We start from the raw sequence: 72,089 nt of genomic DNA on the forward strand, positions 1-72,089 counted from the left end.
GCTTCAAATTTGGTTAATTATTATATTAACGTTATTCATTCTGATTATTCACTGGTCTCATAGCAATTCTTTATATTCTCTGCTAAACTAACCCTCTCTGCTTTTTCAGTAGGTACAAGTCCAGCTCTATAAGAAAAGAAAATACAGAGAAGTGGGTGCTCAACTCACCAAATAGTTAAAACTGAGGCTGGATTTGGTATAGTGAGGGCTATTATATTAGACATATAGGGCAAAGAAAAAGATAGACACAAAATGTCAAAGAATGATTATTATTTTTGTTTGCAAAACCATGATACTGGTCACTCCATCTTGTTTTAATAATTTTCTAGAGATAGATTGGACTAGGAAAAATAACTCCAAAAGTCCCAAAAAATTATGAAATCAAAAATGCTGTCGAAACTGGGATAATGAGATGGAAATGTTGTTGGCCATGGATCCAAGATTAGGTAGAGATCTCCAATTTTCCAAGATTAGGTAGAGATCTCCAATTTTCTTCTTAAAGCAGCTCATGAGCAAAAATAAAAAGAATATGAAAAAGTAGACCAAACAAATGAAAAAATGCATTTGAGAAATTACAATTGGCGGTCTTACTCTCAACTGCACCATACTAAGGCCTATTATTCTGAAATATTTAATCTATTAGAGTTTGAAAAAAGAAAAAGAAAAAAGGGTTTATAACAACGGTGTTAAACTAAACATTAAGATCACTGACACTTCTGAATAGTGTTTGTGTAGCTGTGTGTGACGATGTCCGTCAGACCTTTGGAATTCCACAGCTAAATTTACAAGATCCGCATATAGAGCACAACCTGAGGAAGAAGAATGTGTGATGGCCAATGAGTGACTGAGTATCAATGAGTGAGAGATGGTGTACACCAAGGCAAATCCATTATTTTGCCTACAGCTGTATCTAAATTTGATATGTGGGCCCACAGGGCATATTCTGCCCAATAAAATAATGACCATGGATGGATTTGGTTAATTTCCTGGTCGAAACTGTAGTGACAATAGAAAATAAAATAAAATAAAACAGTACTGCATTTGCGCAGCGCCTAACACATCTGACTTTCCTTTCAGAATATGAAGGAGCATAACACATCTGACTTCCTTTTCAGAATATCATGAAGGAGCTTACGTTTTGTCAAAAGTATGAAATCTTGTCATGTAACTTTAGTCTTTTAGTAAAGTGGGTTGAGTGTTGTCTAAGATGCCTGATAAATAGTGTGCTAACAGTGGGACTCAAAACAATTAGATAACTGAGCTGAATTGACTAATTGTAAAAAGACCCCCAAAAGGGGACAGAACACCACTCAGCCCACATGATCATTTTACAGGTGACAGCAAGAAGGACAATGGGCCAGATGAGCAGATGATTTAATATGTTGTTGTCACTAACTGAACTAACAGAAATAATGAAGGTTTCATTCACAGATGAGAACAGTTCAGTTCCAGGAAGGTTACTAAGACGATTCAAACAAAAAGAACCAGTGACTGCTTTGTCATCTCAGAAAAGGCTTGTGCATTGATCAGCAAACTGACATTTGAGTCCATACCTCTCAACTTAAAATACACCAACAAGCCTCAACCCTGCACAACAGGAAGTGAGGGATCAAGGGCTTGTGCTAGTAACAGCCTCCCTCGCCGTCGAGGGAAAGCCCATTGCAACGGCTCGTAAAGAGTCACCCTGGTGAAACTGAATGATCAACATGAATGCAAAAAGAAGACAAACGACAAGAAGAACTTTAAATGAAAATTTGCAAAATTCTAAAGCTCACAAAAAGTTGTGCAAAGAAGAGAGAATCAACAGAGATGAGTACAAGTTCAAAGTCAACATCAACCAAACTTTATTTTAAGGTAATGTTAAAGTCTTTGAATATACTAGTAGCAACTTAATAATAACCCCACCAGAAGGAAAAATATTGAATTAAAGAATATATCAAAAACAACGTAGAAAAGAAATTATAAATGATTTAAAAAGAAACAAAATAATGAATAAGCGACTAATTCAAGTAATTGTCATAGCATAGTGAGAATTAAGACAAGTCATGAAGGAAAATACAACTAGAACTAAATGACATTTAAAAAAAAAGATCATAAATGGTAGGCCTACTCGAATGTAATTTGTCAATACAGGAGTATAAGTAATTAATTTAAAACTACAGTTGAAAATTAAAGAAAAGATTAACACTGGCTATTAACAAATATTTGATTTCAATGTAAGTTATAAGATTATGATTTGATTCAATATGCTATTGACGAATTAAATGTATTTTAAATGGTGCTAATAGAACGACCACCTCAGTTGTAAATTGTTCGAATTCAATAACAAACAGGCATTATGAACAATTTATATGGTACCAGAGGGGGGTAAGAATGACAGGTTATTGCACAAAAACATACTTTTGAATATTCTCAATCCAGATGCGCATGGTTTTCACCAAGTGCGCAAGGGGGGAGTAAAGAGGGATTAAGAATAAGGAAAGAATTAAAAGGCTAAATTAAGAATTAAAGGAAAATTAAATAAAAGGCATTTCTGGCAATTTCTGACTGTACACATATGAAATTTGTGCCAAAAATAAAGGTAAAAAAGGAACAGTGACACAAATAGGCCATATATCAGTACCAGAAGGACTAATAAAACACCTAATGGATTATATGAGCAAGATAGAGAAAGGTAAAGGCAATGAGATCAACAGAGGAGGGTCAGGAGAAGTCATTAAATATTCCCAGAGAAGTATTCCTTAGATTTTAAATTCTATCAGAAATAAGTTTAGATAATGGGACAGCAGTCATTCCAGAGAAATTGAAGATTAAAATTATTTGTGTGCAGAGACTTAAATTATAGAAAGGAAGTTTTAAGTTATAATGCTTTATGTTTGAAATGATTAAGATTAAAATTAGATATACAGAAAAATAAATGTACGTACAATGAATATGTAAGATAGTATAAAAAGTTATTTTTGAGAGTTATTTTTTTCTAATTGTCTAATGAGTTTATTGAATGACTTGTATGAAGTAAATGTAACATTGCTCTTAAAGCTTTCTTAGTTTGAGTGATTACATGTGACATAATTAAGTTTATTCATGATAGTTCATTTAGAAATTAGTAGAAAGGAAGAAAAGGTATTCAGTTAAGGTATGCTTGAACTGAGGAGCTATAATGAGAAGAAGCTGCAACACGTGAGATTAAACATTTTAAAAATTGTATTTATTGTTTAAATTTGGTAATAAAGTAGACAGAATTTGAAATGTAAAACGTTATAACGAAGCATATTGCGATTGAATGGATAGAAGGTGCACTACAATGTTATGTTTGTTTAATCAACTAAAAATGACTGACTAAAAGATTGATTCTTCAAATTTAAGAATTGATATTCCTTCATAAATAAGAAGCGAATAAAAATGAGAGGAAGTAATTTTTCCCCAGCCCTATTTTAAATCAGAATTCATATGGATTATGCAAAATGAAAAAGCAAACTAAACCAATTATTCTACTATAATCAGCAGAGATTTATTATAATGATTTGTCTTTATTATAATGAAAACAATTACATGAAAAAAAAGTAGAATGACCTATGTTTGGAGAAAAATGAGCAAATACGATTGAGTCAAAAAGTTAAGGAAAACTTGATTTAAAGAATTAGGAATGTTTTCTGAAGTTGCAATATTGAAAGGGGGTTATTATTCTATTGTGTACTTCCCATATCAAGAAGATAATGAAAACAAATTTTAGAGGGCAAATAAATCATATATTATTAAGATTGGGTTTATAAACCAAATTGAGATTTACAATCAATGGACGTTGATGGAAGTACCTCGATTGAGAATGAAGAAGAAAATGAATAAGCCAGATCCTGGGTGTATGTGTCAAAGAGGATATCTACAATGCAAGAACTTTTAATTGCATAAGGGATTTTTATGTTTGACATATTATAACTGTGACAATAACAGACAATGCTGAACCAATTTCATCAACACACTTGTAACAATGTTTGATGTTTGATTAGGGAGGATTCGAGTCTTTTACTTTCTCCATTGAAAGAAAAATAAAGAAAAACAACTGAAAGAAAAAAAATGTATGGAGAAAGATGTTTGGCTCGATTGCTCCTCCAGGAGTGTGGTGGCATAATTTCAGTCATTGAAAATAAGAATGAGTGATTTAATTTAGTCACTAAGGTAGTATAACGGAGGGGACTGGATTTTGAAACTACACTCTGGAAAACGATAGTGAATGTGGGGCTTAAATAAGCCCCAGAGGAGGGAATGTTGAAGATTTTGTTGTTTAGAAAATAAGTAATTTAACTATTTTTTGTACACTATTATTTCCTTTCTGTCTGTGTATGACTTTGGGTGACTTTGGAACCTGAGAGCTGTGTGGTTACAGCAGAGAATTCTATTTCAGTAATGTCACATGGTACAAACTATTTCTCAAAATACCTATAGAATGTATTACCATATTTGGGAGAAGGATGTAGGTATATACGTTTGCTGGACAATCTTTCTGCAGGGGTCTTTCTGCAGAGGGTCTCTCGGCTTTGTTTGTTAATAAAGTCTAATATTTCTGGTATCGAAAATCTCTGAAGTCATTTCCCTGAAAAGAAATAATTAACCACAACACCAGCTGTGCTCACTCAGTGTCAGTGTGTGAGAGGGGGAGTGGCCAGCTGTGCTCACTCAGTGTCAGTGTGTGAGAGGGGGAGTGGCCAGCTGTGCTCACATTAGGCTTGTTCGACTTCATGCAGCTCTGCGCAGACCGATCGGCGGCTGACTTGAAGCAGTGCATGCCGGTTAGAAATTTTGTCCGACTTGATACAGCGCCGACGCCACGTGACTGTGACGTATGCCATCAAAGTACCGCGAGAGCGATTCGAGAGTAGCCGGAGAACTCAGCCAGCGCAGCTTCTCAAGAGCGGCTGCACTGGGCTGCAGGAGGGCTGATGACGACACAGCTGTCCCACGATTGGCCGGATTCACCGCATGACAACGATCACGTGTGTTTCGTGTTTATTCGAACACCTTTAGTTCCTCTAAAGCTCTCAAATCAGTTTATTATAACAGTGAACACTCTTTTCATGTCGTTGTCATGTTATATTGTGTCATGTTTATCAAATTAAAACTGCTTAAAAAACGTAGACTCCACTTCATTGATAGTAGCTTATGTTGAACTTTATTCTTGTTCAAACAGACGCTGTATGAAGCAGTACATAAAGTATTGAATGAAAATGTCTCTGAAACATCTGTGTATTATTTGGCAAATATTGCATTTATTTCACTGCAGCTGTGGTAAAGTATGCAAACACCACGTGAGCGGTCACTACGGGAACCAGAAAGTGTCCGACTTCACGTCTCCGTTTGCAGCTCCTCCCCGCCTGCACGCGGCTACTCTCGCCGATCGGTTACATCCAGCCGCAGCCGATGTCGAACACACCTTCAGTGTCAGTGTGTGAGAGGGGGAGTGGCCAGCTGTGCTCACTCAGTGTGTGTGTGAGAGGGGGAGTGGCCAGCTGTGCTCACTCAGTGTCAGTGTGTGAGAGGGGGAGTGGCCAGCTGTGCTCACTCAGTGTCAGTGTGTGAGAGGGGGAGTGGCCAGCTGTGCTCACTCAGTGTCAGTGTGTGAGAGGGGGAGTGGCCAGCTGTGTTCACTCAGTGTCAGTAGGCTTGTTCGACTTCATGCAGCTCTGCGCAGACCGATCGGCGGCTGACTTAAAGCAGTGCATGCCGGTTAGAAATTTTGTCCGACTTGATACAGCGCCGACGCCATGTGACTGTGACGTATGCCATCAAAGTACCGCGAGAGCAAATCGAGAGTAGCCGGAGAACTCAGCCAGCGCAGCTTCTCAAGAGCGGCTGCACTGGGCTGCACGTGGGCTGATGACGACACAGCTGTTCCACGATTGGCCGGATTCACCGCATGACAACGATCACGTGTGTTTCGTGTTTATTCGAACACCTTTAGTTCCTCTAAAGCTCTCAAATCAGTTTATTATAACAGTGAACACTCTTTTCATGTCGTATGTTATATTGTGTCATGTTTATCAAATTAAAACTGCTTAAAAAACGTAGACTCCACTTCATTGATAGTAGCTAAATGTTGAACTTTATTCTTGTTCAAACAGACGCTGTATGAAGCAGTACATAAAGTATTGAATGAAAATGTCTCTGAAACATCTGTGTATTATTTGGCAAATATTGCATTTATTTCACTGCAGCTGTGGTAAAGTATGCAAACAACACGTGAGCTGTCACTACGGGAACCAGAAAGTGTCCGACTTCACGTCTCCGTTTGCAGCTCCTCCCCGCCTGCACGCGGCTACTCTCGCCGATCGGTTACATCCAGCCGCAGCCGATGTCGAACACACCTAGTGTGTGAGAGGGGGAGTGGCCAGCTGTGCTCACTCAGTGTCAGTGTGTGAGAGGGGGAGTGGCCAGCTGTGCTCACTCAGTGTCAGTGTGTGAGAGGGGGAGTGGCCAGCTGTGTTCACTCAGTGTCAGTGTGTGAGAGGGGGAGTGGCCAGCTGTGCTCACTCAGTGTCAGTGTGTGAGAGGGGGAGTGGCCAGCTGTGCTCACTCAGTGTCAGTGTGTGAGAGGGGGAGTGGCCAGCTGTGCTCACTCAGTGTGTGTGTGAGAGGGGGAGTGGCCAGCTGTGCTCACTCAGTGTCAGTGTGTGAGAGGGGGAGTGGCCAGCTGTGCTCACTCAGTGTCAGTGTGTGAGAGGGGGAGTGGCCAGCTGTGCTCACTCAGTGTCAGTGTGTGAGAGGGGGAGTGGCCAGCTGTGCTCACTCAGTGTCAGTGTGTGAGAGGGGGAGTGGCCAGCGGCTAGAGCGGAAAAAGCCGATGTGTGCTTCTTTTACAGATATATTTAAAAATATATTTTGCATTTCTAATCCAAACAACGTCAAACTTGGCACTGCACTTACTCGTGCCCGTATCAAGTTTGAAATCCATCGGACTAACGGTTCGAGAGATATGCGAATAACACACAGACAGACACACAGACAGACAGACGTTTCTGTAATTTATAGATAGATGTCCAACAAGCAGGGACTGATTAAAGCACGGGCATCCCTCCCGGGCGGGATTTTTACAACCTGGGGGGCCACGACCCCCACTTGGGGTTGCTAAAGATTTACAAGGGGTTTCCAAGCTGACTCTTGTTACCAGAGCGTGTTAATAATAAACCACGATGCAATTTGCGATGCTTAGTATTACAGTTTAATATTTTAATCATCATTAAAACTGTATTTGAATGCAAGGATTTGAAAAACCCACGGCAAATACTAACCAGAGTTTTTTTTTTTTTTTTATGCAAACGAGAGGTTTTACAATCATTACAACCGAGTGCTGAGGGAAATTCTGTGAATGTTTCTCTGAAGGGAACTGACTGCCTTGAGAAAAGTTGGTAATAACTGGAGACTCACCGTCTGTGGGCTTGGACTCGAGCGCATCTGTTCCGGCTGGCGGCTCTACGCTGGATGTGCCTGGATGAACCTGTGATGGCTCCTGCTCAGGCACAAGAGGATGCACTTTGGTTTTGATGCGACGTTTCACAGCCTTCAAAGCTCTCTTGAAGATGTTCTTCCCTGTTGTCAGTTTTTCTGCAAACAACAAATATTGATTAGAAACATCTGTTTTATTAACACAGATTACAGCTCAATGATTCACTTGCAAAAAATCTGCAAACTTGCCCTTTAAAATTTTTTGAAGGACAGCATTATTTTGTCTATTTAACTGAACACGACTTTTGCTTAGAGTAGCATAGGCCAGATAAGGAAGGATTAAGGGAAAAGGAAAGGATTTTTTCCTCGGAAGAGATGAGTTTTCATATTTGTATTGTGAAAAGCACTAGATCTATGGTTTTACTATGGTAAAACGGTATCCATGTTATTTTTTGTACAAACCATGGTTCAACTAGTTATTGCAGTAAACCTAAAGTAAAAGTATGGTAATCATAACTAACTATGTAACCATAAGTTTTGAAAACATGGCTCAATTTGTAGTTAAGGTTTTACTACAACAATCATAGATAAACCATAATTGTTGTAGTAAAACCATGGTTCTTTGTATGGTTTTGCTTCAAATACTGTGGTAAAATGATGATTAACCCGCGCACTGGCCCGGACAATATAACAATGATGTTTTCTAGAGCACCATCTTCTCTATATTGTAAAAAACATTCTTCATATCCAGCCAAGTTTCAAATATAAGTTTCTCCTTATTGGGAAAGTCGCTGGATGAGTGGGAAGTAAACATGCACACGCGCGCATCGCCGAAGCTCACTGCCATATAGCTGATATATATGCTGTGCTACATACAATTCCTAACATTTATGTCGGACTGTGTGTCAGTTCTGATGTGTATTAACTCGGTACCTGTTGTGTGGTCCTCCCAAGCGACTCTCGGGTCAGATGTTCTGCGTTTGGGATTTCTCCTAGCGGACTCAACAGCGCCTCTCAGCGGCCGAGAGTCCGAGGACAAGCTCTCCAGCTCCAGTGCGAAGTTTGCAGGCATGGTGTGTATACTATACACTGAGATTCTGTATCTCTACGAGCTGTGTAGACACTATTTGCCTGTTGTTTATAGCGGTAAACTGCGTTTATAAAACTTTCGTCTGTTAGTGAGTCTGGTAATCGCCGCTTGCCTGAACAACTCATATCCTTCTGAAATTAGTTTTTTTTTCCATGTCGTCACACTGTTTGGAGCACAATAAACAAATTGTAAAAAAACATTTTTGAAAAATAATATTTTATTCATACGTTATGCTATGTCCTCTGTAGTGGACGCCAGGACTAAGTTGTTTAAAAAATAACATGACATGAAATGATATGTATAGGCAAAAACAAGGGGATTTTTTTTTCAATCACCAATACATTTTGGGGTTTCAGGATTTTTTCAACCAAAATTTGTATAAAGATGATTCTCAACTATGTTATGAAAGAAATAACGGAATGAATTGATACACCATTTTACTGTATGCAATATGTGGGTAAAATGGCCATAAATTAATATTCCCATTCACTGCAATGTATCTATAAACTGTATCTAATTTGCACATTAATGTGTTCTTGGAGCAACATTTAATGAAAAAAGAAGTGTAATAATTGGAGTAATAATTGGCAACATTTTAATAATAATATCTAATATTTCATAGGAATATTGATGTATAATTTATTTCCATATTCACTTGTTGTGTCTCTTAAAATGCCTGATAAACATGATGTAAGTCCTGATGTCCTCTACAGTGGACACACGTATGAAATCAATGCCCTGTTCTGGAACAGAAAGTATTTTTTTTATTTGAAACCCCATAACATGAGATGTTGTTTTATGAAATACAATTTGAAAAGTAGTCCAATTTAAATTATAATTGCAATATATTATCATATTTCCATAAGAATGCTACATTTGATCACTAAATTAATGTCAGACATTTTTAAAGACCAAGGAGAAGTTGTTTTCATGGTGAAACCTCCAAACATTTGGTATCTCTGAAAAGTCCTAAATGTGCTCTTTACAGGACACCCAGGTTGTGTCATGTGACATGTATGATGTCAGAGAAATTCACTAAAATATAATGTCCACTAGAGTGGACAAAAGTCTATTCTTGGGTCCCAGGAGGATATGGATCTCGCGCTGCCTGCTGTCACAGCTGCTGCTCTGCTAGCGGTCGAACACACATATATAGTTCACCCAAAAATGACACAAATTTTTTTTTTTTTATTATCATTTGTGACCCTGGACCACAAAAACAGTCACATGAGATTTATACATCATATGAAAGCTGAATAAATAAGCTTTACATTGATGTGTGGTTTGTCATTATAGGACAATATTTTAAAATCTGGAAGGGTGCAAAACAATCAAAAAGTTTTATATATTTACGGTAGGAAATTTACAAAAATATCTTCGTGGAACATGATCTCTAGGCCTACTTAATATCCTAATGATTTTTGGCATAATTTTTGACGTTGCCATGTGATTTGATCACTTATTGGTACTACACGCTCCATAATTTGGCATAAAGGCATGAAGATGAAAGAGATATGAAAAGATTCAGCAGTTCAACTGTTTCCTAAGTGTCCTGTATGTGTGTTTTCACACTGGAAGTTTAGTCCGGGACGGGACACGTTTCAACACCGACTCGGCTGTGCACTTGTTCAGGAAGAAAAGTAACCTTTTACGGTGTGCGGTATACCGATGACGATGCCTTTAGTTCAATAAAACACATATGAATATAATACTTTAATTGTATGACAGAATAGCGCATGGAGAAAAGTCTTCTGAAGCCATTATGATTATTAAAATGATAAATCATGACAACCCAGGGCTTGGCTTTAACACTGGTCTTGTACTTGTCCTTTTGGACAGGTAAATCGGTCATTTACTTGCCTAAGTAATAAAAAGTAACTTGTCCAGGAATAAATATATTGTTTTGTGGAGTAAATATAATTGATTCTGAAACAATAATGTCATCGGTGTTCTATCAGAATAGTTTCATGTTTAAATATGCATATTTGTGATATTTACTCCCCTGGTGTCACGTTTTGGTTTTGTTCATGTCATGTTTCTGTGTCTTGTCATGTGATTCCCTGTGTGTCATGTGATCCTGCCATGTGTCTTGTCATTGGTTAATTGTCTGATCATTGTGTCTTTAGTCTGTGTATTTAAGCTTAGTCAAGTATTGTTTCCTGTGACCACTGTTGTGTGAGTTTATGTCCATAGCTTTTTGTCTTGTTTCATGCCTTTGTTTTATGTTTAATCTTGTTATGTTTTGTTTAAATAAACTGCACTTGGGTTCTCTACAACTTGCCTCCAGTGGATCGTTTACACCTGGGCATTTTTTACCTTCATAAAGTCCGTAAGCTGTGTCCTAATTAAGGGGCTGCATCCTTTGAAGGTTGCGCACCGAGACTCGTTTAAAGGGGAAAGTATAGTCGATTGCGTCACAACTTATGTTACCAGCATGTGATTTTATATAGGCTGGTTTATACTCTTTAGACTTTACTATGTAGCCTTTATTAAACTGACCATGGTGAACATTTTTAGATATTGTTTTTAGGCCGTTATAATTTTTTAAAATCCAGTATTAATGTTACTGCCACTCATCACAACGGCTGTCACCAGTTGCTAGGCGACAAAAATCGTCCCATTGAACAACTCCCGGGACACAGCTTGCAACAATTTGTTAATGTAACAATAGAAATCAGTCTCTGTTCTTGTTCTGACACTAGTAAAGGAATTTTTATCTCTGAGTCAGAGGCCGTCATTGGGATTGGCTTCGTCAGTCCCGAGAAAACTACTGTCTTGACGTATTTTCCAGATCTAGGGAGGTGAGAGGCATAATTTGGGCTCAAGCAAATAAACGTCGCCCCTGTATCAAGCATAATGGGTGTTATCTTGTCCTCTATTTTAACCCATAGGTTCTTGGTCAGCATTAGATGATATCATTGGAAGCTGACCCCTCCCTGTAGGATTCCCTGGGCATCCCTAGTAGCCTTGATCTGGGCCGGGTCATGGATTGACAGGTCCTGACACTTGATGCTGCTGGTTCTGATGACTCTGTTGCCATGGCTGGTACATCTGACCCTGTGGAGGCCCATTTTGGGGCCATGGGTTAGTAGGACATAATCTCTTGGTGTGTCCAGGCTGGTGGCATCCCCAACACATGCCTTGAGGGTCAGGGGTCCTCTGTTGATTGTTGTATTGTCTTCCCCTTCCTCTTCCTCCACCTGGCATTGTATTTACTGCAAGTATCTGATTCTAATGGTTCAAATAAATCAATTAAAGCCTTTGTCTTCCTTTTTTATTTAATTTTTCTCCCCCTATTCCCCCTCCTGTTCGTCCAGAATTGCGACATTTTCAGATGTTGCAGACTGCCTTTCTACCTCTTGTCTTTTTCGATGGATTTCCACCCACAGATACTGAATATCTTTAGGGTTGTTTTTCAAGACCACCATCACCACCAGTCTTTCCGATGTCCAATTGTCTACAAGGACTGGCCTGATTTCTTCTCCCTGCCTGACTTAAAATTCTTTTGTCTCTCTCCCACTTTACTGGCCTTATGCATGAACCCTTCATCAAATATACATTTTTCAGAATGGTTGCCCCTCCTAACTAGGCCAGCGATTCCATGCCTTCCTTTTCAGATATGGGATTAATACTGTGTTTATTTTTATTTCTATAATGCAGAGTGACCTGTGATTTCAAAAGGGTGGTTTTTGGAAGGTTGTTTAAAGTCGTCTTCATCCTTTTTTCTTTTTCTCCGTACTCTCCTATCCTCTGCCTCATAATGATCTCTCACTCTGGTCCACATGTGTTATCTTCAGGCTTAAAAAAAAAGAAAGAAAAAAAAAGCTCTCTTTCTCTGTCACCTCTCTCCCTCATTTCTTTACCTCAATACAAATATTTTTAGTCTACTACGTTGTTCACTCACTCACATTTTTGTAACAAATGAGTTATTGAAGTTAACCCTGTAAGACCCCTTGTTGTAAAATTACAACGTTACCTTTAGCCATCCTTAAAAACAATCTGTTATATTTTATCTTACTTTTTACTACATTTACATAGTCATTGGGTCCTATTGTTCAGTCTCCCAATGCTATTGGATCATACATTTGTTTATAAGTCCCGCCATAGGGCCACAAACTCACACAACCTCTCAAGGATTCCTTCGAACAACATCTCTTTGTTTCAATGGACAAGATTCATCAGATTCAAGTAAAATGTCTTTTATATATTTTTTGGTTGATATTATAATGTCTAGAGCATGTACATATATACATATATAAACTGAAAAACCACTTAGATAAACAAACAAAAACCTTTCTCACATAAAGACAAACAACACGCTTCTCGCGTAAACACAAATGACGCGCTTCTCACGTACAACGCACTTCTTGTGTAAAGACAAACAATGTGCTTTTTGCGTAAACACAGACAAGCAAAAACACTTGATTCATATGCACTGCTTCTTAAGACCTGGAAATTACCCTCCGTTTAACTTTTTAGGTTCTTTTTTTGGTGGAGCCTTTTATTTAAGGCAGTCACCAACCGGGCGCCAGCTCACCAGACAAACAAATATAAACAAAAATTTGCTTAACTTATTTTTATGGCGCCTTTGTTTTGTGAGGCCTCTGCCAGCACACCCACCGTGGCCACTCCTCAACTCCTCGACCCCTCGTCCACTCCTGGCTGGAGCTCGCCAATTATGTTGTGACAAATGGAAAAAGTCGCTTTTGGTTCAGGTCTCAAAAAGGAGACAGAGTCGAAGTTCCAGGTCAGAAGAATTAACGTTAGCAACAAGCAACAAAGTGAGACGCCAGCTGGCCATCTGAAGTTACCATTCCCAGTCCTCATGTCTTATACCTTTTTCTTATCTCTAGGTGCCCAGTGGGCACGCTCATATCTATCTCTTCTTCTTTGTCACTCCTTGTGGCCTTGCCACCATTAGAAACATCTCCCCCTAGACCTTCTTCTATTGGTGGAACATCTCAAAAACAACATGTTTTTCTTCCAGTGCATCCCAACACCTGCATTTACAGATTTTTGGGTACTTTTCCATTATTTTATCCTTGTGACCCATTTTCTGCTTGGCATTAAAGCATTCAGACTTTAACATGAGACAAGGGAAATTCTCCAACAGTACTAGTTTTTGCTCACCCTCAAAAATGGACAATTTTAACATGCTATACAAACATATCTGTGTGGTATTTTGAGCTAAAACTTCACATACACACTCTGGGGACATCAAAGACCCATTTTACATCTTGTGAAAAGGACATTATACCACCACTTTAAAGAACAGGGATCTATCAAAGTCTAAACTTCATAATGTTTGTGGAAGTGTATCATGGCATGGACAAAGGAGATTTCTGAGGACCTCAGAAAAAGTTGCTGTTGCTCACCAGACTGAAAAAGGTTACAAAACCATCTCTAAAGAGTTTGGACTCCACAAATCCACAGTCAGACAGGCTGTGTACAATGGAGGAAATTCAAGACCATTGTCACCAACACTATGGAGTGGTAGACCAACAAAGATCACTCCAAGACGCAAGAAGTGTAATAGTCCACAAGGTCACAAAGGATCCAAGGGTAAATTCTAAGCAACTCTCAACTCTCAGGTCTCTCACATTGGCTGATGTTAATGTTCGTGAGTCCACCATCAGGAGAACACTGAACAACCATGCTGTGCATGGCAGAGTTGCGAGGAGAAAGTCACTAATCTCCAAAAAGAACATTGCTGCCTTTCTGCAGTTTGCTAAAGATCATGTGGACAAGCCAGAGGGCTATTGGAAAAATGCTTGGTTTCACTTAATTTGAATGGTCCCTTTAACACATTCTGTTGACTATAAGTAATGTTGCACTTTAAATCTCATTAGAGTGTTAGAAGAGTATTAGTAGACTGGTAGGGTTAGGGTTAGAGTAAGTTGACATGTAGTTGAAAAGTTACTTATAGTTAACAGAATGTTCAAAAGGGACAATCAACATAAAGGAGTAGTAGGAACCTTGGGCACGTACCTTGAAAGCCCCTAGTGCTTATATTGTAATATAATTACATAAGAATTGATTTACTAAAGTTATCTTATCTCAAACAATATAATAAAGTTCATTAATTTGTATTATTAATTAATGTACATTTTTATTAATAATTCCTGCCGTATTTATTCGAATGACAGCACGTGATTAATTTCAGCCAATGAGACTGTTGGACGTTTGCATAGCCAATGAGCTGATGACTCAACCAGCTGTTACTTCTTCTTTTTTTGGCTCACTTTTGGAGTTTCATGTCTTTTATTTTGTATTTTCTCACAGTCATTGTTCCTCTCTCTGTGTTTAAGTAGCCGTAATGTTTCCATTGTCTCCTGTGTAAGCTTGTTGTATCCATAGATATCATATATAAACGCTAGATGTCTTATTTGCAGTCACTTCCAGCATCACCGTTCGGCCATCTTGTCACAGGCAGGCTTAATGTAAAGTGAGTGATCAGCACGCACACAAATCCTCTTATCTCGCTGAAATCTTGACGGATTTACAAACGGTTTGGTTTCTTACAAACGTTATTAACGTGGCTATAATTCAGAATGCTTGAACATGTATGTTATAATTATTCATATGTATGCAGCAGTGTCATAATTACATCTCTGACGTTTATAACAAACCAAACCGTTTGAAAATCGGTTGAAAATGTAGCAAGTTATGGTTATTTAAAAGTACATGCAGCATTAAACGAGCACCCTGTGGTAAGATGGCCGCCACGTGCGGACGTCGACCTTCATTGGCCAGCAGCGCACACGAGACATCTAGCGTTTATATATGATATCTATGGTTGTAACTGCTGTTTGTTGAGTTTTTGGTGTTTCTGGTCAAGTTTATGTTGCCAAGTCTTTGTTTTGTTTTTATATCTGTTTGAATATGTATCAGAGCTTTAGCACACACACAAAAAAAATCGTTCTGTTATGTTTGTTTATTAAAAAAAGAAATAAAAACTGTATTAGCACTGCATCTCCAAGCCGTCCCGCGGGAGGTTTAAATAGCGGAAGTGACGCAGCAGGTTAGAAGCGGCCGTTGGTTGTGTTGACATGGAGGCGATCAAACAAAAGTCTCTCGTTAGCCTGAGCTCCTGTTGTCCGCGGCGAGTGAAAGCCTTCCTTCAGTGAACTATGATGATATTTGTCAGAAAGCCTGTGTGTGTGTGTGACAGGAGCTGATGATCTGAGAGAAATGAGGAGGAAAGCGAGTGTTTTGAGACTCAGTCCGAATGAGGAGGCGCAGCTGGTGCGCGAGGAGCTGGAGAGCCGGAGGAAACTGCGCCTGCAACAGGTCAGAGGCATTTACATACATACATAAACTATAAACACAACTCTGACACACACAACCAGTCCTATCGCAGCAGGTCAGAGGCATTTACATACATATATAAACTATAAACACAACTCTGACACACACAACCAGTCCTATCGCAGCAGGTCAGAGGCATTTACATACATATATAAACTATAAACACAACTCTGACACACACAACCAGTCCTATCGCAGCAGGTCAGAGGCATTTACATACATATATAAACTATAAACACAACTCTGACACACACAACCAGTCCTATCGCAGCAGGTCAGAGGCATTTACATACATATATAAACTATAAACACAACTCTGACACACACAACCAGTCCTATCGCAGCAGGTCAGAGGCATTTACATACATATATAAACTATAACACAACTCTGACACACACAACCAGTCCTATCGCAGCAGGTCAGAGGCATTTACATACATATATAAACTATAACACAACTCTGACACACACAACCAGTCCTATCGCAGCAGGTCAGAGGCATTTGAAGTCCACTATAAACACAACCAGTCCTATCGCTTTAAATATCGAGTAAATTGGTCCCAGTTGGCTTTGGCTTGAACACACTGTGGAAGAAATACTATAAATGTGTGTAAAATGTAATTTAGTAATGTATTTTAGTCCATTAATGCCCCCCCCCCCCTACTTAATGTATGCCTACTGTGTAACGTTATCACTTATTTGCACTTATTTTAAAGTAATAGTTCACTTAAAAATGGAAATTCTGTCATCGTTTAACTCACTGACCCTCAAGCTGTTTCAAACATGTATGAGTTTCTTTCTTCTGCTCAACACAAAAGAAGATATTTTGAAGAATGTCAGTAGTAATGGACAGTTCATGGACCCCGTTGACTTCCATAGTAGGAAAACAATTCTCAACTGTTTGGTGGTTTATACTGGCATTCTTCCAAATATCTTATTTTGTGTTGAGCAGAAGAAAGAAACTCATACATGTTTGAAACAACTGGAGGGTCAGTAAATTATGAAAGTTGTAATTTTGAAGTGAACTATTCCATTAACGTAATCGTTTTTATTAACTTTCCCCCATATCTCACACACACTACCGTTCAAAAGTTTGGGGTCATTAAGATATTTAATGTTTTTAAAATAAGTATCTTCTGCTCACCAAGGCTGCATTTATTCGATTGAAAATACAAACAAAAACAGTCATATTGTGAAATATTATTCCAGTGTAAAACATCTGTTTTCTATGGGAATATACAGTAAAGTGTAATTTATTCCTGTGATCAAAGCTGAATTTTCAGCATCATTACTCCAGTCTTCAGTGTCACATGATCCTCCAGAAATCACTCTAATATGATGATTTGATGCTCAAGAAACATTCATTATTATCATCAATGTTGAAAACAGTTTTTTACATTTTTATTTCATGATGCTATGATGAATAGAAAGTTCAAAAGAATTGCATTTATCTGAAATCTAAAGCTTTTGTAACATTAAACACGACCGTTCAAAAGTTTGGGGTCAGTAAGAATTTTAATTTTATTTTTGGGGGAAAGAAATAAAATAAATCAATACTTTTATTCATCAAGGATGAGTTAAACTGATCAAAAGTTACAGTAAAGACATTTATAATGTTAGAAAATATTCTATTTTAAATAAATGCTGTTCTTTTGAACTTTCTATTCATCAAAGAATTTTGAAAAAAATTCAGTTTTCAACACTGATAATAATAATGAATGTTTCTTGATCATCAAATCATCATATTAGAATGATTTCTGAAGGATCATATGACACTGAAGACTGGAGTAATGATGCTGAAAATTCAGCTTTGATCACAGGAATAAATTACAGTTTAAAATATATTAAAATAGTAAACAGTCATTTTAAATCGACATATTTCACAATATTATTATTATATATTTTTTTGTCTTTTATCAAATAAACGCAGCCTTGGTGAGCAGAAGACACTGCTAAAAAAATCATACTGACCCCAAACTCTTGAACGGTATGTGTATATAAATCTGCCTGCCTTTTCCCCCCACAGTTTTTCTCTAGTCATTTCCCCAGACCCCAATTTGAACATCCTAGCAAATATAATAAAGAATTATGTTTATGCACATTAAGCCATCCTGCTTTCAATGAGCTCCTCAGGCAGTCTGGTTATGGCTGAGCGATACTATCGAAACTTTAACCCTGTTTTTTATATGGTGATCATCACCTAATAGCAATAGTAGGATCGTTCCCTACAATTCAAGTACATTTTTTATTTTTGTATTGCTTTTCACAATACATAGGCTATATTTTTAAAGCAGGTTTACATAAAATTCTCGTGTTAGTTTAGGAAGTCTTCAGCGATGAAGAGATGAGTGACCACATTGTCATAAATTAACAACCCCTTACAGGTTTCATAATCCTCACTATCACCAGATAATGAATAAATAACACAACCTACAACTCCTAAAAGTATGTCCAATTGTATCCGCATGCATAAAGTGCACTCACGTCAAGCTAAATGGCAAATCTTGGCTGCGGGATTGTTTCGTTGCATAGCGAAGAGATGTGGCCAAAAATGATCACAATAATAAAAAATAAAAAAAATCATATCAGTCGATATCGATAATTATCATGATAAATGTCAAATCTTTATTTCTTTCCAGGCACATTTTTGCTCCTAAGAGAAGTTTGTAGAAACCACACAGACTCTATATTGTCAGAACATGACAAACACTCAAATTGTAACAACCTCATTTTTTTATATTTTATGGTAAAATGTACATATTCTGATTTGAGTTTTATCAAAATGAACCATTGGTCTTCCATAGTAGCATCGATTTAGATCATAACCACAGTGTAAACCACACATAGCACCTCAATGCATGTAATGTCTATGGTTTCTATGGTATTGGTATGAAAAACGGTAGCCTAAATACACTTACTTGGTATAAATGCACAAACTCTATAACTTAACCACAAAAAATACTGTATCTTATATTCTGTTACTCCTTTAATACATTAATAATATAATAAAATTCTAAATGAATATCCGACATTTCTGCCACAATACCATGGTGTATTTAGTGTTTCTACAGTAAATCCGTGGTTAAATGATGGTGATTTGTAGATTCCAAAGCCTCCAGACTGTATCATTGCGCTGTGTTTCTCCTGTTTGTCAGCGCTGTTTCATCCGCCTATAAACTAGTTTAAATCACTGAGAAGTTCTCGCTGGATCTCGCAGTGCTGATTTGTGCTCGCGCGACATTGATCAGCGAGTGGATCTCACGAGTGGATAAATGGTTCGTGTAGCGCGGGTCAAATGAGTAGCGCGGTTTCGTTCCGCTTTTGGCGCATAAACATTATATTGAACGTTTTATCAAACTCTTGTTATCGTTTTAACGAGGAAAATTGATCGCGATAGTTATCGTTTTATCACCCGGCTCTATCGTTGCATAATGTAAACTAGGGATGTGCACGAATATTCACATTTTCTAATATTCGATCTAATTATTTGAAAAATAAAATACTATTCAATTTTTTTACATTTTAATTTTCACATTTATAATTAAATGCACTGGGTGGCGCTGTGGAGCGTGTTTATTGTATTTGATCACATAATGTTGTCTTCTGCCTCGCAAAGTTTGGAATAACTTAGATGAAAATATTACAAAATGGATTATTAATGAAAGTGAGTTATAATATCACCACCACAATGAGAAATCACATGAGATCCAAACACCAGTCGACCGAGGAAGCAGCTGTCCATCACTGCAGTAACGACCACAGGCAAGCGCAGTGTGCTGTTTTCAACTAAAAGAAAACCTTAAGATGTATAGTAAGCTTGTGTATATTGCCTAATCGTAAGCTTGTTCAGAAATGGTGACAAAAACGTAAAAAATAACGTATTTCTCGTAAGACGACATTTAAACAAACGAATATTAGACTTTTTTTGAACCCGAATATTCGAATACAATATTTTTGAAAAATGCCCATCCCTAATGTAAACTATATTACGTCCTAGCTCTAAACGTGACTACAGTGCATGAAGATATTCTAAACACAGACATCATGATTCCTGTAAAGCTGCTTTGTAACGGTGTGTAGAGTTGCAGATTATGGGAAGTATGGTTATGTGTGTGTGTTGGCCTCCTCTGGCCTCTTACTGACGCGGTGTTTGTGTTGGGCAGGTGCGCGAGCAGGAGCGCTACATCGCGCGGCAGGTGCGCCGGCAGGTGCAGGAGCGCAGACAGCAGCAGCTCCAGATGCTCTCGGACTCACTGCAGCTCGAGTGGCAGCAGGAGCACACGCTCAAACTACAGGCCTTATCCACACTCTACCAGCACAGCCTGAGGACCGTCGGACACGCTCACCGCAGCGCACAGGAGAATGTGAGTGAGTGAGCGGCTGAAGCACCTTGAGTACTTCAGCCGGGACTGTACAGTTTGTCTTTTTCAGGCTGCTTACACTTGTATTTAAAGGGGACCTATAATGCAAAATTCACTTTATATTGTTTTTGAACATAATTATTAGGGTTCAGGGAATAAATCGAAAATTCAGAAAGATCCTCCACTATACCTTTAATTCAAATTAATAGCTTTATTTTGTCCTTTCTTATAGACAAGGTTGACCGAAGTTAGCCACTCGTTTCAACAGAGCATGAAATGTGCCGTTATCTATGATTGTTGAGTGTCGTAACATCCCTTTCAAGTGAACGCATGGAAGCGACGTGAGACTGAAAGCCCTGAAAAGCCCTCGCGCTGCTCGTATACTGAGAGAGAGATAAGACCGTAGAGATGCATGATTCATCTTTAAAAGACTGTGATCTCGATTCAAACACCCACACGATCTTCTTCCACATCGTCTGTCTATTAAACTTTGACAAAATCATATTGCAACATTCAAATCTGCATTGGCGCTGACCCAGAGAGAGTCGTCATGAAACAGCTTCACTAATTACTCTTTTCAACCTCATAGTATCATTATTTCTGTGATGCAATCATGGAAGATAAAAGTTTAAAGTTCAGATATAAACACTGATGTCTACAGTAGCGATCCAAAATAGAGTAAATCAGCTTTTGATAGAAACATTAGCGCTTGAAATTACGCATTTTATCGATTACACTGTTTCACCACTAGGTGGTGACAAGTGACTTAATTTTATTTATTGAATAATTTATTCAAGGGAATGTAGTGCTGTATGATGCTTCTGAAATAAAACTCAGAAAGATGCGATGAATTGTCTTTGTAAATACGACTAATCTTATACATTGCAATTTTGAATCGCATTACTTGGGCACCAAAGTATCGTGATAGTATCGTGTGCTCAGTGTGTGAACAATCACCCTATGGTGGTAAATATCCATCCACTCCGTTTGTTATTTCCCCCATAAATCTGCAGCATGAACGTGAGTCTTCAGTTGCAGGTGAAGGATCCCTTTAATGTGTTGTGTGCAGGAGCCTGATCTGGAGGCGTTGGCTGAGAAGAGTGTGGAGAGGCAGGAGCGAGCGGACGAGAGACATCGGGAAGCGCTCCGAGAGCTCAGCGCCCGCAGACACGAGGAGGAACAGCAGCGCTGCAGGTCCGTGCACAAAGAAACACCCTAAAAACGTGATCCGTGCCACTAATGGCTTCAAATGGAAAACTGTTGTTTCCTTGCATAAGCTTTGTCATGTTCATGTGATTGACAGGCTCATTGAGGCTCGGAGGAAAGCTCTGGTGGAGGAGAAGCAGCGAGCAGTGAGAGTGGCCAGTCTGCCGCCGCCTCCGCCAAACCCAGTAGAGGTACAGAGCCAGTCACTCTCGGGTGTTAGAGAGCTGTTAGCACACATGATGTCATTACTGTGATGTGTTTCCTGTCCCAGAGCATCGGGAAGGCCACGCCACGGCCACTCAGGTCCGCAGCAGCAGAGCTCTTCTCGGGCACACACAGTCACATGCCTCACACCGCTGTGGACAGAGAGACACACACCGAGCAGCAGGTACATGCATGGAAGCAAAAATATATCATCTTTGATTAGAATATAATGTGGGTATGTATTTGCTCTGAAATGAAACTTTTCCCTCTCTAATAGAGAGATTATCTTTTCAATCAAACTGCTACAGTTTTCTAGCCAAATAGATTCAAAGGTAGGGTAGGGATGCACCGATACGACAATTTTGTCTGATAATTCTTTCCATTTGAAAGCCGTTAACCGATATATTGGCAGATAAATCTAAATTCAAATTTTGCTATACTTTGAGAGCCTGTATACATAAACAAAAGGCTCACCATTAGAAGCCATGTCTCAAACACTTCAACATAAATCAAACATATACAATACAGTAGCCGAGTTTGAACCAGTGTAAGATTCCTTAACTTTTAAAATGAATTTGACACTCCTATGGCCAACTTTCTTTATTAAAAAATGGTAACACTTTATAATAAGGTTTCATTTTGGTAGCATTAGTTAACATGAACCAAAAATTAATTAACAATACTTCTACAGCATTTATTAATCTTAGTTAATGTTAAGCTCAACATTTTATAAGACATTTTTAAGATCCAAAATTGTATCTGTTAACATCAGTTGATGCACTGTGAACTAACATGAACGCAAATATTTTAACAACTAACATTAACAAAGGATATTGCTCTATGTTAGTTCATAAGCCCTATTCGCACGTGATAACTAATACCTGGTGACCTCTAGTCATTTGTAATAATTTCAGAGGTTGTCTATGATCTTAATTCCGTGCGAATCGGCCATGTCGGTAATTTGTAAAGTAAAAATTCCCCCGCAAATGACCAACCATATTTCGGTGTACACCGAGGTCCTGTGATAATATTAGTCCCGTGTGAATCGGCATCTCTGTGATTTGACGGGGTCGTATAGAATTTCCTTCAACTGAAGTAAATAATCTATCTATCGCAGGGTTCCTCAAACTCGGTCCAGGAGGGCCACTGTCCTGCAGAGTTTAGCTCCCACCCTGATCAAACACACCTGAGCAAGCTAATCAATGTCTTCAGGATCACTAGAAACTCACAGCTAGGTGTGTTTGATCAGGGTTGGAGCTAAACTGTGCAGGACAGTGGCCCTCCTGGACCGAGTTTGAGGAACCCTGATCTATTGGCTTTGATATATATCGGCATAATTTTCTTATTGGATCGATAACATCAAAAATGAGCATTTATCGGCCGATATGGATATGTGGTGGATATATCGTGCACTCTTGCGTGACTGGTGGATGCTGTGGTGTTTTCTGCTCAGCCGAGCGCTCGACAGGCCGCGGCGCTGGAGCTCCAGCGGGTGGAGGATCTGCGGCGAGAGGGAGCTCGTGAGAGGCAGGAGCAGCTGGAGAAGGCTCGTCTCAGGGGGACACACGCGCTCCGGAGAGAGCAGCACACACAGGTAGAGCCGCTACACCTCACGGCTGAGTGTGTGTGTGCTTGAAAGAACACCACAGACACAGTGTAATTAGTTGGGTCATCTATAGCAGTTCCATGACTGTGGAGAGCGAAGGTTTGTTTCTCACTGGATTTGTCATCTATAAAGGTTAAAGAAAAAAAATTTGCCGGGGTGCCGGGAAAATGTGGGGAAATTTAGTGAGCCTTCTAGATCCAAAATGGCTGCCGTCAGCCAAGCTGGAAATTGCAGAATAAAACTGGGAGTGTTTTGCCAGATGAGAAGTTCATCTATGTGTCTTAGATGAACTTAGATGTGTCTAAAGCACTTTGAATGGCCATAGTGTATGAAATGTGCTACACCTCTCTGTGTGTGTGTGTGCAGGATCGTGCGCGGCTGCTCTCCGAGCTGGAGAGACTGCAGACGGCTGATCTGCTGCGCCGCAGACAGGCGGTCCACAGTGTGCCGCCGCAGATCTTCCAGCCTCTCTACAGACAGGAGGAGCTCCGGGACGAGCAGCAGCGGGAGCTGGAGATCGCCTTTCAGGACGTGTACACGCAGGAGCGCAGTATGTACTGGCACTTCACTGCCAAATTACAGATGTTTCAGTGGCAGATGAGCTCTAGTTAAAGGATTGTACTGAGTCAGTGGTGTTTGTGCTCCAGACATGAACAATCATCACTCAAAACCTGTGTGTTGTTGCTCTGGAAGTGAAAATAACACGTGATGGCCAAGTATAAGTATCTATCCAAGTATGGTAACCCATACTTGGAATTTGACCTCTGCATTTAACCCATCCAGTTAGTGCGCACACATTAGGAGCAGAGTAGTGAGTACACGCACCCGGAGCAGCGGGCAGCCTGTGTGGCACCCGGGGAGCGATTGGGGGTTAGGTGCCTTGCTCAAGGGAACCTCAGTCATTTCCTGCCGGTACTGGAATCGAACCAGCAACCTTTGGATCACCAGTCCAACTCTGTAACCATTAGGCCATGACTGCCCCTGTGATGATGCTACTAGGGCTGTCAAAATGGCCGAAAAGATAAATTAGAATTTCTTGCTTTAATATTAGCAAAATTCGAATTATATTTGAGTTCTTAAGGCAATACTTGCCGGCAAGCGAGCGCAATAAGCAAATATAAACCAAATCAAGTATCGCATCTTTTATTGAAATGACATTCACTTTTTAAAGTGCATTAACTTTTGAAACAAATATTCTTAAATAAAATTTAATTTCCTTAATGCTAGGAAGATTAGGTTACAATTCTGCTCGTGCATCAGCAACCTGAGAAAACACTTCAACAGACAAAACAGCAAACTTCCATTCAGAAACTATCCACTTCTTCTCAGTACACTAATGCATATTAAGATCTCTTCTGCATATTGACTGCTTTCCATCATTTGATCTTCTCCAGAGGTCAAAGGTGACGTGGTGCTGCAGCTGATACCCGAACCTCTTCCTCCTCTGTCTGCTGCTAGTAGTCATGACGAGGAGCTGGATGTGACCCTTGACCCTGAATGTGCACCTGAAGGGGAGGAGCCTGATTCCCCAGTGACTGAAACAACCGGTGGGCAGCCAATCAGAGAGCAGCGTGCCAGATCTGCATTGACGGGACGGCGGTGATGATGATATTCTCTCTTGTTGTTTGGCAGATCCTGGTAGACGGGCTCTGAGGAGACTGCTGGACCGCATCAGGAGCCAAAGAGACCGCCAGCGGGCCGCTGCTACAACACTGACGTCACACGAGGCCGAGGGAGACGCTGATGTGGAAGTCGTGAGTGTTGAAACGGGATCTTTGAGCAGCCAGGAAAAAGCACCAGAGGGCAGTTTAGAAGAGCAGACGCCCAGCCCAGCGCACACTGACGACGGTAAAGCTTAGCATTGTTCATCTCTTGCACAATGTTTTTAAGGATGTACGTTCACGTTATACAATAATTCTGGATATTAGAGGAATGATACCAATATTTAAGTGCTTACTGGTTTAAAGCATTCTGAATGAAACTTTCTTGGCAACAACATTTGTTAAATCAATATCCTACTCAACAGCATAGCCTTAAAAAATGTGTAGTTGCCTAATTTTGCTTCCACACTCCACATGAATACTTACATGCACCTAATAATAGCACACATCTGTCAAGGCTAACGTTTGAGTAAAGTGGCTAACGTTAGGTTACTTCTGACATGTTTAAAATGACAAGAGCGATGAATGATAGGCAAACATGTGGTTTTCCCGCCTGAAGTGATCACCACATGGATGCCACAATTCCTTTTTTTTTTTTTTTTTTTTTTGCAACCGATCGACTAATTAAAATTTGGTCGACTAATTCTCTTCTCATCGACTAATAGGATAATAGACTAAAAACCAGAAACGGTGCGTATTATATTGTTCTGCTTGTTAGCGGACTCATTTCAGTGAAATGGGTAACCCAAGTAAAGGACACATGGATTTCTCCAATCCATTTTACTATTCCTGCCACACTTCCATGGTTACAGTAAGTGTTACTACATTAAATCCATGGTGAATGTTGCTGATCTGTGGACTTCAAGCCTATAACTAGTTCATTCATGGCTCAATGTTTCTCCTGGTTTCCACGTCAGCGCTGTTTGATCTAATCGAGATCTACGGTTAATAACGGAGAAATTTGAATGCTTCTCACTAGATCTCGCAGTGATGTTATTACTTCTGTGGCGAATTCAAATGCTTTCTTCACTGGATCTCGTAACAGTGTTGCTTGATCAAGATCGGCTCGCGCTGCTCTGACATTGATTGTCCAAACTGATAAACGGTCCGTGAAGCACAAAATAATGAGTAGCGCAGTTTCGTTCCACCTTCATTACATTTGCCATTTGATGTTGGGCAACGTTGTGATCACACTGGCAGGAAAAATGGCCTAACGAATCGTTCGGTTTGTAATGCGTACCGAACCGAAAGCCTCATACCAAACGGTTCAATACGAATGCGTGTATCGCTACACCCCTGATTAATAGTGTTCAGTGTCACACTGGCTTGTGTCTGCTGCTGATTAGTCCTGTGGTGTCGCTGCTCAGGGCCTGACGTGAGCGATGAAGCTGTGGTGGCAGGAACGCTGCTGCCGCCCGAGGAGCGGGACCAGCCGGAGCCAGTGTCCGCCGAGAGCCAGAGGAGAGCAGCCCACGTGAGTTCACTCATCACAGTCTGTGTGTGCTTTACATGGGGCGTTTGGTGCACATGATGCGGCTCCCGTACACTATAGAGCAGTGTTACTCATTGCGCGGCTCGCCAAGCTTTAATTGGTGGCTCGCATGGCGGTAAAACATGTGGTGATATGATCATGCAGTCGCCACAGATATTTCATAAAAACATTAAAAACAAGTAGGGCTATAACATTACATTACAAACTCAAAGTGTCAGCTCTATTACAAATCATTTAATAATCTCGTTTATCAAGAGAACATGTAAACACTTGATTGATTGAGAACCGGAACTGAAAGGACGACGTATGACGCGCTGAACGAGCCGTTCTCCTGATGAATAAAGAGTCATATAAATGAGTGTCCTGTCATTCTATAATTCCCCTTTCACTCAACATCTGTGAAGTGGAGCAGGACAGCGTCCCACCAGTCCTTGTTCTTTCAGACTCTCATCCACAGACGACTGGTTTTGGGCATGTTTACTGCGTGATAAATACAAACAGCACGGCACAACAGTTCATATGTTCATAGTCTCCAAATTATCACCAGAATTGGATAAATATTAAGTCTGCTGTTTAAAACAAATGAAGAACCAATGTAGTAGAATAGTTATTAAGCGACAACAGCGGGAAACTTTGTATATTTGTGCAGTGTGCGCATGTCAAAAAATCTATTCCGATTTGAATCTTTTGACTTATAACCGCGCACATCAACCCGATCATGCATCACATCACGATCACTGCGTTCATGTAAACTACAATACATTCAGATTCATCAGTCGGAATGAATTCAGTCCAATTGAAACAAAACATCCAGTCTCTGCGGAGATACCAAGTATGGTGGTCTTTCCAGCTCTTAACGCTGCATGTGCTCTTGGATGGTTGGATACATGATGGGCTAATGTAGAAAAATATAACTTAAGATCATTCTGGGTTGAATGTATTCTGGAAATCCTTAAGGCGTCGTTCAAGCGGCTGAGCTGTGATGTGAAACTACCATTACCTGAATGCTTGTGAACACACACGCTTCATGAGGGTCTCTACACTTGAACTGAGCTCAGTCGTCATTCTGTTATGGTTTTTCAAATATTCCCTTTCTTGTAGTGTGTAATAGAGCTGTTTGTGAATGTAAAAGGTATGCAAAGTTTCAAAGATCAAAGTGCACGACAAATAGTTATAGTAGTAGTAAAAGAAAAAATGTATCCTGAACTGCTCAAATGAGTCATCACTAAGGCACTTACTTCCTGTGACTTGCCTACGAAACGATGTAATGCATTTGCATAATGCCAGCCTATGGCCTTCATTGGCTGCCTGCGAACGACATCTGCCCTGCAAACTACAGCCTGTTAAACATTGAAATATACATCAGTAAATCATGGTAAAGTTAAATATTATATTATAATTATATTTTCCCACAAATATAAATGAGTCCTCATATACATATACACACTGCGCTTCGAGAGGGATGTGAGATTATTAGGATTTCAAAATTTTGCAGTAAAGGATGCGAATATTGCCGTTAAAAGTGAACGAAAGGAAGAAAGGTTTATAATCCCCTTTCGAAAATGGCTTATATGTGAGTGAAGATTTGGGAAAGAGAAAACATTCCATGTTCAGTGGAATAACTAATGGCATATTGTTAAATTTGTGGAGAATCAGAATACAAAGTCAACAAATGACTTAAATGCTCATGTTTCCCATTTTGTGCACATATCCAAATGTTTCAATGGTTGCGCTGTAACATTTAATTGGCAACCTATTATTTATTTTGTATACAAAGCTTTGTGTTTCACGCGTGTCATAATATTCACGTGAAAAACGGCATTCATTCACATAAAAAAAAAAGAAAAAAGTTTTTGCCGTACCACCGCCGTTGTCTAGTTCTAACCTCAGAAGGATGAGTCCAAAAAAGGTAAGAATCTTTAAAATGGCATAATATGGGCATTAAATTAAGACTCCAGAGTATCTAGCCAACTATTAAAAGTTCTATCTTCAGTATAAGCGTAACACTGAGGTCCTCAGAGGCCATTTTCACCACGATTGGTAGTGGTCTGTCAGTAGACCTGTAAGGTGTTGTTGCGTGTGTCCAGGAGGCGGCGCTGTTGAGCCGACAGCAGGAGCAGCTGGCGGTGCTGGAGGAGCTGGAGCAGAAGCGGCGTGAGCTGGAGCAGCGCCTGAGAGAGACTCAGAGGAGCCACACACTGCAGGATGATGAAGCTCAGAGCCGTCCTGGGCTCCAGGAGAGCGCAGCGCCTCCAGAGGTGCGTCTGTTCACACACCTCCTCAGCGAGTGTGGGCCGGAAACGGCTGACACCATAACTCGGCACTTGCACAAAAAAACTTAAATGAAATTCCCCAGAAATGGGAAAATTCAGTTGTGACTTTCCATAAAAATGTTTATATTAGCTGCGTTTCCATTACAGATTTGGACACAACTTTATAACACTTAACTATGTATAACATACAAACTCAGTGTGAGGGTTTAGACTTATTTTGAAATGCAGATGAACAGTTTGCATATTTAGAAACATGTTGATGTGTTCTCCTGTGTTGGCGTTGGTTTATAAATTATTTGCGTTACAAATCTGATGATATGCATAGCATTATCTATGCTGTAGTAGGTTTTTAAAATGGTTTTAAAGGAACACGCCGACTTTTTGGGACTTCAGCTTATTCAGCGTATCCCCCAGAGTTAGATAAGTCAATACATACCCTCTTCATCTCCGTGCGTGCTGTAACTGTCTGACGCACCCACCGCTAGCCTAGCTTAGCACAAAGACTGGAGGTAAACGGCTCCAGCTAGCATACTGCTCCCATAAGTAACAAAATAACGCCAACATTTTCCTATTTACATGTTGTGATTTGTATAGTCATAGTGTGTACAAATAACAAGGTCACATGAGACACAGCCATCTTCTAACCGTATACATGTGTGTGTGTGCAGGTTGATGCGGATGAGCCGCACACGCAGAGACTCCATCAGTACCAGCAGAGACTCCTGCAGCAGAACAGGTCAGACCGGCTCAACATCAGCAGTGATGCTCGTGATGCGGCAGATGTGTGACGCTGTGCCTGCGCTCTTCCCACAGGCTTCACAAGAAGAGCGTGGAGGAAGCGCGGCGACGACTGCAGGAGTATCAACACACTCTGAAGCTACGAGCGTCACTCCAGCAGCCGTCAGTGAGCTCAGAGACCGTCAGTGACGGCACACGCTCGCCTCTTCCAGGAGGAGAACCGGCTAGTCCACCTCCAGCTCGCCCTGGGCAGACACGGGTCAGTACTCGACTACGGTCACGCTTGTTGAACACCATCACCATTGAAAATGTGACATTGATTGCATGCAACAGTTCAATAAACAGTTCAAATGAAGTCGCTTGCATTTTAGACGCAATAGTGATTGTTTTTGTTTCAACAGCGAAAATAGTTCACAAATCGGTTGTCAAAGATTCAATGACTCATTCATATACAACGGTCTCATTCTTGAATGAATCAGTCGTTTGAACGAATCGTTTGAATGAATGACTCAATGACTCGCTCATTAAGACGGTCGCCTGACGCCATTTACTGACGATTTAGTGTTATGTTTAAAAGTAGGGATGTACCGATACCAGTACTCGGTTGTTGGTCCGATACTGTACTCATACTCGTAAAACTACCCCGATACAACCGCACCCGATACCACTTTAAGGGGCCGTTCACATATCGTGTCTACCGCGCCGCGCTCTACGCCTCATTCGCGCCGCAGGAATTTTTTACGCGCGTAACGCGTCTTTGCATTGACTTAAAGGGATAGTTCACTTTGAAATTAAATGTTGGTATGTTTTAGCTTACTGCAAGGGCATCCAAGATGTAAGTGTCTTTTTTTCCACAGTAGTTTCAATTTTGATATTTTTAGGTCAAACCGTTCTTGTCTGTCAGTCATATAATGCAGGTCTGTGGTCATTATCTCAAAGAGCATGCACAGAGTCCAAATTAAAACAATTCCCCATTGTCCAAATTAAACAATTCCCCATCGTAAGTCCACATTGATGGCCTAAGACACGAAACGAGCGGTTTGTGTGAGAAAACGAACAGTATTTATATCGTTTTTACCTCTTGAACACAGCCGCGTCCAAGTGATCTGAGAGCGCGGGCGGGTATAGATATATACAATAGATGTCGCCTTGGCTACGGTTTCCAATGAACTGCAGTAGCCACGGCGACATCTAGTGTGTATATCTATGCACCAGTCTGCGCACACGTCACACAGCAGGATGCGCCCGCGCTCTCAGATCACTTCGACATGGCTGTGTACAAGAGGTAAAAACTACGGTGGCCGAGAGAGCTCAACGCGCTGCAACTGAAGAAAACACATGCAAATAGAAAAACACCTGCAAATTAAGAAAACATCTTCATCAGTTTCACAACACATGTGTGCTCCAAATACTCACAACACAACCAAATACAGAAACGCTCTGCAAAAGTTCACAACACAAACAAATCAGAAACGCGCTGCAAATAGGACAGAACACAACGGAAATGTTTCCGGGGAAGCCAATAAGTGACGGACCCGACTGGGACGTGCTTACAGCTGTCTACTTTAATTTTATTTTATTTATTATTTTATTTTTGTTGCAAAACATACAGAGATTACACGTTTATGACATACAACTTTGTATAGCCTACAATATACAAAATGTATTTATAATATGTTTAATGTCATAAGAATACTAATCAGAAAAGAACAAGCTGAAGACTAAAATAAATTAAAGAAAAAAAGATAGAGAAAAAGAACATGAGGGAAAGATATTAATATATACATCAGTTACATTGTACACATTCATGGTATGTTAAAATAAGTTTCATAAGAAATTATAGAATGAAGGGTCCAAATCATAGACAGTAGGCTATATAAGAGGTCCAAATATGAGACGGCGCTGCGTTGTCATGGGAACATCCCAGGTGAAAATAATGAGGAAATTACATTGGCTTTCGTTGCTCCCTTCATCAAGTCCGTTCCAAACGGCTACATAATGGCACACAAGTGCCCCGCTCCCTCCAAAGTGCCCACTTCAAGGGCTCTGCCGTCTGCCCTTTTAAGGGAGTAACGTTAGGGCATAGGTAATGCTCACGAGCAATAAAAAACGTCCCAGCCGGGTCCGTCACTTATTGGCTTCCCCGGAAACATTTCCGTTGTGTTCTGTCCTATTTGCAGCGCGTTTCTGATTTGTTTGTGTTGTGAACTTTTGCAGAGCGTTTCTGTATTTGGTTGTGTTGTGAGTATTTGGAGCACACATGTGTTGTGAAACTGATGAAGATGTTTTCTTAATTTGCAGGTGTTTTTCTATTTGCATGTGTTTTCTTCAGTTGCAGCGCGTTGAGCTCTCTCGGCCACCGTAAAAAACGATATAAATACTGTTCGTTTTCTCACACAAACCGCTCGTTTCGTGTCTTAGGCCATCAATGTGTACTTACGATGGGGAATTGTTTAATTTGGACGATGGGGAATTGTTTAATTTGGACTCTGTGCATGCTCTTTGAGATAATGACCACAGACCTGCATTATATGACTGACAGATAAGAACGGTTTGACCTAAAAATATCAAAATTGAAACTACTGCGGAAAAAAAGACACCTACATCTTGGATGCCCTTGACGTAAGCTAAAACATACCAAAAATTAATTTCAAAGTGAACTATCCCTTTAACATTGAAATCACTCGCGCCTGACGCGCTATTCGCGTCCGGTGTGAACGCACCATTATGTCGCACGGGTATATTTGTGGCAATAGCCAGCAAAACATTGTATGGGTCAAAATTATAGATTTTTCTTTTATGCCAAAAATCATTAGGATATTAAGTAAAGATCACGATCCATGAAGATATTCTGTAAATTTCCCACCTTAAATATAAAAAACATAAATTTTTGTGAATGGATGCAGCACTATCGCCAATAGAAATGGACAACTTTAAAGGCGATTTTCTCAATATTTCAATTTTTCTGCACCCTCAGATTCCAGATTTTCAAATAGTTGTATCTCGGCCAAATATTGTCCTATCCTAACAAACCATACATCAGTGGAAAGATTATGTATTCAGCTTTCAGATGATGTATAAATCTCAATTTGAAAAAAATTACCCATAAGTCCAGGGTCACATATGCAGATTTAAATATCAAAGCTGACTGAACACTGATGATATTGCTTCAGAATAAATTATATTTACAACACAATTTATAAAAATGTCCCCCCGGATAAGCTACTTTTTTTACTCGGACAAGTGCGTGACAGATTTGCTTGAAACATGAAAAGGCTTAATGTCTCACCATCCTCATCGCACGCCCGCTTCACTGCATCTGTTTCCACAGCAGGCTCTCCTCAGCCCACCTGACCCCTCGCTGGATGCCCCTGCTCCTCTTCCTGCTCCCGCTGTGGTCCTGGAGCTCCTGCGCAGCCGGCTGCATCCTTCCTCCGGTCCCGTCGGCCTGGTCCAGAGCGAGGTGGAGGAGGCGAGGAGACGGCACGTGAGGAGACAGCGAGACGTCCTGCAGGCGCTGATCACAGCAGACACACAGGTGAACCTCACAGGAGGAGCTCGCTGTCTCTCAGTGCACTGATGATGCTGTCTGAGAGAGACTACAGCAGGAAAGATTTCTTCTGCTTTTACTTGTTTGTTTTTACCAAGCACAAAGAGAGTTCACAAGTAAATAAGTTTGAAATAAAGAAAACTGCTTTTAAGAAGAGAGTTTGGTGATTCACACACTATGTTGTAAAACTTGATAGTGTTTTTTTATTTATGATCAGGGTTTGAAAGTAACACCCTCTAACCCCACATGCGGGTAAACATCAGCTGTGGCGGGGAACGCTGTCAAATCACGAGCCAATCTGGCGTGTTACTTATGTTTACTCCCTTAGCTGGGGAAGTTTGTGTGTAAGTCAAATCTGCGCAGATTTAGCGCAAATACTCAAGTCATGAGTCATCATGATGTTTTAAATACAGCGCATATCTGGCTTACTTGAACACACTCGTCACTACGCAACAAATAACAGTGCGTTTGTTCATTTGCATTGAAGCAATAGCGAATTTTAAAATGCATTTGGTGAACAGAAAAGACATTGTTATTTTCCAACACCCTACATGTTCTGATGTTCTGATTAATCTGTCCAACTAAAACACATTTCTGGTGATGAGGATGAAAGAGGAAGGGAGGAGATGCTGGATGACAGGATTTTGTTCGAATAAGAAATGAATGTATGAAATCTTCTTTTTGGCTAGTAGAAGTTCTGAATGGCCCGTAACTTAATTTAGTAGCAAAATTGGGCGGTGAGTGAAACTTAATTTCAATTTATCGACTGTGACTTTGCACTGTAATATAATAGATCCAGACACACAGAAGTGAGCATGGTGTAATTAACCCTTACAGTGAACCTCTGCTCCCTCTGGTAGGCTTCAGTGTCCAGCTCTAGTGGCGCTCAGACGGATCACATGACTTATAACACGTTGCTGAAGGCCATTGAAGAGGCTAACGGCCCTTCCAGACCCCCGACAGCACCCATCCAGCGGGACGGAGACACACCGGCCCTCGCTAACGGTAAACACAGGCCTCAATGGGCACTGACTTCACAGATTTCACCAATCAGTTTCAGAATCAGAAAGAGCTTTATTGCCATTTGATTCAGATTCACAAGCTTTTGATTGGATTCCGATCTTGATTTGATCATTCGTTTGGTTTGGTTATATATCAGGCAAAGTACATGTCAGTTTTACTTGGGGAAGAAAATCTCTCTCGACTAATGATGTACATTACACAGGGAACCCTGTCTGTTAGTACATTTCTATAGTTTTAAAGGTAAAATTATAAAAAATACCTTAATTGATGAACATATTCATTATATTTTTACTTAACCTCTTAGCGATATGTAATGAAGTGCTTATATCAAAATGCTCTAGAGTTTCATTGCTGAACTATAAACATTTAAATGGTGAAATTTGAATGTTTGAATATATCCTGAAAACACTCACACTCACACTCACACTCACTCTCTCACACTCACACTCACTCTCTCACACTCACACTCACTCTCTCACACTCACACTCACACTCACTCTCTCACACTCACACTCACACTCACTCTCTCACACTCACACTCACACTCACTCTCTCACACTCACACTCACTCTCTCACACTCACACTCACTCTCTCACACTCACACTCACTCTCTCACACTCACTCTCTCACACTCACTCTCTCACACTCACACTCACTCACACTCACACTCACACTCACTCTCTCACACTCACACTCACTCTCTCACACTCACACTCACTCTCTCACACTCACACTCACTCTCTCACACTCACACTCACTCTCTCACACTCACTCTCTCACACTCACACACTCACTCTCTCACACTCACACTCACACTCACTCTCTCACACTCACACTCACACTCACACTCACTCTCTCACACTCACACTCACACTCACTCTCTCACACTCACACTCACACTCACACTCACTCTCTCACACTCACACTCACTCTTTCACACTCACACTAATGGTTCTGTGTGTGTGTGTTGTAGACACTGTGTGTGAGCCGGCCCCAGTGGCCCGTGTGAGAGTGAAGCCCCCGGTGTCTCGTGCTCCCGCTCGTCTGGTGTTCCTCCAGCAGATGCAGCAGCACGAGCTCAGCGCCATTCAGGAAGTGGACTCGCCCCTCAACATCAGCCTGGACACAGGTACGCCAGCAGCTGACGCTCCGGCAGGTGTCATGCATCATATCCTGTCTGACCTCACGTGTGTGTGTGCTGTGATTGGCTCCTGCAGAGCTGCAGTCGTCTTCTGCTGATGTGAGCGAGTCCAGCAGTGCGTCTCTGCCCGCGCTCGCCTCTGCCGGCAACCACAGCTCGAGCGACAGGTCAGAGGTCACGGGCAGGACCAGCCGCATGTCCTGGAGAGACACGCTCCTGCAGGACTCCACGGCCTCGCCAGGTACATGTACACAGGGGTCGATCTGTTGTGTGGATTTGACCGTTTCTAAGCCCCTTCCCGTAGTTAGACGTTATTACTAGTTACTAATTCTTTTGCTGTCAAAGTTCTCATTCTTTTCAAAAATAATTAAATAACATCTGGATAGACTGCATATGATTTGTCAGCCCTGATTTATATGCACTGATTATGATTTGTCAGCCCTGATTTATATGCACTGATTATGATTTGTCAGCCCTGATTTATAATCAGTGCATATAAATCAGGGCTGACAAATCACAATCAGTGCATATAAATCATACATTTTTACTGGTTAATTTTAGTAAAAAAAACACAAAAACGCATTGTTTATTAACGCACCCGGCTCAGACCTGTGTAGGTCATGTGACATATCACACAGTTGAGTGGTGAGGAAGATGATGCAGGGCAACAACTCACTGCGGGATGGAGCCTGTCAAATGCAGTCATATGCCCCTAAAATTCAAGATATTGGGGCAAAAATGGCACGTATGAGTTTTTGTCTTGTCTTTATATCATTACAGTGACGAGCGCAATATCATACAAGTGCTGTTTTTGTCCCGAATAGCACAAGTGCAAATGTAATATTGATTTTGTACAACAGTTCAATAAATAAGAAGTTAATATTGTTATATTCTAGACACAATGTTTGTCTGTTTTTGCTCTATTTTGCCCATGAAAACTTTAATTAATCTGCTGTGGCTTTATAGGTAGTTTAATCGCCACATCATGTAATTAAAATTGAAAACTTGAATCGCTTGACAGCCCTAATTTATATCTAATAATAAATATATAGCCACCAAGGGCTCCAGGCATCCAATCCAGTACAGGCAAAGAAGTGCATGATGGACAGGTTTGACACTTAAAACAAATGCTTTTAAACTTGTAATGTTTAAGTTTAACAAAGTGTGAGTTGATGACTTATACCGTAATAATATAATACTATATTGTATAATAATAATAATAATAATAATAATAATAATATTCTACTAATATAATACTATATTGTATCATAAAATATTATAATCCTAAAATCAAGATCTAAACTGAAATCATATTTCTTCAACTCCCTCATAACAGTTTTATTGAAAAACATTCAGAATCATAAAAATAAGTAGTTTAATTAACAAATGTATATTGTGATCTATAGAAAATCTCAGTATTTAGTTTGACCGAGCTGTGTTTCACTGCAGATGGTTGTAGGGCTGCTCGATGTATCGCTTCAGCATCGATATGCGCATCCGCGATCGTCACATGCCAAGTACGTGATCCGCACGGGCCAGCTGCTCCTCGGTTCAGAACGCGTGTGTTAAGTCTGGTCAGGCATCAAGCAAGAAGACTGTGACTCGTGTGATGTTTTCTACAGACACACACACACACACGCACGCGCACTGACAGCACGTGAACACCCAATTCAGTTCTCTCTTTTGAGCTTAAACGGACATGTGTCTTAAAGGGACAGCAGCCTAATGCTCTCGCAGCTGTTGTGTCTCCAATGGTGATCAAACCATTGGATACTGTTAGATTGACCTGAAAAACATAAAGCACTGCTTATTTTAATTCCATTGTCTTTCTTCCATTGTATTTATCGATGCTTGTCATTTGTTTATAATTTTCTATGCAGATTCACTCCCCCACAAAATCACCCCGATTATTCTAGAATGAGTAAAATAGAGCTATGAAAATCATCTGAGTAAAATAATTTTTATATCGCAGAAAAATGTGTTTTTGTTTTCAATATCATGCAGCCATAGATGGTTGTTTGTGCTTTAACACTTCCTGTTAACTACTACTTCTCCTTCTCAGGTCCGTGCCTCATGAAGCTCCAGCAGGAGGTAAGACTGTCTCTCTCACTGCAGATAACGGCTCCTGTAACACACCTGACGTCACTGATGAACGCTAACTCATTCTGAGATCCACAGTTTATGGATCAGTGATGAAAACTAGCCAAATCTGAGCGTGCCGTCACACCAGTGATTATGCTAAGAGAAGCTGATGTGTGCGTGTGCGTGTGCGTGTGCGTGTGCGTGTGTGTGTGTGTGTGTGTGAGAGTGAGTGTATTTGAGCAATGATGAAAGCGTTTTGTACCTGAAGTACATGTGAATTATGCATGTTTGCTAATGAAGGTCTCTACACTTGAACTGAGCTCAGACAATTAGCTGATGATCTGTGTGTGTGAGAGAGAGAGAGAGTGTGTGAGTGTGAGAGAGAGAGAGAGAGAGAGAGAGAGAGAGAGAGAGAGAGAGAGTGTGTGTGTGAGAGAGAGAGAGAGTGTGTGTGTGTGTGTGCGCGAGTGTATTTGAGCAATGATGAAAGCGTTTTGTACCTGAAGTACATGTGAATTATGCATGTTTGCTAATGAAGGGCTCTACACTTGAACTGAGCTCAGATGATTGGCTGCTGATCAGAGTGTGTGTGTTTGTAGAATCACACTGTGTAAAACTGTTCTGTTTGTTTGCTAGCGGTTTAGCGCTGGCTGTCCATCATCTGTTGACCCAGACTATCTCTCATCCACTACGATCTCAACGGGAAGCTACTTCACTAGTGACCATGAGCCAGGTGTGTGTGAGCAGTTACATTCACAGACAGAGTGTGAACATTAGGGATGGGCATTTTTGTCAGTTTTTCATTTCGACTTCTCAATAGGTCTGAAAAATTTGTACTCGAGGGCGGGGCGTGTGCGTCAATAAAAATATTTGATTGTTGTAAAACTATACCTTTTAATATACACCCTTTAAATATACCTTTAACCTCATGGCTTTATGCATGCAATTGTAATGGAGCTGCAATAAACAGTCTGAAAATATATATCTAAATGCCAATTTAGATGCAGCTTCTGGGAGAAAAACATGGCCGTCGTAGCCTAAACGTTTGTGTAATACATTCTGTTGAATCAAACAAAACATTTCTTTCTAAAGCTACTTTTAGTAATATCTATTTTATGCTTTTCTCATTTAACACAATAATGACTATCTTTTGAGTGTAACTTCTCAGCCAAATTTGCCTTGCGATAATTTAATTAGAAAAATGTTGATCGTTTGACAGCCGTAATTTACCCACAAGGAACCTCTGCAAGAGTGAATGAACACTGGTAAACTGAAACGCTTTTTAAATGAGATTAATCAAAGCCTTCAGAAACACTTAACCTAAAGAGAGTCCACAACTGTAGTTCTGAAGTGTTGTAGAAATATTTTGGTTTTATTTAGTACTTTCTCATGAGCTAAAATGTTATATTGACTGACTGTTTGCCATTTTAGTCATTGTACTGACTTCATTCATCAATAACCATCATGTGTTCAGTAATTGATGAGTGAATATTGATTAAATCTAATATTTTATATATATTTTTTATTTAAAACAATATTTTAAATGGTTAAAAAAAACAACTTGAAAATGTTTTATTTGTCTTTTGAAATGTATGCAATCGATTAATTGTCAATAATTTAATCGAGAAAAGCAAGGTCATGCGTGCTGTTTGACCATTTTACGTTAAAATCATGATTCATGATTATAAGTTTGCGTGGCATTCGCAGCCTTTTGTTTTGTGCAAATGTAAGTTGTTTCATAACCAATCAGAAAAAGTGTCTATACAATACCGGTCAAAAGTATGGAAACGTTACTATTTGTAATATTTTTATGCTCATCAAGTCTACCTTTTAAAAAAAAAAAAAAAAATATGGTAAACTAATATTTGTGAAATATTTTTTATAATTTTAAATATAGATATTCTTTGAATAAAAAGAACAGCATTTATTTAAAATAGAAATGTTTTTGTAACAATATACTCTAGGGGTCAGTAAAAATATTGTCTTCCTATATATATATATAAATAAATCATTGTTTTCATGGTCGGTCGTCGCTGGATATAAATATAAATTGTATATAGTTTTTGTAATCGGTCGTTGCTGGTACGGTCCGGTACTCTAGCCCATCCCTAGTGAACACATGTCCTGTACGCGGTCTGTTATCCGCCAGAGGAAGAGATCTGCCTCTGAAGCTCGTGTGTTCCTCAGAGGATTCTCGTCTCAGTGTGGATCCTGATGTGTGCGGCCCGTCCCCCGCTGACCCGCCGCAGGACACGAGCGGTTCTGTGCAGCGCATCATCCACAGATACAGCCAAGAGCTCCACGCATCACTGACACATGCAGGTAAACACTGGCTCCTGTAGCGTGAGGTGTGTGTGTGCACGTGCAGAACACACACGCTCGCGTGTTCTCTGTGCAGGAGCGCCGATCACTAGTCCAGCGGGTCAGTCCTGGTCCAGTGCGCTTCACGAGGAGCTGCGAGCTCACATCTCAGCTCCTGGTGCCTTACAGACGCATCACTTCATTTTACTCGCAGTTAAAAATGAGCAGAATTACAGCTGCCGCAATTACTTTACCTACTGGGGGAAAGTGGCACTACATTTATATTTGCTCCCGCTGCATCAAAGATCACATGAACAGTCACTGCACAGAGTAAATCCACTGGAAATGGCAGACATTCACCAATCCTCATTAACCAGCTGAGTGAGCCGATGTGAACAAGAGGCTCATTGTGCCGAGTCTTTGTGAGCTCATGCTGAAATGAAGTGCTTGACCGCTCCACTGAATATAAAGAGTGCTCTCTGCTCGCTTTCTGTATGTAATCGTGTTGTTTTTCATGCTGTTAAGAGGACCAACACACACACACACACACACACACACACACACACACACACACACCGCAAAGTTTTAGGAGGGACAGTCGGCTGAATTATAGTTTGAGTCATTTACAAAAGTGGGCTGGTGTGGATGTGCAATTTACATTTAATTCTAAGAGTGACACACAGTTGCACCGCACAAATAGTATTTTAATGTAAAATCTGTTAATTGACATTAATAATTGCAACTGACTTAACGATTTAAATGAGTCAACTCAAATAGCCAATCCGAGCGCTGCCCTGAGAAGCTTTGTTATCTGATTTGGCAGTCAAGCTTTACATATACAAACCTCTTCTTTTCTTTCTTTTTTTTTTGCCAAATTCTTTCAACTATGGTAAAAAGGGGTTGGCACATGTAATTCAAATCAAGAGTGGCTGGTTAATGAAGTTTCATAAGTTTTTGTCTTCAGTTAGAGCAGACAACACATGGGCTTCATCCAAGATACTACAAGTGTTCATTTTGTCTTTGTTATATTTAGTTTGAATTTAATCTTTTTATCTTTTATCATATTTAGTCAACCTTGTTCTGTTTTTGTCAAGGTTTAGTCGACTAAATGCCCTGTGCGTTTTAGACAATTAAAAAAACTTAGTCACATTTTCATCATGCTGCATAATGGTTAAATTGATCATCCTGGTTATTTTGCTCAATTATAATCAATTAAAATGAAATGTTTAAATATTTTTACATTTCATTAGCCTGGAGTTATTGCTCTGTCATCTATAAGCACAAATCAGGAGACTGTCCACTCATACGCAGGGTTTATTTGACCATCTGGTTTCCTGATTTATTACAGCTATTTATCATATACTGGTAAAACAAGAAACTTCTCTCAAGTTAAAACAGTGAAATTCCTAGTAATCCAATAAATCCCCCCTTAAGTCATTTAAGACTGCTCTTATGAGGATACTCGCACAACTATGGAAAAATGCCCGTTTTGTTGTTATAATTTATATGAAAAATATAGTTTATAAAGCGAAGTCCTCCGGTACATCAGAGAGTGAGCGACTCGTGCTGTTTTGTTCGACAGACCTAGACTGAACCCGCCGTTGAAAAGCCATTGTCATGGTTCACTAACTGCTGCATAACTACTGGCATTTACAATATCAAGGGAAATAATCATCCTAATCAAGCAGCCATATTCTGAAATTACATTAAAATAAGAAATTCAATGTGGATTTATTTTATGTTTTATACTGCAGTCTTATTCTGATAGTTGTTTGGTTTGTTTTTGTTTGTTTTTAGGTGCTTTCCAGCCACTTCAGCCCCATCCAGACATTGACTCCTCTTCATCTTCCTCTTCTTCATCTAGAAATGTAGTGAGAGCCGATCAGAGCCGTCAGGTGCCACGCATATGCATGTTTCTTATTTACATTCTCCTGACTCTGTTGCCATGCTAATGTCTTGGCGTGGTCATTTCAGGGCTGGAGTGAGACCGTGACCCGGATCCTCGAGCGCCTGTCTGATCAGTTATCCATCAGACCCGGTGAACCCCCGTCTGAAGCGTCCCCTCCGTCGTCCTCTGACCGGGACAGGGCTTCAGACTCCAGCCACTCCTCTGCCGGTCACTCAACCGGCTCAGACTCGCACTCGAGCGTCGAGCTCCATGAGTCTGTCGTGAGCCAGTTGATTGGCAGAGCGTCAGATATGGGTTCATCTCAGGTGTTTGATCAGAGCAGCACCCACACAGGTAATGATGTGAGGCTTTGGTGGCGTCTCTGCCGGTGTGTTTCATTGCTCTGACTGTCGTTGTGTTGCTTCAGCTGCAGTCGTGAGCAGCTCCGGTCTGGACCGGGCCGCTGAGGCCGGGTCACTGATGTCACCTGCCTTACAGCACTCAGACGAGGACAGGAGTGCTTCTACTGACGCCCCACACGGTAACTGAAAGAGCAAAAACACTTACAAGGGCGTGTTCACACTTGTCAACTTTTTCTTCTCAATGACGCAGACGGCGCTTTTTTTTTAGTAAAGTAAAAGCTGGCAGCGTTTAGATCCTGTAGCCTACGCCCGCCAGTTTCTGGCAAAAGGGAGTGACATTTGTTGACAGCTGGTTACGGTATTGATAACTTGTCGTGCGAATGTATGAGTTTTGTTGGCAACACTTTACAGTAAGGTTTATTAGTTAATATTAATGTATGAACTAACAATGAGCATTACATCTGTTACAGTATTTATTAATCTTTGTTAATAAAAATCCAGCTGTTCATTGTTTGTTGATGTTAGTTCACAGTGCATTAACTAATGTTCACAAATACAACCTTTGATTTGAATAATGTATTAGTAAATGTTAATTAAAATGAACTAATATTAATAAATGCTGAAGTAGTATTTATTCTTAGTTCATGTTAACTAAGGTAGTTAACTGAAGCCCCTTTCACACAGAGATTCTGGAAAATACACGGATAAAGTGACCCGGGATTTGACCCGTGTTCGTTTGATTTTGGTTCATTCACACTGCCAGTGATGTTCCGGAATCAGAGAGTGCGTTCACACACAACCCGTAAAAATGCCGTAAAGACACGTGACATCGATGTGACTTGTAATCTCAGCAGCGTCTTAAGTTTGCTTATGAGCTGCGATCTCTCTCTCTCTCTCTCTCTCTCTCTCTCTCTCTCTCTCTCTCTCTCTCTCTCTCTCTCTCTCTCTCTCTCTCTCTCTCTCTCTCTCTCTCTCTCTCTCTCTCTCTCTTGCCACGCTTGTGCATTTTTTTTCTCTGATTCGATCATAAAATTGCGTATTACGTACCGTTTCACAGCTAGTGAACGATCCCGCGCTTCAGCGTCATCACTACGACACGGCATTATTACGGCTTTTGTTCACACAGCGCGCGTTCCGGGACTGAACACGGCAATGTTACTAGGTCCCGACCCGGCATAAATCCCGGGTCGAGTTTGCGTTCACACAGAAGGCGCTCTGGCAATTTGCCGGCAATTTCCCGGGTTCAAAGCGCTGTGTGAAAAGGGCTTAATTAACAAAACAGTAATGCTTTACAATAAGGTTCAAGTAGTAGATGATGCACTTACCCGAACAACCAAGGATCTGTCCAATCTGCTTTACATAGTACTGTGAAACACGTTTGAAATATTTCTCTTAAGTTTACTGTAGCGGTTCTAAACATTACTATAGCAGTACTAAAATTGGTAGTTCCTCGTGCAATTCTTCTGCTGCTCACTGTTCTTCATCTAAACAACAGTGATGACTAGTAATTTGTCTCATAACGTCGCATTTTCATATCCAGTATGTATGTGCATATACTGATCCTTTCCAAAAAATTTGAATATCATGGAAAAGTTTTTATTTCCATAATTCCATTCAAAACGTTAAACTTCCTTAGATTATAGATTCAGGGCCCACAACATAAACGATTTCAAGTATTTAGTTGTTTATTTGTACATTATTTGGGCTTCCAGCTCATAAAACACACCAAAACAGGATTTCAAAAAATTAGAATATTACATGAAATCACACAGTAATTACACAGTGATACCATGGTCATTGAATCAGGTTTTGGTTATTTTGGCAGTGTGGGCAGGTGCAAATCCTGCTGGAAAATGAAGGAAGCATGAAGTGCTCTGAAAATGTCCTGGTAGACGGCTGTGTTGACTCTGGATTTAATAAAGCACAGTGGACCAAAGTCCTCTTTTCTGATGAGAGCAAATTTTGCATCTCATTTGGAAACCAAGGTCCCAGAGTCTGGAGGAAGAATGGAGAGGCACACAATCCAAGATGCTTGAAGTCCAGTGTGAAGTTTCCACAGTCTGTGTTGGTTTGGGGAGCCATGTCATCGGCTGGTGTTGGTCCACTGTGCTGTCCACTCAACACAGCCGTCTACCAGGACATTTCCAGAGCACTTCATGCTTCCTTCAGCAGACAAGCTTTATGGAGATGCTGACTTCATTTTCCAGCAGGATTTGCACCTGCCCACACTGCCAAAATAACCAAAACCTGGTTCAATGACCATGGTATCACTGTGTAATTACTGTGTGATTTCATGTAATATTCAAATTTTTTGAAATCCTGTTTTCATGGGTTTTATGAGCTGGAAGCCCAAATTATGTACAAATATCGTACAATATGTACAATACTTGAAATCGTTTAAATTGTGGGCCCTGAATCTATAATCTATGGAAGTTCAACGTTTTGAATGGAATTATGGAAATAAATAAACTTTTCCATGATATTCAAATTTTTTGGAAAGGGTCTGTATATATTAGGGCTGTAACGAAATGTGATATGAAACTGAAATCGCAACACTCAGATCCACGAACCTGTGTCGCGGTATGAGAAGGCAGAATCGCGACACACCCCTTCCAACTCCCAGAGTTATCCTTCCCGTCCAGATCCAATGCTGGATACCACATCTTTAAATTACTATTGGGCAGTTCCAGCGTTATGGACGTGACATTTGCAGTCAAAACTTGAAATATAAATTCTCAGAAAATGCATTTAATACCAATATATAGAAACGTCTGTTTATATATCCATACTCCCTTAATAAAGGAGTCCAGACATTAGAAAAATATGTCTACACATGCGTTTTTATATTTAATATGAGGGAATTACACATTCGTTATGGACGTGGCACCAAAAATCTGAAATGTGCATTTCTCTCTGGCGCGTTCACTACTGCGAAGATCGCGAGTCGGCATCGTCAACTTCATCTTTGCAGCCGACACTGACACAGAAAACACTTTTTTATTAATAAACAATTAAAATGTCTCCTTGCTATATTTGACATATTCATAATCATTACTTTTGCCGGTTCTTTGTGACAGCTTTTAGGTGCGTTATTGGCAGCGCCACCCTTACATGTTACATTAACGCGTCACAACCGCTCAATAGTTAATATTGTTCTTTGGTGTTCAGTTTATACAGGTTTTTCAAATGTTATTTAATAAAAATATCTTTTTTTTTTCTCTTTTCTCTCCTCCAACTAAAAGAATCGAGGTTTGTATCGAATCGTGGGTCAAAAATCATGATACGAATCGAATCGTGGGTTTGGTGTATCATTACAGCCCTAAAATAATTACATATTCATTAGTTTTACTTAACCTGTTCTTCAAAATGTATTGTTTTCAGGATTTATTCAAACAGACAATTTTCACCATTTAAATGTTTATAGTTCAGCAATGATATAATTTTTCTCAAAATTCATTGTTGATATAAAAACTGCCGCCTTGTGCAATTGAAGTGTTTTTATGAAACTCAGTTTTTATTTGAGTGTTGATTTTATAGTTTTAGTTTTTGCTAAACGAGATCTTTAATTTCATTTGGGTGCATCACTAGTGATGACAGTATTGTAATATCTGTAATAACTGTCGGCATTTTTTTTCGGCATATCACTTGTGCTGAAAGCAAAGACTGAAACATGAACACTCTTGTACTGCTCGCTTGCTGGAGCGGTTTATTTTCTTTCACAGTCAGTTCTAGTTCTAGTGCTCAAGAAATCTCAAGAGTTGCTGATGTTCATTATTTTCTGTGCCGTAGACGACGCCTCAGATCTGTTTCTTCCTCTGCCCTCTGACGTCACAAACAACGAGAGCGTGGACTGTTCGACGGCTCTCTGCGTCCCGCTGGAAGCAGAGAAGTGTGGAACGGATGCAAGTGTGGACGAGGCCTCTGATTGGCTGGACTCGACAGACCAATCCCTGCAGCTCCTGCGCGCAGACGCACTGATTCAGTCTCAAGCGGACCTGCAGACGTCTGTGGAGCAGCTCTCTCTTACCCACGAGTCCCTCTGTGAGAACGATGACATGGACGTTAGCCTCATGCCACGCTCCCCTCTCCAGACCCGTCTACAGGAAGAAAGCCTTGCACCCGCAGCCCAATTACCCTCACAGGAAGTGATGTCAACTGTGGAGGAAAACACGCTGAGCCAGCTTCTGGAAAGAGCACAGGTAGAGTCTACGAAACCATCTCACCATACAGCTTTGTGCTTGATTCTTTGAGTTCAGAGAAAGAAAAAAAACACACCTGCAGTACATAAACGTTTAAAGTCCCCCTGTAGTCAATAACTGTATCACTTAAAACTGATCTTTAATCAGCAAAATTAAATATTTAAAAGTTTTTGCCTTGGGGAAAAAATGTCTTCATGCCTTAAAGGTGCATTGCGCAAGTCTCTGAGTTTTTGCAGAACTATGCCCCCTCTGTCGGCAAGCATAACTGCAGCCAGAAGTGTGCACGCTCAAGGACAAAAGTTTTCTTTTTTTTAACTTACGTGGAGTTTGCGTTGGTGTTTGAAATGAACTACAAGCCGGTCTCTTAGAATCCATCTTCTACGGAGAATGGCGGCGAATACACAAACCTGCCAGACAGCCAGGTGAGCGTGCCGTGAACGCGCATGACGTCACGCCCAGTCTAAAATTCCGGCCCGAATCCCTCTTATTTATTTTACTTTACAGGATTATAGAGACAATCTCAGTGATCAGAGAAGGGCTCATTCAGCCCATCAGGCAATTGTTTAAGCATGTATGGGTTAGAAAACGGGTATTTTTAACATGAAAAGTTGCTTAATGCACCTTTAAAATATCTTGAGTGTAACTCGACACCCTTGCCTCATTTAGTATGCGTGGTTCTGTGAATATGCAAATGAGCCCCGCCTCCACTCACTCACTCACTCAGCTCAGAGATCCACTGGTTGACGATCAATCTGATTGGTTACAAGGTAGTTTGTGACGTCAGAAACACCAGCGATTTCAAACCGTGTTTTTGAGACTGTCTTTGGTTCACTGCAGTTTTAAGGAGAAAATACTCAGCAATGCTGTCGACTTATGAATTTACACATGGCTTGTCTTAAAGCACATTAAAAACACCACAGACACATAAACAACATTAAAAGCTGGATTTTCACCACATGGGGACTTTTTAAATTACTTTTAATATGCCAGTTATATGAATGGCAGATCATTTGCCTGCAACAAAGTTTAAAGCACAAATCTCAGCATGTCTTTTTGTGTGAACGAACCCTTTAATGCTGCACCATACAAAGCCACTACAGAAGTCTTTTTTTTACCAAGACTTTGCCATCATGAACTGAATGTGCGAGAGCAGTGAAGTTTGACAACACATGCTTTAAAGATGGTGACCTCGATTCAAACACCCACGTGATCCCATTCCTAAAATGACAATCATTCTGTGTATGTGTCTGTAAACCTTTGCCAAAATCACACTGGAACATTTCAATCTTTGCGCTGCTGCTGATCCAGAGAGAGCACTTATTGTACAGTAAAGGTATGAAATAGTTTCACAAACAGTCTTTTTAACCACACTGCATCGTTTTTCTGGGTTACAGATATTCATATTATCACTGAAGTACTGGGATAAAAGTTTGTTTGGATACAAACACCGATGTCTACGGTAGCGATCAAAATAGAGCAGATCATGTAACTTGCCAAATAAAGATTGTATCAATTACATCGTTACACCAGTAGGTGGCGACACATGACTCTTAAGTTTGACAAACTCTTCATAAAGTTTTGTGTGAATAGATTTTCAATGAAGGGAAAGAAATCTCTCTGGTTTAATTTTTTTTTTTAAATCTTCATTTGTGAATATGAACGAAAATTTTTGGAATGACTTAAAGGAATAGTTGACCCAAAAATTGGGGTGAACAGTCCCTCAAGATTTGTCCCCAGAGAAATTGCTGGATCAGCCCCATAAATTAGACAACATTAGTTCTCCCACACACTTGCACACACTATAAGAATGGGTTTACATGAGTAAAGTCTTAAGAAAGACTAGTCTTGCAGGTTAGACAACAACTTTTTTTCTTTAATACTGTTCATAACTGTTTGAAATCAGTTACATAATGTAGATTGGCCTAATTTGATATCAAAGTAAGAATGACTGCCTCTTGACTAACTGCTAGTGGGTCATACTAGATCATATTAACATAATGGCTATGTTTATGTAACTGACCCCCAGAGTGTTAAACCGCTTTTTCTAATCCCTTAAATGGTGGTGTAAGAAAAAACATTTCAGGTGTGCTACTTCCTGAAAGTTTTTAAAAAGGTACAGTTTAGATATCACATATATTTTTGTGTCAGTCCGTACAGTAGGGACCAGGTGTTGTTTGTCCAGAATATCCTCTTGAATAAAGATGGAATTGCATACAGGTTTGGAATGACTGTTGGCATTTTTGGGTGAACTGTCCCTTAAGAGTGTCCAACTGCAGCACAGCAATACTGAACATGAGTCGGCTCATGCTGGTTTACTTGAGCACATTCACTAGAGTTTGGCCATGTATGAGCGTCACACAGCCATCATGTAGGACATTCAGATAACGTGTCTGTAAACTCGTCTTGCTCCTGCCAGGCGGCGGGTGACGGGAAGGGCATTCTGGAGGAGTCCACCATCTCGTTCATCAGCCTGCCAGAGTCCACCCTACAGGACCTCACTGAAGACTCGGGGAGTGAGCCACAGGAAGGCACATCTGACTGCAGTGAGGTGAGGGCACAGATGAGTGCGCATCATGCATCCCTTCTTAAAGGAGCAGTTCACTTAAAAATGAAAATTAGCCCATGATTTACTCACCCTCAAGCCATCCTAGGCAGAGTCCTGCACGGGTCCATTTTTGGAGACCCGCCCCCGCCCGTACCCGCAAAGTTCAGCACCAGATCCGACCCGTCACTCATGATAATATCAAAATTAAATCCGCACCCACCCAGACCCGTTAATATTTGGCCCGTTACCCGACCCGTGCCCGCGATAAACCACACAGGTGACGCGTTCATGTAACATGTAAGGGTGCGCTGCCAATAACGCGCCTAAAAGCTGTCACAAAGAACTGGGAAAAGTAATCATTAATGTCAAATATATCAATGAGACATTTCAATTGTTTATTAATAAGCAAGTGTTTTCTGTGTCAAAGATGACGATGCTGACTCGCGATCTTCGCAGTAGTGAACGCGCCAGAGAGAAATGCACATTTCATACGGATTATAAGCAGAGAGCAGTCTGTTTTCTTTCGTTTTGAATTGTTTTGTTTAAAAGTACACATTTCATGCTTTCTATTTCTCAGGTCTGTGAGGCAAGTAGCTTATACGATGAGTTCCGGTTCAATTAAGAGACGATCAGTTCACGCGCGGGCGCCTCCGTGTCCTGATTATATTGCCTGCCTGCTATATTTACTTCTTATTTATTAAATCCAGGAATTTGGTTGATGAAACATTGATTAAAATTAAGATACAATTAATACAAAACGAAATTCACTTTAAAGAAACTTAATGAAGTGGTCAAAATCATGTCTGCCCACTCCATTTGTCTCACGATATTCGGGATCATCTTATCTTATTCATGCTTTTCACTTTTTATATAATCAACATGAAAAAAAAAAAGTAGTTTTTTTTTATTTAAACATGAATATGAAACTAAATCATTTTTTAATGACTGGGCTACAACACATAGGCCTATTAGCCTACAGTACAGAGAAATTTAATGTCGCAACTTGGTCGGACTAAAAGGGGAGAAAAAAATTAAATTGGGTCGGTCCTAAATTGACAGGGTTGGTTGGGTTACGGCAAACAAGAATATTTTTAAGGATGGCCTGACTAAAACACATATTTGCGTATGTGTAATGGTAATTTAGACATACCGCCCGCAAGGAGTTCATTATCCGCCCGCGTCCCCGCCCATGAATTTTAGGAATGTCACAATCCACCCGTTTTAGCTACTTTTATGCGGGTACCTGACCCGTTGCAGGACTCTGATCCTAGGTGCATATGACTCTCTGCTTTCAGACGAATACAATCAGTTATATATAAAAAAAGTCCTGGCTCTTCTGAGCTTTATAATGGTAGTGCATGGTGCAAGTCCATAAACGTGCAGCCATTCATCATTAAAGTGCTCCACACGGCTCTGGAGGGTCAATAAAGGCCTTCTGAAGCAAAAAGAAGAGTTAGTGTGAGGAAAAATAAACGCATTTAAAACTTTATATAAAGTAAAATAACTAGCTTCCGGCCAATGAACATACGGATTCTACTTAAGTGTAAAATGTGACGTACTGCTGATATTTACGCTACGCCATGACACTACACTACTTCCGACGTCACAAGTTGCGCTTTAGGCCTAAGTAGACTGCGTATGGCTGGAAGCTAGAATTTTACTTTGTGTAAGAAAAATATCCATATTTAAAACTTTATCAAGTAAAATTCTAGCTTACGGCCATACGCGGTCTACTTAGGCCTAAAGCGCAACTTGTGACGTCGGAAGTAGTGTACAGGGCCTGAATTTTGTTTTTTAAACTGGGGGGAATTCCCCCCTTACATGGGTCACATGGGGGGGATCTAAAGATTATGGGGGGGGAGAATAACTTTTGATGCATCGGTCTAATTTAATCATCTTCATTTATTAATATGTACAGATTTGTACACATTAATTAAGCATTTCCAGCTCTCAAAACAGTTACTAAAAAAATAAATAAAAATACAAAATACACCATGCTCTTCAAATTGACATTAAGACCTCTTTTTAAACTAGGCCTAGAGTATATATTAATGTCTCTCTATTTCAGTGTCGTTCATGTGTTTCAGTTCAGTTCAATTCTTTGCTTTTTTTTAAAACGTCATACAAAATGCGCCATGCTCTCCTTCAAATTGATATTAAGAACTCAGTTTAAACTATATGTATTTATGTCTCTGTTTCAGAGTCTTTCATGCGCATAACAATAGAAAACAAGGAGAAACGTGCAGTCACATGCTCAATCAATCAACAACGTCGCTCTAGATGTGTAAAAACAAGTGGAAAGCGGGGGTGCGCCGCTGTCTCCTTTCCACAAGCGCTTGCTCTCCCGTGACATCTGTCGTTGCTATGCAACCATGAACTGCGCTCTCCATGATGACAAGGAAGTATCAGCAAAAGATGAATTGATTTCTAGCCCTTGCATTAGCTTTACTACTAGATATATTTATGGAGATGAAAAATAAGGCGCCCTATACAGCTATGATCAGCTGTTCGGCCGAGCATTCAATGTTACGCTGCAAGCTGATGGTTCGTTGCTGCCGCGCTCTACCACTCGCACACCATAAAGAGCGAATTGTTTTTTAATGTTTCAATTTCGTGATTAAAATGACGTAATTTGGAAGCGGATAATTTCTTCACAAACAGCTCATTATGACTCAATGTTAGAATGCTGCACCTACACTCGATAGTGTGAATAAGATCAGCGCATCGCAGACCACTGCATTGACAGCGTGAAACACATGATCTGTCTACGGCCAGGGCTCAGCGGAAGACAGAGAATGCCGGTCCAGCGCTGATTGAGGAATTAAATAAAAAAATAAAAGACAGTTTGACATCTTTTTTCTCGCATCTGTGAATTTTGTTTTTAATCATTTGCTCTACGATGAAGCAAATATATTTGTGCGGGAATTTCTCGCACTATAAAAGCTAACCTTGCGGGAATGGTTTAAATTATGCGCAATCCCCACATTCCCGCACCGAAATTCAAGCCCTGGTGTAGTAAGCGTAAATGGCAGAGTGTGAATATCAGCAGTACGTCACATTAATTGCGTTTACACCAAGTCGAATCCGTATGTTCATTGGCCGGAAGCTAGTTATTTTAGTCGATTCAGTTTTAAATATGGATATTTTTCTTACACGAACACTTCGCTTCAGAAGGCCTTTCTTAACCCTCCAGAGCAGTGTGGAGCACTTATGATGGATGCACTTTTATGAGCTTCAATCTGATGGTTGCAATCCACTGGCATTATAAAGCTCGGAAGCGTCAGGGTGTTTAATATAACTCTGTGTTCGTCTGAAAGCAGAATGTCATATACACCTAGGATGGCTTGAGGGTGAGGAAATCATGGGCTAATTTTCATTTTAACATTCAAACCTAACAAATCCTGTCTCTCGTAGGACAAAGCGCCGAGCCGTCCGGTGGAGGACGACAGCCAATCAGAGGAGCCAAAGCCATCGTTCCCTCATGCTGGTTGGTGAACTTTCAGGCTGTGAACTCTTCACGAAGGCGTGACTTAGGGCTGCACGATTATGACAAAAATCAAAATGGTCGATTATTCCCATGAACTTGTAATTGTGATTTATTAATTACGATCTTTTTATTAATTACGATTATCACAATTTACATTGAATGATGTTTTGAATAGCTTTATACCAGTGGTTCTCAACTCGATTGGCCATAGGACCCAGATTTCGCCATGGTCATCAAGCCACGAGTCCCGCGATCCACTTTTTTAAGAATTATATAGGCCTATTATAATACATTTAGTGGTAGACGTGGTTCGCCTCTTACAACGTAACATGCTCTAAACACACCTTAAAGGACAATTCCGGTGAAAAATGAACCTAGGGGTAATTAACTAATCGAGTACATTACGCGTTTACAGAGAGGAAATCTAACGTAGCACGGCGTTCGTGACTCGATTAGTCGAAACTGTTTTCCAAGATGGATCCTCTCTGTAAACGTGTAATGTACTGTCTTTGTAAAGTATCTTCTTATTAAACTGTCTGTACACTTACAAAGTTCTCAATGCTTCGGTTTGCATGTAGGCACCCTCATTATGCTACTGTGTTAGTGTGAGGCTATTTTGAGCCTTGTTAGTGGTATTAACTAGCGATTTACTTTTACTTACTCTGTGCCCCATATACTAGTGTTATAAGCTAATCTGTTTTTTAAGATAAAACTCTTTACATTCGATTTTCATGAAAACGCATCCCAGGGAACGATCGACTCGGTAACCATGTGTTAATTACCCCTAGGTTCATTTTTCACCGGAATTGTCCTTTAAGCACGCAGAATAGTGCAAGTGGACTTTTTTTTTTTTTGAGCGATTACATAATCGTGGCATCCATAATCGTAATCGTGATTAGAAATTCGATGAATTGCCCTAGTGTGCCTGTGTTTGCAGCGTGTGTGTCTGTGTTGCAGTGATGCTGCTGGAGTTTCAGAGCTCTCCTGCTCAGCGTCAGCGGCGGGACGGTCTGGCTCACAGGTCAGCGCTCCGGGTCGCTCAGATCAGAGCCAGACACACGGTGACGACACGCCTCGAGCAGCACGTGTCCAACAGGCTTCCCACCGCAGCACACGCTGATGAAGCGAGCACGCCTGAACACGGACTGAAGAGTGTTGCTGAGGTCAGGATCTGCACCGCCGCTCAGAGACGCGTGGAGGAGGCAGAGATGCACCGGCGCACGGAGAGGTACAGCACACTGAAGGAAACACACATGTTCCTGCTCTGCAGCCTCTGTCAGTACAGAGCAAATGGGCCGATAGATTGACTTCTCATAAAAAAAACGCTGAATCACTCGCGCTGTTTCAGAAATTGCGTCTCGCAGACAGTTTTAAAATGACTGATTTGATTTTATAATCTGTGTGGATTAATTTACCAATACAACCTACAGGCTAAAGTGAATCAATGTTTGCGGGAATTTCCCGCATTATAAGTGGGAGACCTGCGGGAATGATTAAAATTATGCGCAATACCCGCAATCCCGCGCCGAAATTCGAGCCCTGCATTAATACAGACAGCCAATAGTAGACAGTAGCAGGTTTTAAAGGCTGCTGTCACTAAAACCTAGTGGACGGAGACATGCTGTTCACATTCACATAACCATCGCAAGTGTTCGCCAAGACTGGCATTTTGACACAACTGTGTGTGTTTGAACGTTTATGTGTAATCAGCCGAGAAAATCTGACTCTCGCGAGAGGCGTTTGTGTGTGTTTGGTTGAGCATGCGAGTACGTCATAGTTTAAAATCGCTTGAATTCATAAATTGGCATGATATAATCGATGTGTGCTAAAGTATTGCACCGTGCAGCTCACTCGCAGAGCACAATCGATGTGGATACTAAAAACCATTTGTGCATTTTGAGAGAGAGAGAGGAGCGGTATCGCTGAATCACTAACACTGTGTGACATTACATCTCAGAAAGTTTTAAAATGACATTTTCTGTGAGAATCTGTTTGTATTCAACCTACATGCTATAGTGCATAAATGCTCAGTACCATCGGTACACTTACGGTACTGTAGAAAAAACAAGTACCGTCAAGATTTTTAAATGTTGATACCGACGTATAAGTTCTCATGACATCCTTAGTTATACACAATTAAGACATAAACAATAAGACATTATAAGACATAAAACCCTCTGAGCCCGGCGCGTTCTGATGGATATTTTCCTCATGACAGCGTAAACAACTTATAGACTGAAGTGACTGTCATTTTTGGCCATACTTATATGTATACTATCAGGGGCGTAGCAGCCTTTATAAAAGTGGGGGGGACAAAAGCTGTATGGTGATGATACCCCCTATGTTGGGTGGACCTCTGTCCTTCTAGGGGGGTTCGGGGGCATGCTCCCCCGGAAGATTTTTTTTTTGCATTTTAAGGTTAAATGCATCAATCTGCTGCACTTTGAGAGCTCAAAATTAAGAGCTTTAACCGGATTCAACCCATGAACTATGCACATTGAACAAAGAAAAAGCATTGACTTGTACCTAAAGAGGGCTCAAACATCTTTTTAGTTATGATAGCCTATAGACTATCAGTCTACATTACATTATCACTGGTGTTTTAGAATGCCAAACAGTTATTAGGAATAATTATACAAATCATTATTATATTATTATATGACGTAAAATCATAGCCTATAAATGTCTATAGCCTACTTTATAAATGAAAATGAATATTTCAAAAGTATATTTTATATTACACTATAGTATAGGGAAATTACAATACTTTTGTCCTAATTTCTTCACTTGCAAGAAATAAACCCTTGAGTTTTTTTAACGCCAGATCACCAGCTGATCGGTGAGCAAAGTGCGCACTTTTCTTTATATCACGCAGCACAAACAGACTGGCTAATTAGTTAAAGTCTTGTTCTGTTTTAGAAAGGAACAAACAACAAAGCCATATCACGGTTTCAATTTTAGTTTGTTGGCAAAATATAACGCTAGAGACCTTTATGTTAGGCTATAAATTTGACATCTCATATGTGTTGGGAAAATGGAGAAGAGCGAGTTCGGCAAAAGGCGGATTCGAACTCGGGTCGAACGCGTCAAAAGCTGCTTTCAAGCACCTCACGATCTCATTGTCATCATCAGACAGCCAAAAAACTGATCATGATGCTTTTTTTGTGTGCAAATTATTTATTGTTAACATAATGTGTTTGTGTGTTTGTAAAAAGGATGTAATCGTCCTCTGCTTTTTTTCTGGGGTGCATTTTACTCCAGACGGCCAAACAGCAAAGGGACTAAACGAACGAAAATTCGCAAGAGCAACAAGAGATTTGAAGCTCATGCAGACACACCCAAGAGATGATTCGCGCTGTGATTGGCTGAATGTTAGTTCACTCAAGTCTAAGTAACAAATCAGAGAACACGGGCGGAAATATTGACGCTGGGTCAAAATAAATGCGGGGGACAGAATCCCGTGTTTCTAAAAGTGCGGGGGACGTGTCCCCCCCGTCCCCCCCGGTTGCTACGCCCCTGTATACTATAGTGTAAACTATAAAGGGTATTTTTTTTGTGTGTACACTCTCAATAACAAATCCTTGTGTTTTTGTAAAATAAAGAAAATCAACAGGGTGCGCTTTCAGCTGTGTCTGTCTCCGCGAGAAACTTTCTGAAAGATGTCTGAATGATGAACTGAAACTCAGCCAATACTTATCACACAAACATGAAACGTACGTCTAAAAGCTTGAAATGTCTACTTTTAAATAAAACTATTCATATTTAAACCAAATATTCTCCTGCAATGTAATCCGTATGAAACTAAAGAGATGTACAGTTTCTCCTGGCTCAGCTAATTATCGTTAATGTGATCACACCCACACTCACGCACGCTATTCATGATAATGTGTAGTGGATAGTGACCAAGAGATCGCATTGATCCAGCCGTGGATGCAATTTCGTATGAGTATGTTTTTATTTATATTTCCAGACTTCTAATTGGATATATTTTTCAAATGCAATTTATTGCTGTGATGTAAATTATTACTCCAGTCTTCAGTTTCACGTGATCCTTTGAGCATCATTTTAATATGCTCATTTAATGCTCAAGAAATTGTATTATTATTATTATGAATGTTGAAAATAACAGCATTTATCTGAAATAGAAATCTATTGTAACATTATTCACTACCGTTCAAAAGTTTGGGCTCAGAAAGAGTTTAGTGTTTTGTTACTGTTGTTTTTTGAAAGAAATGAATATTTTAAGACTGATGCTGAAAATTATCATCACAGGAATACATTGCATTTTAAAATATATTTAAATAGAAAACATGTATTTTAAATTGTAAAAAGAAACAGTTTTTGCTTTATTTCGGATCAAATAAATGCAGCCTTGGTGAGCAGAAGAGACTTAAAAAAAAAAAGTACAGATCTAAAACTTTTGAACGGTAGTGTAGATCTAAAGTTGAGTGAAGTCTTTGTGTAAAGAAAATGTGTAGTAAGATTACTTATTTTAACTAAAACTTGATTATGTGAATAAGCCAAAACAATCCATTCAATCATCAAGTCTCCTCACATTCATTCTCTATAGTTGACCTCTGTCACGTTCCTCATTGATATTCCCAGGGGAGGGTCTTTGTCTCCTCAGGTGTGAATCACAGCATTATTCATGTCTCGCACCTCCGTGTATCAGCCATTCTGACAATTGGTGTCTTACAAAAGTTAAATGTCTATATTGTTCTGTACGAAGGAGTGATTAGGATGGTTTTCACATTGTTTTGAAGGAAAAAAACTCTAGGCAACAAGGTCCAGTTTTGAAAAGCCTTGTGAACAAATGTTTACTGTTATATGGCCTTATTTCAGTGACTTAACCCCCTTTTTTTTTCTTTCTTTTTTTTTTTTACCACGCATAAACGTTATTTTCTCAACTACAAACTTTTATGTACATGTAATCAGGTAATCAGACTTTAGCCATTATGTACTTAAGCGACACACGTCAGGGCATGTCAACTTCTTTAGGGCCCCAAAATACCTTTAGGGCCCAGAGGGTTAAACATTAAAATGCTCTCAACTTGGCTTTTATATACCATTTCCAAAACTGATTGACCATTGAATTATGTATAAGAAACAACATTTGAGTTGCTTTCCTTAAAATCTCAACTTTAATTAACTTTAAAGTTAACTTTATTAACTTTAATTTCTCTAACATGTGATATTCACTAGAATCAACGCTTTCATTGCATTGATTTGGAAAGTAAGGGTGCTCTGATCGTTTGGAAAGTAAGGGTGCTCTGATCGTTATAGCTTTATATAGTTTGATCGGTTGTCTCTATAAGAGCCGATCAGATGATGCAAAACTCACAAGACAGTTTTTCTATGCACAGCTAAAATTGCTTCGTTAAATTGACCGGTCTGGCAGCTCTAAAAAGGACAATACATTTGCAATGTCTTTTTTCGGAGAGCGGAGACATCGCACCGACAGCAAGAAACTAGAGCTGTGATTAATTTTAGTGCATTTCTGTCCTTCACTACCCTGGTAATCCAGAGTTCTCGCGAGAGCACAAGTTGAATTTGCTCAGCGAGTTTACTCTGGTGTCGAGTAATGATGCTCATTAAATCTGCCCCTCGATCTGAGCTGCACCAATCACATCGGGTTATCTGATATAGGCGGGCCAGAGGCGAGCTAAACGGATGACGGACAGAGCTGTGACATCGAAGTCATTAGTAAACATTGCAAGATGCCCATGGATGAACACCAGTTGTTTGAAACGGCTTTGGCCGCTACAATGAATGAGTTAGACTTGGCTTTTTATCTAAAACAGGAACAGAAGACGGCGCTCGAATCGTTCCTTTGCAAGAAGGACGTTTTTGCATTTTGTCGACCGGATACGGCAATAGTATAATCTACCAGTTAGCTGCGCTGGAAGCTAAGCGTATGGGGTTTATTGTTGTGATTGGTCGTAGTGTTATCCTATTGCGTGCAGTGAGATTTTCAAATGGATGCTTGGTGCCGCCCCTCAAGCTGGCCGATTTTCATTAGTCGACGCCAGACCGTTAGTCTTTTAGATTTAGGTCTGGATTTCCAGGCTAGTCCTTCCCAGGCTAGTCCTTCCCAGCGGTGTACTTTCATTCCTCCCCAAAAGCCAAACTTAACGTCCAAATCAGCCAGATCAGCGATTGTCGTAAAACAGTCTGTTGCTAAACTGCAGGACATGCTTGATGATAAAGATAGTTATTAAAACTGCATTAAAGGTGCGGAAGTGATGCGGGGTGCGTGTGCATGTGACTGCGTGCGCACTCATTGGGATGATTGTAAACGCACAAACGCACAAATACAGACAGAAAAGACATGCCATCATGGAAATAAGATAAATAACATATTACTTAAGGACTATTTAGTTTGTTTAATAAAATAACAAATTGTAATCTGGCGCTATAAAGAAAATCAAATCAAATTTACTTGACCTTCAGGGGTGGGGGGTGAGCCATTAGGGAGGGGGGGGGGGGCGCCCCCCTTATATAATGGTAGGGGAAACACTGAGCTGTATTACTCTTAATGTGTTGTAGCTCATTGGTATATATTGAAAATAACAGTGGGAACCAAACACAACCCTGTGGAGCTCGTATTTAAAACCAGTTCTCTTGAAGATATGCCATTCATAAACACTTTCTGCAGTCCACCTGAAAGAGAGTCTCTGATCCAGTGTATAAAGCCAGAATTTATGTTCACGTGTCAAGTCAAGTCAAGTTTATTTGTATAGCGCTTTTCACAATACAGATTGTATCAAAGCAGCTTCACAGTATTAAATTTAAATAATACAACAAAGTTTGTTTCAAGAGGAATTTATTGATTGATAAAATTAAATTAAATATCCCCAAAATATCCCCAACTGAGCAAGCCAAAGGCAACAGTGGCAAGGAACCGAAAAACTTCATCAAGTGACCTAATGGTGTCCTAAAACTCCATCAAGTGACCTAATGGTGTCCTAAAACTCCATCAGGTGACCTAATGGAGAAAAAAAACCTTGGGAGAACCCAGGCTCAGTCGGGGGCCAGTTCTCCTCTGGCATTTATGAGCTAGAGGCCGGATTGTAGTTTGAACTGTAGGATTATATGAATGCCTGGCTTAAGAGATGCAACTTTAATCTAGTTTTAAACTGGGAGAGCGAGTCTGAGCAACGAACAGTATCAGGAAGACTATTCCAGAGTTTTGGAGCCAAATGTGAAAATGCTCTCCCTCCTTTGGTGGTTCTGGATATCCTAGGTATGACCAAAAGCCTTGAATTTAGTGATCTTAAAGAGCGCGATGGATTATAGGGTGATAGAAGATCCGTTAAATAGACTGGAGCTAAGCCGTTTAGGGCTTTATAAGTCAGTAGCAATACCTTGTAATTAATACGGAACTTTATAGGTAACCAATGCAGTGATGATAAAATCGGTGTTATATGATCATATTTTCTTGATCTCGTAAGAACTCTAGCGGTGGCATTTTGGACTAACTGTAGCTTGTTTATTGAGGATGCAGGACAACCAGCTAATAAAGCATTACAGTAATCCAGTCTCGAGGTCATGAATGCATGAACTAACTTTTCTGCATCAGAAACTGATAGCATATTACGTAGCTTAGCAATGTTTCTAAGGTGGAAAAAGGCTGTTTTTGTAACATATGAAATACGATTTTCAAAAGACAGGTTGCAATCGAGTATAACACCCAGGTCTTTTACTGTTTTACTTTTACGTGTGATGATAAATGAACCTGCGTAGTATTAAACGCTGAAGTAAGATTAACAAAGTGCCCGTGCTTTAGATTTGGAGCCCTGAATATGCTTTGCTATGAAATCGGTCAACATGAGTGTGGTTTGTGTCTGAACTTCCTGTTGGGTTTCAGATTGTACAGTCAGTTAGAGGAAGTTAAACAGCAGAAGGAGTCCCGGAGCCGCCAGGAATCGTATGTCAAGAACCGGGAGAAAGCCAGAGACTTCCAGAGGGTGAGACGCATGAGCAGCACACGCAACTCATTACACTTGATGCGGACGATCTTGGTCACGTGACTGGATGAGTCTCACGAATGCTGAAAACACGGTTCACATTGAAACCAAAAGGAAAAACATGGGTTGCATTGACCCCTGCACAAATGGTAATCTTGTTGGGAATTTTGCAGACTTCAGGACTCTTTCCTCAGATTTACACATGAACTGGCAGCCAAACCAAGCAAGTGCTGCTGCTCAAGTCTGAGATGTTTCACACACACTTCACATTTGCCTCCCTTTTTATTTGTGAATTATGCGAATATTCGACACGATAGTCCTGTGTTGTACAGATATGGACACGATGAGATTTGTGACACACCCCTCTCTCTTTTACAGAAGACTCTGGAGAAACTGAGGGCCAAACTCAAGGCGTGACGTCTGCGGAGGTCCGTTTCTGCTGTTCGTGTTCGTCTCAATCAGATTTTAAAATCTCAAGCACTTTTATTTGTATGTCTGTATGTTGTGTATTTTAAGTAAAATGTTCTTTGATTTAATAGTTGTCCGTGTCATTGTGAATATCGCTGAAAGCGTTTGGTGGTGCAATTGGAAAAACGATAACCTGCCGTGATGGGACATCTGTATGGCTGATGTCACGAGCGCACACACTGTCCCAATCCCAAATAAGAGTCTTTTATTTACAGATCATTGTGAAATTTAATGAGGAGCTCTTAAACAATTTCATTTCATTTCATTTTTTATTTTGTTTCGAACATATTACAAATAAACAAAGAAAATACAATATAACATATATAAGTTGTAAACAAAACAACAAAATAAAACAAAACAAACAAAGTATTTATCCATAATATTTGAATAAATAACTTATATGTTCGAAAAGGAGCAGGAGGAAGCCAAAGCTTATTACTTCCCACCCCTGGTTTCAATGCTCATAATTACTTAAACACTTATTACACCATTTCTTTACAAACCTAAACCAAACACCCCAAAAACAATGAAAACAGAAACACAACAGCCACACATAATAATATATTGTGCAACCCAGCACATTATAATCACCTATCCCTTTACAGTCTGTATAATATCCCCGCCCAACATTACCTGTCTTCATCCCTGTATCCTTTTAAAAGCATGTTTCTATACAATGTTTTAAACTTATATATATTTGTACTGTTTTTTTAGCTCCAACTCCAAACCATTCCACAAACTCACCCCACATACCGTTATGCACATGCTTTTCATATTTGTTCTGACTTTGATTTTTTTTTATTATTATACTCCACTCTTATATAGTGGTATTACCTTTGCTATCTTCATTTTTTTTTTTTTATCAGTGAGAGAAAATATCCCATCATGCTTCTGCGAAGGGAATACAGACCTGTACTGCAATGCAACAGAAATATTTCAGATTCTGCATGATTTCGAGGAGGCCTTGATCATGTGACCTGACAGATCAGTAGTGGACATATGCAGTACAAACTGGGGCCAGCTGCATAAACAGCCATTCTGTTATGACTGTCTCTTAACTAGCGGTTAGTCAAGGAGCAGTCAGTCTTACTTTTTAGTTTCAAATTAGACCAGTCTATGTTTTTAGACTAGTCTCGCCACTAAACTAGATTTTAATGGATGTATGAAGTCAGTTCTCCTGAAACCACATCTGAAGGGACGTTTGCAACTTTACAGGAGCATTCAATTAGCTGGATATGGAAGCATTGTGACCTCAGTGTGACGACAACTGGGAAAATGCACTTTGAATGGTTAGCTTTTCACAGAAATGTTGACTAAATGACAGCGGTGTGTTTTACGAACTCAATCAGTTTATCCCTTAAAATTCATCTTTGATCACCAAATGACATTTAAGGGTTTTCCTTAAAAAAATTCTTCATGCCTTAAAATATCTTGAGTGTAACTCGACACCCTTGCCTCATTTAGTATGCGCGGTTCTATGAATATGCAAATGAGCCCCGCCTCCACTCACTCACTCAGCTCAGAGATCCACTGGTTGACGATCACACGTTGATCTGATTGGTTACAAGGTAGTTTGTGACGTCAGAAACACCAGCGATTTCAAACCGTGTTTTTGAGACTGTCTTTGGTTCACTGCAGTTTTAAAGCAACAGGAAAAATTTTAGGATTTTTTTTTTTTTTTACCTTAAAATAATGTTTCCAAAATCGTATCAGTGGTTCATCAAGTCGTAACGGGGTGGAAGGCACTTCTGGATTCGCTTTGCAGCCCTATATCTGCTATAACAACACTATGCAAGTTTGCCAAACCGGGTCGCGTTTCTGTAGTTTGAATGAGACATAAGAAAACTACACATCTGACTTGCTTTACGGCAATCGTTACAATAGTCATTATTTTTTCTTCGTTTCTGATGTCGCAATACATCATACTTTCATGAAATCATGCAACATACTCTACCTTGTCTGTGGACATCGTTCATTCCAAAGCCGGTGCTGGATAAACAGTGAGCGTGTGTGTGACAGTCAAGGCCGCATTAATGCACGGGCTTACCTGGGCTGAAGCCCAGGGGCCTCCCAAGTTCAGGGGCCTCCCATGTTCAGGTTCATGATGAGCTGAAAAGGTCATATTGTTTTGTAACTTGTCAGATTTTGTCGCTGTATGTCGCTAGTCTCTATACTGTGAAGTCGCTTGTGGGCGTTGGTAGTGCTGTCGCTCTAATGTTATTGGTAGACTGCTCGTCTGGCCACATCTATACAAAACATATTTTAACTATATTATTTTAATTTGACTAGGAATTAGGCTCGAAAGAAACAGTATGCTGTTCGGGAGAGTGTTTTTATATTACCACACAGCAGTGTTCAGTGGATTAAATAATTTACTAGATTAACGATCGATCAATCTATAAATTAAACTCACTCATACTGTCATAAATCACTAAAACGTCATCCGAATTTGACAAATAATACATTTTCTTGTCCCTAATAGTCAACATAATGCAGGGGAAACTGTAAAATGAACTGCAGCAGTGCTAAACTTGCATCATAAAACTACAACACTCGATCTATAAATGTATGAATGAAACTCACTGAGACTGTCGACGGTTTCTTTTCCATGCATCATTTTATTATATCCATGTTTGTGGTTACAGTCAAATCATATAAAACAGTGAAATCGCCCTTGAACTCTTCTGTCTTGCCTGCACTCGAGACGGTGACGGGAGCTGAGCGCCACTGAAAGGCTTCTTTCCTATTGGTTGTCGCTCGCAAAAATCGCTTCTCATTTGCATAAAGTTGAAATTTAGTTGCTGTGTGTGATTGTTAAATAAAGTGTCTTGTGTTTATGCTCAAGTGGGCTCAGTGATATGTTATTAACAATATTATGGTGTTTTCTGGCTCAAAGAGGGAAAACTCACTGCTGTAGGACTCGAAAGAAACTAATGCATTTTGTGATGTAGATTACCTAGATATTACTCTTTTTTTAAATGAGACTCTATAAATCGAGGGGATGGGGGGCCTACAAAACCTCTCAGCCCCGGGGCCTAACATAGGTTAAGGCGGCTCTGGTGACAGTATAGGCTGCGGGCGGTGGAATTATTTACGACAGCGGTAATGGACAATTCCGCTTCCAACCTGTAGGGGGACCGCAGAGGAAAAGTTCCTTAGTGACGCTTTAAGGTGAAAATACTCAGAAAAAGTGTCGACTTATGAATTTACACATGGTTTGTCTTAAAGCACATTAAAAACACCACATATAAACAATATTAAATGCTTGAGTTTCACCACAGAGGGACTGTAAAGGTTCGACTAGCAGGGTTGTTATGTAACGGGTAAGATCATTGATGGCTTCTCATTACCATGAGGCCAATGTTCAAAAAAAAATCTTTGTTTTTATCTATAGCATTTGCAATGAAAAGTTGCGACCTTACACATTCAGAAACTATGTCATGCTGTAGTTGTAATATAAATCTTTAGTGAAAAATCTATTCCATTAACAGATAATCTATTATAAGTTCTACAAGTTAGTCAAAATTTACCACAATAAATGCAATAGAATTTGATAAATTCTAGTAAGAGTGGTCGTGCGTAGTAGTTCAAAAAGCTTTTTAATTTATGTTGGTGTGGGATGATGTTTTTTCCTCTCTTCATCAGTCTTTTTTGGTTTTTGTACTTGCTCGTTTTGGTTATTGGGAGGATTGTTGTACGAGGGAGAGTTGTAACAACAAGGTCTTATTTGCACAGATCAGGTCGGGTGAGGTCTGTATTCATTAAAGGTATTTCAATTGTATATTGTGACAATGCAAACAAATGACAGGATGATCCTCATTCCAGCTGGCCTGTCATGTGGGTAACGCGCAGGCCGTCCCACGCATGGGGAGGGGCTCAGTGCAAGTTTGGACATGCGAGATGTACTGTACATGTACTGTATATGTGAGTGTGTGTGATGTGCCTTTCACCAAATTAGAAATTACGTAAGAAAAAACATACAGACAAGGTCGAGTAGTGTTTTTTTTTTTTTAAAGTTAAAGTGCAAAAAAATAAAAGAATTGTATTTTAAATGATTTAATTACCCTTTCATTTATTGTTTATATTTATTTTACATCCATTTAGTTTTACTCAGTTAACAGATAAAACGTTTTAAAAAGACATTTAGGAATGATATTGATATAAATGTTATTTTTATTATTTTTACTGAATGAGTAGATTCGCTTGACGTGTTTCATCATCGCTATGAAAACAACTGGCCAATCAGAGTAGTGTGTGAATGACATGAGTGTGATCTGATTGGCCGCCTCCGTCCGTGATCCCAGTAGTAATGAATGGCAGATGACTGCGCGCACGCGCTGCCGCACAGAGACGGTTTGCCGGAGATTTGAACGAGCTCGTGACAGTCAGTAGAGGAATCTCATCCGCGCGCATTAAGGTAAGCAGGAGCTGCAATAGTGCGAAAGCAGTGAAGTCGCAATGCTCGTAACGTACGTGTCTTGTTTTCTGTTTTGTGTGCGTGGAAAGTGTACGAATATTATCTTAATTCTGAATGAGTTCTTCAAAATCTTGTTTTGAGTAGTTTATACACGTGACGTATGTGTTCTCGTGTTTCCCGGTGGCGGCTCGCGCATCAAACCAGCTGATGCAATAACTGTGTTCGTCCAGATGAATGAATGCGTGCATTAATGCTTCACTGCCCCTGTTGTGTGAACGAGCGCGAGTGCTGCTGCTGCTGCATACTAAACGCGCACTTGGCAGAAGTTGGCACTCAGGCTCGTGTTGTGTGGAGATTCACTGCTCTTGCTGATGTTTACTAGCTCTTGTAGTGGCGTCACCACTAATGCGTGTGTTTCCTGTCGCCCAGGCTTCACCATGACAACCGCGGCTCACGCGCAGGAGCTCTTCCGGCGCGCGCAGGCCGTGTGCTTTGACGTGGACAGCACCGTGATCCGCGAGGAGGGCATCGACGAGCTCGCGAAGTTCTGCGGCGTCGGGGACGCGGTCACGGAGATGTCAGCACGCACACGCACACACACACACACACACACACACGCACGCACGCACACGCCTTGTCTAAATACCCACACTTGCGGTCTTTGCACTTGACCACTTTTCTCTCTATTTGGCCCAAGTGTTTAAGTAGGCGTAAAGACTGCAAGTGTGTGTGTAGAACTTTTTGATAACTCGATGGGACACACTTATAGTCTTGCAAAGTGTTAACAGTAGCAAATGTTGTACAGAATAGGCCTGCACACACCATACTCCTCTTTGCACCAATAAAATGTGCTACACTTTTAAGTTTTTCCTACCAAATTATATGCATCTAGTTAATTTAAATGACAGTGGAATGTTTTCCTCGTATTTCGGGGCACATGAGTTCCCGAACATAATGCATGATGGGATACGCTTAGCCTAGAGATAGTGTGGGTTTAGTGTGCATTAAGGGCACTGCACTTTGGGATCTTTAAGTCATGGGATAGTCTTGCTCACTTGCACGCGACAGGGAGTAAGACCGCAAGTGTGTGTATTTGGACAAGGCAACAGTACACACACACACACACACCCTAGCCAGTGCGCAAACACGCACAGCATTGAGTTTGAGAGCGCACCCCTGTGGTTGTGTGTGTCCGCAGGACCCGGAGTGCAATGGGCGGCTCTGTCTCATTCCACACAGCTCTGAGTGAGCGTCTGTCCATCATAAAGTGCTCAAGGGAACAGGTCAACAAACTGCTCACGGACCACCCGCCGCAGCTCACGCCAGGTATTAAGTAAGTTGGTAATCATCCCTCGCTTTTGGAAAGTTTTTCAGTTGTTAACTTTATTGACTTGACTGTTTTACAAGGACTTGTCAAAGTAACAAAAAAATACGCATACGCAGTTCCAACAAAACTAATAAGATAAACTCTAACTATGCACTTTATATACACTATAAAAACTATACAATATACACTGCACACACTACACTATATACACGCTATACACACTATTAATAAAGTTATACACTTTATTTGCACTACAAACACACTATACACAATATTTATACAAACTACAGTATACATAGTATAAACACTACTCACACTTTTATACATTTACTCTAAACAGACTTTACAACCTATACACTAGATGCACTTTTTACAGTGTATACACTATACACACCTTTTGTACATTTACACTACACTTTACACCCTATATACACTACACTAGATGCACTATACACAGTATATAGAATACACTATATAGACTACACTCTATATACTTCATAATATACACTACTTCATTTTACTGTGAATAGCATATAATGTGTACACTGTAAAGTGCACGTGAGCAGTGTGTGCTGCAGGTTAGAGGCTGTGTGTGCTGATGCGGTGTGTGTGTGTGTCCTCAGGGAGCTGGTGGAGAGTCTTCATCAGCGCGGTGTGAAGGTCTTCCTCATCTCCGGAGGCTTCCGCTGCATCGTTGAACACGTGGCGTCACAGCTCCACATTCCCCTGCACCACGTCTACGCAAACCGCCTGAAGTTTTACTTCAACGGTAAGAGTCGTCGGTGTGGCACTGGCTCACCTGTGGCGCTGGCGCTACCTTCACACGCAACCAAATAATCCGTTAGTAATCGGATTGGCGGCTCAATCAGACTGAAAAGCCTTCATGTAAACACCTTACTCGATCCGATTGAGCTCGATCCCAATGGAATTTAGATCGGATTGAAAGGGGTTGGTTTATTCCTTTTCTAATCCGATCGAGAGAACATGTAAACACTACATACGGATTCATCTATCGGAATGAATTCGGTCCGATTGAAACTAAAGTTGTGCATGTAGCCCGTGAGTGATGAGGCGTGTGTGTTGTGCTCCGTCAGGCGAGTACGCAGGGTTCGACGAGTCTCAGCCCACGGCGCAGTCGGGGGGGAAGGGCACGGTGATCCGCATGCTGAAGGAGCAGTACGGCTTCGAGAACGTGGTGATGATCGGAGACGGAGCCACTGATCTTGAGGCCTGTCCTCCTGCGGTGAGTATGTCACCATATACACCCCAGTGAACCTTGACCTGCATGATTTGTGGGCCTGACCAATAGACAAGCTACACTATTTACAGTCGGTCACCTGTATTAGTGAGGGTGACTTCTTCTGTGCATTACTAGTCAAACTTCTGCTACTCTCCGTTAGGACGGTTCCGCGGATCCTTAACAAGTCTTAAATTAGATATTTCAAATTTAAGGCCATATAAAGTTTTAAGTCTTATTTTTACTTATGAAAGGTCTTACATTTTAGATGACACTTTGACTTGGACGTATCTAAATGCTTTACCAAATTAAATTGATCTAATTAGCGTACATATCATTTTTTATTATTCTATTCAATCGATTAGTTCAAACGGCTGATTCATTCAGGAAAGATGCAAGTGATCGTTCATTGAATCATTAAACTAATTCACTATTAGTTTCTATTAGATTCGGCCTCGGAATCGATTCCAAGAGCAAATTGTGATTTGCTTGTTCACGTGACAATTCGCGTCATTTAAATTACGACAACATTACGTCTGTCTCCTGCACGCGAAAGGAGAGGAGGAGAAGAAAATGGCTAATGTCAGTTCAGTTGTAAGATGGGCTGGGAATCGATTCCGAGGCCGAATCTAATAGAAACTAATAGTGAATTAGTTTAATGATTCAATGAACGATCACTTGCTTCTTTCCTGAATGAATCAGCCGTTTGAACTAATCGATTGAACTCCCTCATCTCACTTGAAGGATTAGTTCACCTCAAAATGAAAATTTCCTGATAATTTACTTTTTAACTTAAAAAGTTTTTTGAGGAACTTAATAAGTTTAATAAGTTTTTTGAGGAAAACATTTCAGGATTTTTCTCCACACAATGGAGTTCAATGGCAACCAGAATGTTGAAGTTCAAATCAATGCCGTTTCAAAGGGCTCTGCACGATCCCAGCTGAGGAATGGGGTCTTATCTAGCAAAACGATCCGTCATTTTTGTAAAAAAAAATTAATAAATGTATATACTTTTTAACCACAATTGTCCGTCTTGTGCTGGTCTGCGACGTGCCACGTATTACGTCATCACGTTGGAAAGGTCACGAAAAAAAGAAGAAAATAATAAATTAAAACAAGATGTCGGACCATTTTGAAGTTGGAAGAGAAAATGAGATGGAATTTTTCGCCCTTCCCTACCTTTCTGAACCGGAGTACACAGACAAATAACTTGGATAGATGACGTGACTCGTGACCTTTCCATCGTGATGACATAATGCGTGGTGCGTCACAGACCAGCACAAGACGAACAATTGTGGTTAAAAAGTTTATACATTTTTATTTTTATTTTAGAAAATGACAGATCGTTTCGCCAGATAAGACCCTATTCCTCAGCTGGGATCGTGCAGAGCCCTTTGAAGCACTTCAGAGCTCTTTGAAACTGCATTGACTTGAACTTCAGCATTCTCTTGCCATTGAAGTCCATTGTGTGGAGAAAAATCCTGAAATGTTTTCCTCAAAAAAACGTAATTTCTTTTCCACTGAAGAAAGAAAGACATGGACATCTTGGATGGCATCGGGGTGAGTAAACTATCAGGAAATGTTCATTTTGAGGTGAACTAATCCTTTAAGACAGTGACTTGCCGCCACCTACTGGCTGTTTTAGTTTCATATTTAAAGTACCCTTTAATTAAAACGTTAAAATTAGAAATCATTTCACACTTAATACTATGAGATTGTTTTTGTTTTTTAATTCAATATTTTAATAATGCAATTGTAAATAGTGTAAATATATTAATGTCGCTTCTGTGTTGTCTCTGCACTGCAAAGATGGATTTGGTTGATAATGATCTCACTTGACCAACAGCCCTAAACTGTTATTATTCTAATAGAATTTAATTGGAATGTTAGAATTTGACATAAAATGTGATGCGCACATCTAATATGTTTAGATAAAAGGCCCTCATGCAGGTAAAAATGCCCCTGGAAGTCAATTTAAGGTGGCAAATATCGCCCTTTAATAAAAAGTTAATTTCTGTCACTGCTGTGAACAGAACCGCGCATAATTATGAATAATATGAATGTCTTTGATTAGTCAGCTGGCCTAAATCAGCCATGGTAGCAGTACAAAAACACAATATATAAATATACAGTATATTTTGTCAATATTGCACACCCCTGATATACACTATTACATTTTATTTCCTCAGGCCCTAAAAAGCCTTAAATTTGACTTTAAAAAGTGAGAGTCGTAGGTGAAGTCACACTGCGGTCATGTCTTTTCAGAGCGCTTTCATCGGGTTCGGTGGGAACGTGGTGCGGCAGCAGGTGAAGGACAAGTCCTCGTGGTACGTCACGAGTTTCGGAGAGCTGCTTAAAGAGCTGGAGAAGATCTAGAGTTGATGGAGCACACAGACCAGACCATCTTTGTGCCTTTTCTTAGTTTTTAACTAATGTTTAATATCGATTGTGTTTTAGAGGTTTTTTTACAGAAATGGTTGTTTATCTAGAGGTCAGTTTGCAGGATGTTTTCTGTGATGTACTGTACGGTTTTCTGTGATGTACTGTACGGTTAGCTGTGATGAAACTGATTGTTAACACTAACAACTGTCCGTGTCCATACTTGAAAGAGAACACTTATAAAAAATGGGTCACCAGCTAATAAAACAAAAGTAACAGCCGCTGGGCGTCCTTCATCTGTGTGAACATGACACAACATGGGGAGTAGAATGATCATTTATGATTTATTGAATACAGTATTTAGTTGATTTGAAATATTTTGTGCTGTTAAATCCCAGAAGAGTCAGCGTACAGTAGATTGCGCATGCCGTGGTCGCACAGAAAACAAAATCAATCTAGGAACCGCTCTGTCGGTGAGCTGCTGATCAGAGCAGGACCGGAGACATTTCACAACACAGAGAAAGGCATATAAAAAGCACGTCTATGTAGAAACAGAACACAAATAAAATACAGCAACTAAATAAAATGGGTTCTAAAAAAAATTTCAATTTTGCACACAACCTGCTGTCCCCAATGAGGCTTTCCCAGTCCCAGCTCAATCCTGTTGGGACTGTTTTAGCGGAGCGTTTGATATGTTGATTCTTGACCAGGGGTTTTATCTGAATATGTAGGATAGATTCTGCTGTACTTGTCATAATGCCCTATTAAAACCTGAAATCATCGTCATGTGGGGGTTTATATTAACAGCAAATAAATATGCAATAAATACATTGATAGATTGCAGCACTCGAACGAGTTTAAAGTGTTCTCTGACTATATTTAATTCATCCAAGTCTGTGTTGAACTACTGGGCACCACGCTGGAAAGGGTTAACGCGCTAACCTGCTAATGTTTATGGTGATTCAATGCACTTTACAGCACTTCTTTCATATAGTATAGCAACAAACTTTATTTAACAGATCTATGGTTGTGTTTTTCCAAGCCATGTAACAACCAGATTTTAGATATGGCTTATGAAGCATTCTCAAAACTCAGTTCAGTAACAGCCTTCATTCCCACTGATTCAATTTGGTTTGCTGGTGCAACTTATGGACAGTCAGATCAGAACGAGTGCGTTGTGTGTGACGTAGGTTGGCATCATGACGACAGAGAATGTATCCGACGTCTTGGTCTGGCCTTCAGCTCACGGGGACGTAACGGCGAGGATCTGATGGACTCATTACTGCATCGGAGACCCTTTCAGCGGGATCATTATCCTGGACTCCATGTGCTGAATGAGGGGCACTGAAAACAGATTCAGAGGAGGGTTTTACCTCACAACAGAAGATGCGACTGGTGACGTGTTGTTGTACACAATATAGTGCAACATTACAATGGACCAGCAACAATAAAATGAAAACAACATTAGTTGAAAATAAAATATTGACACTAAATTTTACTTTCATGGTGTCTTAGAATAGCAAAGGTTGCCTCCAGAACACAAAAGGTGATATACAAACGTAAAAGCTGCTCTTTTCTATTCAATTAAGATACTGTACATGTCAAGTCAAAAAATGACTTAAAGTGCCCCTATTATGCCGTTTCAGACATGTCCTGTCATGCAGTGTGTAATAGAGCGGTTTGTGGATGTCAAAAGATTTATTTTCTCCTAAAAGAAAGAATCGATTCTGAACTGCCGAAACGAGTCGTCAGAAATTTCAGTCTCACTTCCTGTTACAAACTAGCATAATGCTGCGCTCAAACACTGTAGTTGTAGAGAAGACACTGTTTTCTGTATTGCGAATCAATTTTGAGCCATCTGACCAATCAGAGCAGAGTAGACCAATCACAACAGACTGAGCCATCTGACCAATCAGAGCAGAGTAGACCAATCACAACAGACTGGGCCATCTGACCAATCAGAGCAGAGTAGACCAATCACAACAGACTGGGCCATCTGACCGAGCAGAGTAGACCAATCACAACAGACTGGGGCCATCTGACCAATCAGAGGAGACTCTCGGAAAGGAGGGGTTTAGAGAGACTGATTCTTTGAACGAACCGTTTTTGGACTCTGAGAAAAGAGGTGATGCTGCAAAGTATATTACAAGAGAATGAAAGTGTTTTTTGACCTTGGATGCATGTAAAACAAAAATAACTAGGAACCTTTAAAACAGCATAAATAGGGCACTTTAAAGGGCGAGTACGCTACACAGCAGACCAGAGAAGAAGTCATTTAAATGACTAAAATAAAATGCATGGCAAAAATGTAACGCAGTGCACCGGTGTAGCGGCGGTGT

The 72,089-nt window shown here is 40.2% G+C and overlaps 3 protein-coding genes across 5 annotated transcripts in view; 2 read left to right on the forward strand and 1 right to left on the reverse strand.

Annotated features, from left to right (window-relative positions):
* The first annotated feature begins 15,537 nt into the window (after window positions 1-15,537).
* On the forward strand, window positions 15,538-60,458 carry LOC309507031 (uncharacterized protein). Of its 2 annotated transcripts, none has more exons than XM_082181087.1 (29): window positions 15,538-15,817; window positions 19,999-20,199; window positions 21,266-21,390; window positions 21,500-21,593; window positions 21,674-21,790; window positions 23,060-23,200; window positions 23,579-23,762; window positions 24,607-24,759; window positions 24,845-25,060; window positions 26,241-26,347; window positions 28,453-28,623; window positions 29,307-29,374; window positions 29,452-29,635; window positions 32,708-32,914; window positions 33,787-33,931; window positions 34,924-35,079; window positions 35,168-35,332; window positions 37,154-37,182; window positions 37,810-37,906; window positions 39,361-39,495; window positions 41,272-41,369; window positions 41,449-41,716; window positions 41,790-41,903; window positions 45,514-45,923; window positions 48,340-48,471; window positions 51,883-51,955; window positions 52,913-53,183; window positions 59,823-59,922; window positions 60,301-60,458. In XM_082181087.1, exons 1-29 carry the CDS (start codon window positions 15,719-15,721, stop codon window positions 60,337-60,339), a joined length of 4,299 nt encoding a protein of 1,432 aa, XP_082037213.1. In that variant the 5' UTR covers window positions 15,538-15,718; the 3' UTR covers window positions 60,340-60,458. The 2 variants fall into 2 exon arrangements, with proteins under 2 accessions (XP_082037213.1, XP_082037214.1); XM_082181088.1 differs by having other exon boundaries at window positions 32,711-32,914.
* A 4,172-nt stretch (window positions 60,459-64,630) lies between these two features.
* LOC309507046 (phosphoserine phosphatase-like) lies at window positions 64,631-70,031 on the forward strand. Its single transcript, XM_082181137.1, has 6 exons — window positions 64,631-64,807; window positions 65,237-65,384; window positions 66,006-66,140; window positions 66,758-66,903; window positions 67,229-67,377; window positions 69,637-70,031. The coding sequence occupies exons 2-6, from the start codon at window positions 65,245-65,247 to the stop codon at window positions 69,745-69,747; spliced, it is 681 nt and encodes a 226-aa protein (XP_082037263.1). The 5' UTR covers window positions 64,631-64,807; window positions 65,237-65,244; the 3' UTR covers window positions 69,748-70,031.
* Window positions 70,032-70,075: 44 nt separating this feature from the next.
* LOC309507043 (protein NipSnap homolog 2) overlaps window positions 70,076-72,089 on the reverse strand; it is a 15,726-nt gene continuing 13,712 nt past the window's right edge. For both annotated transcript variants that reach the window (XM_082181134.1, XM_082181133.1), the window contains exon 10: window positions 70,076-71,094. In XM_082181134.1, the coding sequence (XP_082037260.1) occupies window positions 71,030-71,094 (65 nt within the window). In that variant the 3' untranslated portion in view covers window positions 70,076-71,029. The remainder of the gene's footprint in view (window positions 71,095-72,089) is intronic.

The sequence above is a fragment of the Leuciscus leuciscus genome (genome assembly GCF_965113295.1).
Source record: "Leuciscus leuciscus genome assembly, chromosome: 9".
Classification (NCBI taxonomy): Eukaryota; Metazoa; Chordata; class Actinopteri; order Cypriniformes; family Leuciscidae; genus Leuciscus; species Leuciscus leuciscus.

Coding starts and splice junctions, on each gene's coding strand:
- LOC309507031 (XM_082181087.1), top strand. CDS start 15,719: ATGAGGAGGAAAGCGAGTGTTTTGAGACTCAGTCCGAATGAGGAGGCG. Junction 29,636..32,707: donor CTCGCCCTGGGCAGACACGG/GTCAGTACTCGA, acceptor CTGTTTCCACAG/CAGGCTCTCCTCAGCCCACC. Junction 45,924..48,339: donor AGCTTCTGGAAAGAGCACAG/GTAGAGTCTACG, acceptor TGCTCCTGCCAG/GCGGCGGGTGACGGGAAGGG.
- LOC309507046 (XM_082181137.1), top strand. CDS start 65,245: ATGACAACCGCGGCTCACGCGCAGGAGCTCTTCCGGCGCGCGCAGGCC. Junction 66,904..67,228: donor CCTGAAGTTTTACTTCAACG/GTAAGAGTCGTC, acceptor GTGCTCCGTCAG/GCGAGTACGCAGGGTTCGAC. Junction 67,378..69,636: donor TTGAGGCCTGTCCTCCTGCG/GTGAGTATGTCA, acceptor ATGTCTTTTCAG/AGCGCTTTCATCGGGTTCGG.